The sequence below is a fragment of the Aethalodelphis obliquidens genome, unplaced genomic scaffold, assembly GCF_003676395.1.
Source record: "Aethalodelphis obliquidens isolate GAN/ISIS:26980383/991018 unplaced genomic scaffold, ASM367639v1 scaffold25, whole genome shotgun sequence".
NCBI lineage: Eukaryota > Metazoa > Chordata > Mammalia > Artiodactyla > Delphinidae > Aethalodelphis > Aethalodelphis obliquidens.
This window is the reverse complement of record NW_020837969.1, coordinates 25,323,630-25,395,718: the sequence shown is the minus strand read 5'-3', so window position 1 is coordinate 25,395,718 and position 72,089 is coordinate 25,323,630.

The following is a 72,089-nucleotide window of genomic DNA, read 5'->3' as shown; positions in this document are numbered from 1 at the left end:
GGAATCTAGAAAGCATGACAGAGGAAAATGATAAAAAATTAATAATGATCTGTGGACCAGCTAAGGCAGTAGCGACTATAGCTGGTTCCACTATGTTTTGTTGTGTCTTTTTTCCCAAATAAATTTTGTCTGGCCACAACTTGGAAGCATTCCTAGCAGGACAAAGTGAATTCAACATGGACATGAGTGGATCTGAGAAGTACAAAGCGTGAATTGGAGCTGGTGCCTTTGCTGCCCGATTCATCCTGTTTCAGTGCTCACTGTTCCCATACACGCCTGTAGGTTCGTACATCAAGCTCCGCTTCTTATTCCCAAGTCACTCTGACTGAGAGCTATTTCTGGCCATCAGAACATGGTACTCCTAAGTAGGACAGGCTGACAGGACCAGCGGGTTGAAGCTCTGTGAACAGCTTCAGCAAGTGACAATCAGGAATTAGTTGACATATACCTCAGCTTTCTTTCTTTTTTCTTTTTTTTCAATCTTTTTTTTTTTTTTTAGATGTTGGGGGTAGGAGTTTATTAATTAATTTATTTTTGCTGTGTTGGATCTTCCTTTCTACGCGAGGGCTTTCTCTAGTTGCGGCAAGCGGGGGCCACTCTTCATCGCGGTGCGCGGGCCTCGCTATCGCGGCCTCTTGTGTTGTGGAGCACAGGCTCCAGACGTGCAGGCTCAGTAGTTGTGGCTCATGGGCCTAGTTGCTCCGTGGCATGTGGGATCCTCCCAGACCAGGACTCGAACCCATGTCCCCTGCATTAGCAGGCAGATTCTCAACCACTGCGCCACCAGGGAAGCCCCAGCTTTCTTGCTTTTGTGTGGGGCAGCTTTGAGGCATGGTTGCCATCCGGAGGTCATCAGTGGGCCTGAGAACAAACTGCTCTCAGTGCTTGGCTAATTCTTACTTTCTATTGCCTTCATTCCTTTCACTTTGGAATGGCCTCCCAAGTAAACTAGCACTAAACCAGTTCATGGTCTGCTTCTACGGGAACCCAATTTAAAATGAGATTTTTAACTCAGGTCTACCTGAAACCAAAGCATGAACTCATAAGCACTATGCTATCCTGCAAAGTCTCATAAAATATGGCCTTTGGAATAATTGCCTTAGGATTATGTGGTGATAACTGTTAAAAAACGAAGATTCCTGGGCAGATGGGTTTTAAACACCCTGGAACTTGAGAACCACTTTCGTATTTTGAGTCTCAGTTAGGATTTCCAAGGCTAAGGTGGATTCTCTTTTCATATGTAAAAATTACACATAACTTCAAGTTGCTTAGACTGGCTCTAATGATTTTCTACATTCATTTCTTGGATGAATGTCTGTATGTTCCTTATGCTATATGCTTAAGCTTACAGATACATTTTGGTATTTCACAGTAGGTCAAGAGTCGTCTTAGAAAATAAGAAATTTTTTTAATCATAGAAAAACAAAATCGAAGGAGCAGAGAAAATGGCTTAACACTAAGGAGTTTTGATCCTTTGTTCTCTGTCTACCAGCAGTTTCCCAAGAGGCTCTGTAAAGGCCAGTTAACCTCTTAGTGTCTGTGTTTCCTTATGTGTTAAATGGGACTCATAACCCTGATGATGTAAGGGCACCAGGCAGATGAATTATTTAACGTTAGATGATCTATAATCTGCCACACAATATTATTTTGAAGATGTCCATCCATTATTCATTGCTGAATGCACTTATCTTACATTATTAGAGTATGCAGTCTCTCACAAGTTTCAGATTATTACACACACTTTTTAATAGGTGGCAGTAAGACACATGCTGTGGGCTATTTTTAGCTAAAGGAATTCATCCTAGGTGACCCAGAGTGAGATGCTGTAAGGATCTATAAAAACAATGAACCTAACCTTCATGGTGGATGATAAATATTACTGTAGCTATTTATAGTTTGATAGACCCTTGGCATTCAGGGATTTAATATCACACTTTGTATTCTTCGTAACCACCTTCAGAGGTTCATGTCACAGAGCAATCTGCAGTTTTGTGGTGGCACGAATTTGAATTGTACTCGCTAGGCCTGAAATATGGGGCCGGTCACAGTAGCAGAAAGGGAAGTGAGCTGGATTTCCTATCTGGTTCTCCTGCTTTTCTCCTCTCTCAGATGTAGTAGCTGTTCTTAAGTGATAAAACCTTAGTATATTTGTGTAAAATTGCTCTTCTGGGAGAAATAAACCATTGCTAGTGATGGTGATGAAACTGAAAATGTCTAAGAAGTGCCTATTCTTAGCCAGAAAAGAGAAATTTTTAATAAATTAAAGGGTGAAACATTGAACTTGGCAGATTTAAATCCATGATACAATCAAGTCCACCAAACGGGTATATGAAAACCAGAAAAATCACTTCATGGAATTATTTTAGCCACAGTCCTTATGAAATCGAGATTTTATTAATTTATTTTTGCATTTTTACTTTAAAAAATATGGCTAATCTGAGGGTCAGAAAAGGAGCTGTTTTCAATGTTCAATTTTACTTTGTAGCATTTTGTAGGAGAGGGTCTATGTTATGGCAGTGTTCTGTCACATTCCTTTTCTTTTGCATTTTGTAGGAGGAAATCACATAATATCCAAATGAAATCTCACCTCCTCCTTTTTGACATTTGAATCATTAAGCTCCTTTTTTTGTTGTATTGTATCGGCACTTCAGAAATAATGTTTAAAATAGAGATACCTGACATGCTTCTATCGTTCTTAACTTTAACCAGAATATTCCTAAGGTCCCTCAAAGTGTACTTTATGGAACAGGTGCTCTCCTTAAAGAAAAGATTCTATGATAAATTAAACTTTAGAGTCTGCCATGCCCTGTTCCCATCTTAGAGAGTCAAACGGCATGTTCACCTGTTTATTAAATGTGCTGAGCATATCTATGGTTTAATCTTCTATGGTTTAATCATCCTTAAGTGAGCTGGGAGCTAGCCATCATTCATTGTGAGAGCAAGTGGTGTGAAGGAAAACCCCTGCCACGATGTCTCCAGTGGTCACTATGGAATGGACACCAAGCCCTCTAGCTACTGACATGAAGCCATAAGGAAAAGCTTTCCGAAGTGAGCAATTTCCATGTAGAGAATGTGAAGAATTATACTCTGCTAGAGATTGTTGGGCACCACGTTTTGTTGACTACTGAGACAAAAGATACCTACATTCCCTTTTGCAGACTTCTGGATTAATATAAAAAATACAGAGCACAATGGATAAAACAGATCCATTGACAACTCGCTTTCCTATTTGATCCACGATGATTTCAATTCTCTGTGACGTGACTGCATTTACAGTCCGTGATCTACTTCAGATTGTCTGGTTCATCAAGGCAACCTGTTGTCCATAAAGAAATGGCTACATAGGGCTTCCCTGGTGGCGCAGTGGTTGAGAGTCCACCTGCCAATGCGGGGGACACGGGTTCGAGCCCCGGTCCGGGAAGATCCCACATGCCGCGGAGCGGCTGGGCCTGTGAACCATGGCCACTGGGCCCACGTGTCCGGAGCCTGTGCTCCGCAACGGGAGAGGCCGCAACAGTGGGAGGCCCAAGTACTGCAAAAAAAAAAAAAAAAAAAAAAAAAAGGCTTAAAAAAGAAATGGCTACATAATAACCTTTATAGAGTCAAACTTACAAACTACATTAATAAAAATAAAATTACTTTTTATCTTTCATAACTTGGGTGTCCATATAGAAGTTAATTTGAGAATGTTTACAAATCCTACGTTGCTGTTTGGATTAGCTGCCATTTATGTTCTTCAGTGAAATTTGCTTAAAGTTCTCTTTTGTTTGTTACTTGGTCAAGTTTGGACATCATACATCCATTTTTTTCCCTGTGTTTTAAGACATTTTATGTATTTTGTTAACTATTTATCCTCAAAAGATCTAAAGACTTCACCTATAAATCTACACTGCAGTAATTTTGGTTAAATTAAAATTATTTTTTCCTATTTTAAGTCATGTTTATTGCTATATTTAGGCTTTCTATATTCTCTTTAATCAGTATCGGTAATGTTAATTTTCCTTAAAAGCATCATTTTTCCAGATGTAGAAAATCTAAGAAATATCTGTAATTCATGGCTAGAATAAAATGTACCCTCTACCACTTTCTCTCTAACCTTCGTCCCATGTTGAGAAGGAAGAAGAGAGAAAGAAGAAGAAAAAAACTGCTATAGAAGTAAAAGCAAAGGTGGATTGAAAGAGAGCCATTGAGGGGAATAGAATATAAAAAGCTGCTTTATTACTCCTTTCTACAGTCCTCTTTTTTGTAAAAGAGGACTTATTACATGAGAAAGGTGAAGGTAGAAAAACAAGTTGAAGAATGGGCTTCAAAGGTTTAGGCAGGCCACTCTCAAGTTTCTTCAGCTATTAAAAAATGATTTAGGGCTTTTCTGGTGGAGCAATGGTTAAGAATTCGCCTGCCAATGCAGGGGACACACGTCCCAGCCTTGGTCCGGAAGGATCCCACATGCCGCGGAGCAGCTAAGCCCGTGTGCCACAGCTACTGAGCTGCATGCCACAACTACTGAGTCTGCGTGCCACAACTACTGAAGCCCGTGTGCCTAGAGCCAGTGCTCTGCAACAAGAGAAGCCACCGCAATGAGAAACCCGCACACCACAACGAAGAGTAGCCCCTGCTCGCTGCAACTAGAGAAAGCTCGCGTGCAGCAACGAAGACCCAAGGCAGCCAAAAATAAATTAATTTTAAAAAATTATTTTAAAAAATGATTTATATCAACTGTATCCACCTTTTGGTATGAAGATTAGGTAAAATATTCTATAGTTCTCTGAAATACAATTCTACATAAACTGGTAGCATTATTTTATAAATTTAATATGGTCAATTCTGACTCATTCTGTAGCAAATTTCCATTTTTTAATTATGCCCTTTATTTTGTGTTGAGGCAGATGACCAATATACAAGTTATTGATTGATGGCAGGTTCTGGCTGACCACAGGACTCTCCAAGATAAAAAAGGCCTTGTAAGATTAGTTAATATATTCACTATTACTGATAAGACTTGTAACCACCAATATGGTCTTCTAGACCAGTTTTTAAAGAAAACTCCAGCAAATAGTTATAACTTTGGAACTATGACTACCCTCCTTAAAAGAATCAGCACTTAGTGTGAAAAGAGGAACAGATATTTAAAATGTGCTACCTTGACAAAAAGCTTGTTCAAAAGAGAGAACGATGTTGGCCTGTAGCCCAACTATTTATCTTCTGTTCATGAACCTCTCTCTCCATCTACCCTTCTATCTAATACCCCACCGAAGACATGGGCAATTTGTGGTTGATATTATGGTAATGACAGTTGGAAAAGTTATTTGATTTCTTTCCTATCTATTTTTAACATCATTTCCCTATTGTTTTGCATTTCGTCTATTGTTTTGTGACCAGGGGCAATGTCCTGCTGATAAAAAGAGTTTAAATTTCCTGAAAGCCATCATTTTAGCTATTCCACAAATGTCCCTAACTTCCTCTTGCTGGTACAATCACTTCTGTGGGTGGCAAATAGTGTGTTGGTTATAAAGAGCATGAACTGAGAACCAAGAGAAAAAAAAACCAACGATGTATTTAATGGAAGCCTGAGGTGTTAAGCCCACCTTATCATTCTGCAGCTCATTAAAGCATCCATAGAAGTGTATTTCTCTAGAGGGAAATAACCAAATGAAATGTCTGTTCTCCACACCATCTGTAGGCATCAATTTGCCGAGAGAGAGTGTAGAAGGGGAAGTGCTGGTTGTCCTGGAGAATTTTGTAAATTAATCTGCATATCAGATGCCCCCAAATGGGGACATTACCTTAAAAATAAACTTCATGAATTTTATGAATTTATTTTGGAGAGTGTATATGACAAGGAGGACCATCTGATGAATGTAAAATATTTAGATAAGCAGAGGCAACAGAAGTGCAATCATGGCTGTGTGACAGAGGTGCAAATCTAATTTTCTCATATCCTCCTTCTTCCCCACTGGCTAACCCCATTTCTTTTTTTTTTTTTTTTTTTCTTAACAGCTCCTATCTTCCAGGTCTTTATTATTATTATTATTATTTTTAACATCTTTATTGGGGTATAATTGCTTTACAGTGGTGTGTTAGTTTTTGCTTTATAACAAAGTGTATCAGTTATACATATACATATGCTCCCATATCTCTTCCCTCTTGTGTCTCCCTCCCTCCCACCCTCCCTATCCCACCCCTCCAGGCGGTCACAAAGCACCGAGCTGATCTCCCTGTGCTATGCAGCTGCTTCCCACTAGCTATCTACCTTACGTTTGGTAGTGTATATATGTCCATGCCTCTCTCTCGCTTTGTCACAGCTCACCCTTCCCCCTCCCCATATCCTCAAGTCCGTTCTCCAGTAGGTCTGTATCTTTATTCCTGTCTTACCCCTAGGTTCTTCATGACATTTTTCTTTCTTAAATTCCATATATATGTGTTAGCATACAGTATTTGTCTTTCTCTTTCTGACTTACTTCACTCTGTATGACAGACTCTAGGTCTATCCACCTCATTACAAATAGCTCAATTTCGTTTCTTTTTATGGTTGAGTAATATTCCATTGTATATATGTGCCACATCTTCTTTATTCATTCATCCGATGATGAGCACTTAGGTTGTTTCCATCTCCGGGCTATTGTAAATAGAGCTGCAATGAACATTTTGGTACATGACTCTTTTTGAATTTTGGTTTTCTCAGGGTATATGCCCAGTAGTGGGATTGCTGGGTCATATGGTAGTTCTATTTGTAGTTTTTTAAGGAACCTCCATACTGTTCTCCACAGTGGCTGAACCAATTCACATTCCCACCAGCAGTGCAAGAGTGTTCCCTTTTCTCCACACCCTCTCCAGCATTTATTGTTTCTAGGTTTTTTGATGATGTCCATTCTGACTGGTGTGAGATGATATCTCATTGTAGTTTTGATTTGCATTTCTCTAATGATTAATGATGTTGAACATTCTTTCATGTGCTTGTTGGCAGTCTGTATATCTTCTTTGGAGAAATGTCTATGTAGGTCTTCTGCACATTTTTGGATTGGGTTGTTTGTTTTTTTGTTATTGAGCTACATGAGCTGCTTGTAAATTTTGGAAATTAATCCTTTGTCAGTTGCTTCATTTGCAACTATTTTTTCCCATTCTGAGGGTTGTCTTTTGGTCTTGTTTATGGTTTCCTTTGCTGTGCAAAAGCTTTGAAGTTTCATTAGGTCCCATTTGTTTATTTTTGTTTTTATTTCCATTTCTCTAGGAGGTGGGTCAAAAAGGATCTTGCTGTGATTTATGTCATAGTGTCCTGCCTATGTTTTCCTCTAAGAGTTTGATAGTTTCTGGCCTTAAATTTAGGTCTTTAATCCATTTTGAGCTTATTTTTGTGTATGGTGTTAGGGCTTGATCTAATCTCATACTTTTACATGTACCTGTCCAGTTTTCCCAGCACCACTTATTGAAGAGGCTGTCCTTTCTCCACTGTACATTCCTGCCTCCTTTATCAAACATAAGGTGACCATATGTGCATGGGTTTATCTCTGGGCTTTCTATCCTGTTCCCTTGATCTATCTTTCTGTTTTTGTGCCAGTACCATACTGTCTTGATTACTGTAGCTTTGTAGTATAGTGTGAAGTCAGGGAGCCTGATTCCTCCAGCTCCGTTTTTCGTTCTCAAGATTGCTTTGGCTATTTGGGGTCTTTTGTGTTTCCATACAAATTGTGAAATTTTTTGTTCTAGTTCTGTGAAAAATGCCAGTGGTAGTTTGATAGGGATTGCATTCAATCTGTAGATTGCTTTGGGTAGTAGAGTTACCCCCATTTCTTAAGACAAAATGACTGAGATGGTTCAGCAAAGACCAAGAACGTCAGGTGAACAACTGTAATTCATTGACAACTGTAATTCATTGTGAGCCACACAGAGTTACATGTCACTTGGAAACCTAGTATTTGTATAGTATTTAACTTACAGATCACCTTGAACACTGGATCCTTGCATTCTTCCTATGCTGGAAGTATTATTTTGATTATTTTTCAAGTGCAGTAAACACACTAAGACTCAGCGATCCTAAGGGACTGGTCCTTTGCTTTATCACTACTAAGCACAGAGGTGGGACCCAAACCCTGGTGGCCTAGCTCCAAATCCCATGCTTTCCCTGCCTTCAGCAGTTACCAACGTTTGGGGAGGTATGACCCACCCATATGAAATAACAGAGAATTAAGCAGAGCACATGAAGGGAACACTGGGTGAGTATCCTCACTCCACTGTCAAGTGAAGCTGGTGGGTCTTCTGGTATGTCTGACTCTTAGTAACTGACTCTGAAGCAGCTCTGAGATTAGCCTGAAGGGTTCTTATGAACCTTATATAATGATACACCCATATGAAAAATACTGTTACATATGTCTGTCAAACACGTATGGATTCAATCTGCAAGCATTGCTTGGATTTCCATTCCACCCGTTGCCAACATAGCTACCCCCGTGCGAATGATGATTCTTCAGGCTCCTTTGGTCCTGGCTGTCCTCCACCTCAAAAGATGAACAAAACCTGCAACCTTCTCTTTCTTATGCAGTCATCTCATGTATTTTTAAAATCATTATTAGAATGCTTGAAAGTTAGAGCATTCAGAGGAACCCAGCCCCCTGTGTTTGGAGAACTGTAACGAGTGCTCTCTGAACTTGGGGTTTAGACGTTTGGACACACTGACCATTTCTTATAACCATCATTGTTCTTTCCTGAGTTTTCCTGAAAGATGTAGGAATAGGTCCTTTACCATTTAGATTATTGAAATAGCCGGTTTTCTGTGTGACTCCTTCAGCCTGTTCTAAATTACCTGTTAGAGGAAGACATGAGAGTCTTCTCTCCCTTATAATAAATGCCAGCTGTTGAATCATTGTTTCTAAACCATGATTAGAGCTGTTCTGAGAGCTTCATACCAGGGTCCCTTGGTTTTCTACATTAGCATATAGTTACATGGTTTATTTGCCCCAGGCCAAAAGCCCTGCGACAACTTAGCTGTCAAAATATGTTTTTCCCTAAGTGGGAGGTCAATAGCATCTCCATATCCCTGACCGGGAAGAAGAAGTAAGCTGGCAAGTGTGACTCCCACTAATCATCTGCCTTTCAGGGCTTGATTGGGTAATTTTCTCTGAGGATGAAGAAGCTGACAAGAAATGCTTTCAAGATGGAAAAGGAGCTTGTAAACCTGCCCGACTTATCTTCTGCCTGAAAGCAATAAACATCTGTTTTCTTGATAAAGTAACCAGGTTCATATTTGAGGGGAACAAGGCTATTTAGTTGGCTTCCAATTATTGATTCTTCTTGAGAACATTACCCCAAGGGCTCTGTGCAGTGAAACATTGAACATTACCCCAAACCCTCTAGATTCCCTTACACAATCTGTCATTACTCCAAACTCCATGCTCTGAGACATTTTTTTCATACTAGAAAATGTTGGCAGATCTGTGGAGCACAGAAAGTAGGTAATGGCTGTTCACTTTGATTGAGATATTGGAGGACCTCAGAATTTAGGGAAGATAATCTTTCTCACGTATCAATGAGTTCCACTTCTAAGTAGCCAGAAGTAATTTCTTTGGACTTAGATAAGCAAATAGGTCTAGAAAGAGATGGGGCTTTTGTCTTGTGTGTGTGTGTGTGTGTGTGGGTGTGTGTGTTTGTATGTGTGTTACATCTGAGTCTTATTATTCATACTTAGAACGCTCAGACTCTTGGTTCTTGATTAACAAAAGTTTATTCTATTATATACCATTTTAAAACTATAAAAAACCCTGATTGACTCACTTATTCAGCAAAACATTTTGGGTATCTCTATATGCCAGACACTCTTTTAGGCACAAAAAGACTAGGAAACAAAAGATAATAACCCTTCATCTCCTGGGAACTTACATTCCAGGCAATAAATAATAAGCATAGTGAATAAGGAGTTTCCATATTGTGGGGTTGGGGGAAAATGAACAAAGTGATGGAACCCAGAGAGAGGTAGTGAGTAGACACTGGTTGTAATTTTAAAAAAAGTGAGCAGGATTGAGGCTCATTGAAAAGGTAACATTTGAGCAAAGGCTTGATGGAGATGAGAGATACTCAAGGAAGAACATTCTAGAAAGAAGGAAAAGCCCATGCAAGGGCTAGAAAGCAAGAGTATACTTGGGAAATTCAAGCAGCATCGAGGAAGCCAAGATACCCGGAGAGGAGTGATCGAGCAGGGAAGTCTAGCAGGATAATGTCAGAGAAGTAAGGTTGGAAGGACCGGAAGGAGGATGGATTATTGCAGAACACTTTTGACTCTACTGAGATCTTTGGCTCGTACTCGGAGTGAAATGAAGCCTTTTCCAGGGTATCGAGCAACGAAGCCTGTGATCTGACTCGCATTTTAAAAGGATCACTCTATCTGCTGTGTTAAAAGAGACTGTGGTTGTTGGGTAGCAAGTGTAGAATCAAGGAGTTGTTTTAGGAGGCTACTGCAATCGTCCAAGCAAGAGGTTCAGACAAGGATGGTAGCAGTAGAGGCGGTGAGAAGTGAGGGACTCAATGTATGTTGAAGAGTCCATAGGATTTCACGTTATGTCAAGAGTAAAGGATGACCTCGAGATTTTTGGTCTCAGCAGCTGGAAGGATGGAAATGCATTAACTGAGATGGGAAAAACTGTGGATGAAATAAGATTGGGGAAGAATATCATAACTTCAGTCCTGAACATGTTATGTTTGAAATTATTAGGTATCCTAATGGAGATGTTACCGAGGCATCTCGATGTGTGGATTTCAGATGAAAGATCAAGTGGAAGTATAAATTTGGTATAAATTTTGAATATCTATGGTATTTAAAGTCATACTTCTGGGAGACATAACCAAAGGCGTAAATGTAGATAGAGAGCTAAAGATTGTGCCCTGGAGCATGCCGAAGTTAAGAGGCCAGATACAGTAAGAGGAAGCAGCAAAGAAGAAAAAAGAGTGTGTGGCGTTCTAGCATGCAACAAGGAGGAAGGAGTTAATAAGTGTACAGAAAGTCAATAAAAAGTGAGGTGGGGACTGGACTTGACCACTGGATTTCACAACGTAATTCTCATTGGTGACCTCGATAAAAACTAAGAATGAGAAGAAAACGGTGACCACAGATGTGGAAAACTTGTGTAATTTCTTAGCAAATAAGTATAAAAATTAGAGTGGAAGCTGGTGGGGGAAGTGGAATCAAAATAAGGGGTTTTTTGCTTTTTAAGATAAGGGAAATAATGATGTTTGTATGACATGCTAGGACCTGTCAGGACAGGACAGAGGGGGAAAAAATAATGATGCAGAAAAGAGTATTCCTGAAGCAACACCCTTGAACAAGAGCAGGTGGGATGTGGTGGTTGGGTGGACTGGTTTTGAATGGGAGCATCGACATTCCATCTATGGTTATAGGTGGGAAGACTGAGTAGGTGGAGGCAGATGTGGGTAAGCGGGTAGATGTGACAATGTGAGTCTTTTGAACGCTTCTGTTTTCTCAGTGAAGTAAGAAGCAAGGTCATCGAGTGAAAATGATGAGGATAGAGGAGGAATTTTTGCAAGTGTGAAGAAAGGAGAGGTTAGGAAATAGTTGTTTATGTCCTTGAAACTCAAAGAGAAGTCCTCAGACTAGCAGCATTGGCTGGGAGGTTGTCAGAAATGCAGAATCTTAGGCCTCAGAACTACATTTTAACCCCAAACTGCATTTTAACGGAATCCCCAAGGGCTTCACATGCACATTAACGTTTGAGAAACTGATCTGGGCAGCATATCCTAGTGGAAAGAGCATAAAGAACATGAGCTTTTGAGCCAAATAAATTGAATTCCAGCTCCACCATTCAGAAATCATACGCTTTTCAGGACATTACTTAACCTCCGTGCAAAAGTTTTCTCATCTGAAAATTGGGGAGAACTATTATATTAATCCAGATTAAAGTAATATTATCATAGTAGAAGTAAACGTCCTGGTGGTATAGTAGTTGTATTAACAATAGGTAACATTCACCGAGTACTGTATTAGTCAGCATCTTGGCAGGAGACAGAATCCACTCAGATGTTTTCAATAAGTGGTTCTCAACTCTGGCTTCATTACCTTCCAAGCTCGTAAACAGGACGAGTGCCTAGACCCCACCCCAGGCCTGTTGCATCAATCTCTGGGGATGGAGGCCCAGGCACTGGTGGTTTTCAAAAGCTCCCTTGGTGATGATGATGTGCAGGAAGAGTTGAGAGTCACTTATTTAAGTGAATAGATTTTTTAAGGAAGGGACTACTTAGAGAGATTTGGGAAGAGTTAAGGAAACAAAAATGGGAGGTTGAAGCACTCAGGAACCAGCAGCAGAGGGAAGGCATTAACCTTCCTGGGCTGTGGGAACAAATGGAACAGTGTCACTGCAGCAGCAGAGCAAGGGCCACCCAGTGGAGTTGCGTAGTGCAGGGACTGGATTGCTGCCAGAGAAGAAAGCGGAGGGGGCAGGAAGGAAATTCCCTATCCCCTCTCTCCTCCTGCCTCCTGGTTCTGCTTCCTCCCATTGGCTGACCCCAAACTTAAGCTGGCTGGCAAGGGAACCTGGGTGATGTAGTCCTCCACAGAGGTCCCCTTTCCTGGAGAGCAGGCAGGAGAGAAAAGATGGGAGAATGAATAGTGGGAGGAGAGAGGGTTGCCGGGGGTCAAATGAAGAATAATCGGCACAAGCACTTAATGTGGGCCAGGCTCCCTTCCAAGTGCTTTACATGTATTAACATTTCAGTAAATGGCTTCATTCTTTTTCATTAAAATCCAGTACTTTTTTATTGAACAAGGATATGTTCCAGGTCAATTAATTACTGGAGACAGTTAAATATTTCAAAGGTTTCAGATACGCCATCACCAGAAGAGTGATTCTAGCGCCCAAAGCCCAGCATACACATTCTCCAGACCAGCTGGGTACACCTAGTGGATTCTGGATAATCAGCTGGTTGTAGGGGGTAACTGTCTGGGTGATGAAACAACTTGTGTTCATCCTAATGACCCAGCTTCCTAATTTGTCTTAGGAAACAGATACAGTGACCCTCAGTTGTAGATCCTGCTAGAATTCCAAGACCCATTACATAAGCTAAATGAAGAAGTCTACAAGATCAACTCTAAAATTTTTGGTTTTCTGTTGAAAGATATATTTTGATAGAATGAACAACAGTCTGGGAAAACAGACAGGAGAGGATAACTGGCTGGAAGGGCAGATGAAGAGTCCCAGTCAGTAAAGACAGCACAAAAGATAATCTAGGTCACATTTTAGACATTGGATTAAGAGATACAAACGACTATTTATAAAATAAATAACAAGGATATATTATACAGCACAGGGAAATATAGCCACTAGGTATAATAACCTTAAATGAAGTAAGGTCAAATATTTTAAATATTTAAAAATATTGAATCACTATGTCGTATACTTGAGACAGCTATAATATTGTAAATCAACTTTACATCAATAAATTTAAAAAATAATAAAACTATTGGTAAAAAGTTAACCAATAACATTTTAAAAGCTTTTCAACTCAGAAGGGGGAGTTTTACTTATTTTGACCCAGAAAGAGGAGTTGAAATCAAAGCTTTATTGGATTCTGGGTTGACTGTCGGAACATAACGAATGGGAAAATAAGCAACATTAGAGCAGGTAATGTATCAGGCAAGGCTCATCTCTGGCACCAACTGCTTTCCTCTGCAGTGATCCCATTCCACTTATGGATCAAAAAGATGAAACCAGGGAAAGTGAGAACTGGGACTGGGCCCTCGGGCTGGGGGCAGATCTGAGCCATTGATCAGAGGAGCACCAGTACGGTTAATAAAGGCGTTTCTCCGGGTCCTGCTCTCTAGCACTTCACTTCCTCTGACTCCATTCCCCAGTGCTCTACCAGGGCTTCTATCTACCTGTTGCCTTTAAAATTTGCTATAAAGCATCGCTTTTGCAGAATGTGCTCTCAGGGAGAGCATACTACTTTTTTTTTCAATTGAAGTATGTCGATTTACAATGTGTTAATTCCTGCTGTACAACAAAGTGATTCAGTTATACATATGTATACATTTTTTATACTCTTTTCCATTATGGTTTATCTCAGGATATTGAACATAGTTCCTTGTGCTATACAGTAGGACCTTGTTGTTAATCCATTCTAAGTGTAATAGTTAGCACCCGCTGGCCCCAGACTCTCAATCCATCCCTCCCTCACTCCTCCTCCCCCTTGGCAACCACAAGCCTGTTCTCTATGTCTGTGAGTCTGTTTCTGTTTCGTAGATAAGGTCATTTGTGTCATATTTTAGATTCCACGTACAAGTGATATCATATGATATTTGTCTTTCTCTGTCTGACTTACTTCACTTCGTACGAGAATCTCTAGTTCCATCCATGTTGCTCCAAATGACATTATTTCGTTCTTTTTATGGCTGAGTACTATTCCATTGTATATATATACTACATCTTTATCCATTCATCTGTCGATGGGCAATTTAGGTTGTTTTGAGATCATACTTCTTTAAAACAACCTCCCTGCATGTCTGTCTGTCCAGTGCAGGTTTCCCAGATGCTTCATTCAAACTTCATTCCAAGTCTTAACTTTCAGAGCACATTAAGAAAATCCTCTTAAAGGTGGGCTTTGGCACATCATTTTATTAGAAGTTTCCAGAGAAAGGAAAAGTCTTCTAGACTCAGACATTCTTTCCTACTGTTGTTATCCAAGCACTGTGACGAGTCTATGGGAGAGAGAAATTGCTCTCAAGGTCCGCCCACACTTAAAACTGCTTAGATTGCTTTCACATCCAGTTGCTGTGCTTAAAGAGTTAATGATGACTGTGTCTCAGCGCTGGTGATATTTATTTAGCGCGCACTCTAATCCCAGCTGACACTTCCTAATGAGTTGATGGCTGCTGTGGAGTTAAAGCTCCCCCACTCAAGAAGCCTAAACTAGAGTGTCAAAAATGAAACATAGTCCTGATGCTTAAATGGCCTGTATCGATTCTCCAGGAGTCTAACTGCTGTAGTCTGGTGCCAGTCTTCTAATTTGTGCCCTGAAGTGCACAGCCTCACTTGATTTAGATGTCAGAGTAAGGCAGCCCATCAGTTTGAGAAATCAACTGAAACATTCTGGAGAACTGGTCTGGATTTCTTCACCTTGAATTGTAAAAATCATTGCTCTCACATAAACAAGGAGCTAAATATTATTATTCCCATAGACTTTTTTCTGTGTGTTTTATCAAAGGAAATGTCCTCAGAGTCCAAGCTTGCTGGATTTTGTGCTTTATCTGTACAGCAAATTCCATCTAGAGAAATTTACTGCCAAAGCTGTAAGATCTGCATTCCTAGAGAATGACTATTTAGGGCATTGTCTTTGAACGTGAAGTAAACACACACTCAGAATGCGTTTGTATGGAGCTCTTTCAGTGGCCAAAATAGTCTCACTATCCCTGGAGTCAAAAGGACTCAGACACCTTGAAGATGCGGACCATGGCGTCGCCAAAACACCATTGTGTTTTGCTATATGCTCTGCCTCAGAGAAATCATCTACCATTTCCAATGGACTCAAAGACGGCAAAGAACTAGGAGTGTGGAGGTCAGCCAGATTTCTACTTAACACTGGCAAAACCCAAGAAAAGCTTATTATCTCCTTCAAACTTCAAGTGAAAAATTCAAATACTTAGAATTATAATCCAGACTTTAGACACTTTTAAAGCTAGAAGAGTCTTCAACCACTCTACGACAAAAGAGACAAAAATTCAAAAAACATAAAGTGACCTCAGCAAGTTAAAGAGCTTGCCAAGAGGTATGGAAAGGACTAGACTTAAAGCCCTGTTCCCCCAGTTTTCTCCAGTAGGTTGACTTCTTGCTAGAATGGTGTGGATTTACTTTAATCTTATAATTTTCCAGGGAAAAAGTGTCTTCACTTCCTTTCTGTTGAAGCTTAACATGGTTACAGTGTTCTGAAAAAGTCGTTAGCAAATAGTTCTTCAGATTTTCTGTCTTTAGAAAGCACTCTTTCCCAAGTTTCTCAGTATATGGGTGTCTTTCAGTTTTCTTGAGGCACGGGGTATTTTGATAACTCTTCTTTATTCTAAAATATTTGTATATAAATGCATAGTGTTAGTTTAATCCACACTCTTGGGGGTCAGCAAACATGTAACCAGAAACCCAGAGGCTGCTACAGCTGCTCTGTTAGTCAACCGTTGAGGTTTTTCAAAGTAGAACAATGAGTATTAGAAATGGGGTTTCTTTGTTTAAAGGAAAGGCTAGTCAACTAACATAAAGATACCAGAAATGAGCTCTCCGTAGTGAAATGAGTGGAGCCTCTTCACAATTTATGAATAGGCTAAAATATTTTAGAGACATGTAAAGGGTACAGGAATCCAGCAGATTCTTCAAGTTTACCCTTAATAATGCTGCTGCATTCCTGTGTCATTCTGTGTTCAGCCATAGTCCAGAAGGTTGTGCCCACAATGTGTCAACTATATGCTTGACTGTATCTCGCTTCAGAATTCTTTCATCAGCCCCATGTAAATCTTTCCTTCAGAGTGTGGCTAAGGCATCTAAAAAAAGAGAGCATATCTGGGGTGACCAAATGTCCCGGTTTGCTCAGGACTGCGGGGTTTCCTGGACTTGGAACTTCAATGTTAAAATTGGGACAGCGCTGAGCAAACTGGGACAACTGGTCACCCTCCTTACTCCGTTATCTGTGAATTGTTATGTGCCTGCTTGCTAATAAATGATGATCTATATGTCATGATTTGGTCTGACACTTGTTCTAATTTTACAGATTTTCTTTTTTCTTTTTTTTTTTCATTTTAACATCTTTATTGGAGTATAACTGCTCCACAATGGTATGTTAGTCTCAGCTTCACAACAAAATGAATCAGTCACACACATACACATGTTCCCACACCTCCCCCTGCCCGCGTCTCCCTCCCTCCCACCCCCCCATCCCACCCCTCCAGGCAGTCACAAAGCACCGAGCTGATCTCCCTGTGCCATGCAGCCGCCCCCCACCAGCCATCTACCCTACGCTTGGCAGTGTATATACATCCATGCCTCTCTCCCGCCCTGCCACAGCCCACCCCTCCCCCCTCCCCATAGCCCCAAGTCCACCCTCCAGTAAGTCTGCGTCTCCACTCCTGTTTCACCCCTAGGCTCCTCATGACATTCTCCTTTCTTAAACTCCATACATATGCGTTAGCATACGGCACTCTTCCCTCTCTCTCTGACTCACTTCACCCTGCACGACAGACTCCAGGTCCATCCACCTCACCACAAACAGCCCAACCTCGCCTCCTTCCATGGCTGAGCAATACTCCACTGTACATATGTGCCACATCCTCCCCATCCATTCATCCGATGATGGACACCCAGGTCGCCTCCATCCCTGGGCCACTGCAAATAGAGCTGCAATGAACACCTTGGCACACGACTCTTTTTGAATTATGGTTTTCTCAGGGTATATGCCCAATAGTGGGATTGCTGGGTCATATGGTAGTTCTATTTGTAGTTTTTTAAGGAACCTCCATACTGTTCTCCACAGTGGCTGTATCAATTTACATTCCCACCAACAGTGTAAGAGGGTTCCCTTTTCTCCACACCCTCTCCAGCATTTACTGTTTCTAGATTTTTTGATGATGGCCATTCTGACTGGTGTGAGATGATATCTCATTGTAGTTTTGATTTGCATTTCTCTAATGATTAGTGATGTTGAGCATTCTTTCATGTGTTTGTTGGCAGTCTGTATATCTTCTTTGGATAAATGTCTATTTAGGTCTTCCATTTTTTGATTGGGTTGTTTGTTTTTTGTTATTAAGCTTCATGAGCTGCTTATAAATTTTGAAGATCAATCCTTTGTCAGTTGCTTCATTTGTAAATATTTTCTCCCATTCTGAGGGTTGTCTTTTGGTCTTGTTTATGGTTTCCTTTGCTGCGCAAAAGCTTTGAAGTTTCATTAGGTCCCATTTGTTTATTTTTGTTTTTATTTCCATTTCTCTAGGAGGTGGGTCAAAAAGGACCTTGCTGTGATTTATGTCATTGAGTGTCCTGCCTATGTTTTCCTCTAAGAGTTTGATAGTTTCTGGCCTTAAATTTAGGTCTTTAATCCATTTTGAGCTTATTTTTGTGTATGGTGTTAGGGCGTGATCTAATCTCATACTTTTACATGTACCTGTCCAGTTTTCCCAGCACCACTTATTGAAGAGGCTGTCCTTTCTCCACTGTACATTCCTGCCTCCTTTATCAAAGATAAGGTGACCATATGTGCGTGGGTTTATCTCTGGGCTTTCTATCCTGTTCCATTGATCTATCTTTCTGTTTTTGTGCCAGTACCATACTGTCTTGATTACTGTAGCTTTGTAGTATAGTGTGAAGTCAGGGAGCCTGATTCCTCCAGCTCCGTTTTTCGTTCTCAAGATTGCTTTGGCTATTTGGGGTCTTTTGTGTTTCCATACAAATTGTGAAATTTTTTGTTCTAGTTCTGTGAAAAATGCCAGTGGTAGTTTGATAGGGATTGCATTGAATCTGTAGATTGCTTTGGGTAGTAGAGTCATTTTCACAATGTTGATTCTTCCAATCCAAGAACATGGTATATCTCTCCATCTATTTGTATCATCTTTAATTTCTTTCATCAGTGTCTTATAATTTTCTGCATACAGGTCTTTTGTCTCCTTAGGTAGGTTTATTCCTAGATATTTTATTCTTTTTGTTGCAGTGGTAAATGGGAGTGTTTTCTTGATTTCACTTTCAGATTTTTCATCCTTAGTGTATAGGAATGCAAGAGATTTCTGTGCATTAATTTTGTATCCTGCTACTTTACCAAATTCATTGATTAGCTCTGTAGTTTTCTGGTAGCATCTTTAGGATTCTCTATGTATAGTATCATGTCATCTGCAAAGAGTGACAGCTTTACTTCTCCTTTCCGATTTGGATTCCTTTTATTTCCTTTTCTTCTCTGATTGCTGTGGCTAAAACTTCCAAAACTATGTTGAATAAGAGTGGTGAGAGTGGGCAACCTTGTCTTGTTCCTGATCTTAGTGGAAATGCTTTCAGTTTTTCACCACTGAGGACGATGTTGGCTGTGGGTTTGTCATATATGGCCTTTATTATGTTGAGGAAAGTTCCCTCTATGCCTACTTTCTGCAGGGTTTTTATCATAAATGGGTGTTGCATTTTGTCAAAAGCTTTCTCTGCATCTATTGAGATGATCATATGGTTCTTCTCCTTCAGTTTGTTAATATGGTGTATCTCGATTGATTTGCGTATATTGAAGAATCCTTGCATTCCTGGAATAAACCCCACTTGATCATGGTGTATGATCCGTTTAATGTGCTGTTGGATACTGTTTGCTAGTATTTTGTTGAGGATTTTTGCATCTATGTTCATCAGTGATATTGGCCTGTAGTTTTCTTTCTTTGTGACATCCTTGTCTGGTTTTGGTATCAGGGTGATGGTGGCCTCGTAGAATGAGTTGGGGAGTGTTCCTCCCTCTGCTATATTTTGGAAGAGTTTGAGAAGGATAGGTGTTAGCTCTTCTCTAAATGTTTGATAGAATTCGCCTGTGAAGCCATCTGGTCCTGGGCTTTTGCTTGTTGGAAGATTTTTAATCACAGTTTCAATTTCAGTGCTTGTGATTGGTCTTTTCATATTTTCTGTTTCTTCCTGATTCAGTCTTGGCAGGTTGTGCCTTTCTAAGAATTTGTCCATTTCTTCCAGGTTGTCCATTTTATTGGCATAGAGTTGCTTGTAGTAATCTCTCATGATCTTTTGTATTTCTGCAGTGTCAGTTGTTACTTCTCCTTTTTCATTTCTAATTCTATTGATTTCAGTCTTCTCCCTTTTTTTCTTGATGAATCTGGCTAATGGCTTATCAATTTTGTTTATCCTTTCAAAGAACCAGCTTTTAGTTTTATTGATCTTTGCTATCGTTTCCTTCATTTCTTTTTCATTTATTTCTGATCTGATTTTTATGATTTCTTTCCTTCTGCTAACTTTGGGTTTTTTTTGTTCTTCTTTCTCTAATTGCTTTAGGTGCAAGGTTAGGTTGTTTATTCGAGATGTTTCCTGTTTCTTAAGGTAGGATTGTACTGCTATAAACTTCCCTCTTAGAACTGCTTTTGCTGCATCCCATAGATTTTGAGTCATCGTGTCTCCATTGTCATTTGTTTCTAGGTATTTTTTGATTTCCTCTTTGATTTCTTCAGTGATCACTTCGTTATTAAGTAGTGTATTGTTTAGCCTCCATGTGTTTGTATTCTTTACAGATCTTTTCCTGTAATTGATATCTAGTCTCATAGCATTGCCGTCGGAAAAGATACTTGATACAATTTCAATTTTCTTAAATTTACCAAGGCTTGATTTGTGACCCAAGATATGATCTATCCTGGAGAATGTTCCATGAGCACTTGAGAAAAATGTGTATTCTGTTGTTTTTGGATGGAATGTCCTATAAATATCAATTAAGTCCATCTTGTTTAATGTATCATTTAAAGCTTGTGTTTCCTTATTTATTTTCATTTTGGATGATCTGTCCATGGGTGAAAGTGGGGTGTTAAAGTCCCCTACTATGAATGTGTTACTGTCGATTTCCCCTTTTATGGCTGTTAGTATTTGCCTTATGTATTGAGGTGCTCCTATGTTGGGTGCATAAATATTTACAATTTTTATATCTTCTTCTTGGATCGATCCCTTGATCATTATGTAGTGTCCTTCTTTGTCTCTTCTAATAGTCTTTATTTTAAAGTCTATTTTGTCTGATACGAGAATTGCTACTCCAGCTTTCTTTTGGTTTCCATTTGCATGAAATACCTTTTTCCATCCCCTTACTTTCAGTCTGTATGTGTCCCTAGGTCTGAAGTGGGTCTCTTGTAGACAGCAAATATATGGGTCTTGTTTTTGTATCCATTCAGCCAATCTGTGTCTTTTGGTGGGAGCATTTAGTCCATTTACATTTAAGGTAATTATCGATATGTATGTTCCCATTCCCATTTTCTTAATTGTTTTGGGTTCGTTATTTTGTGTTCTTTGGGTTCTTTTGTGTTTCTTGCCTAGAGAAGTTCCTTTAGCAGTTGTTGTAGAGCTGGTTTGGTGGTGCTGAATTCTCTCAGCTTTTGCTTGTCTGTAAAGGTTTTAATTTCTCCATCAAATCTGAATGAGATCCTTGCTGGGTAGAGTAATCTTGGTTGCAGGTTTTTCTCCTTCAACACTTTCAATATGTCCTGCCACTCCCTTCTGGCTTGCAGAGTTTCTGCTGAAAGATCAGCTGTTAACCTTATGGGGATTCCCTTGTGTGTTATTTGTTGTTTTTCCCTTGCTGCTTTTAATATGCTTTCTTTGTATTTAATTTTTGACAGTTTGATTAATATGTGTCTTGGCGTATTTCTCCTTGGATTTATCCTGTATGGGACCCTCTGTGCTTCCTGGACTTGATTAACTATTTTCTTTCCCATATTAGGGAAGTTTTCAACTATAATCTCTTCAAATATTTTCTCAGTCCCTTTCTTTTTCTCTTCTTCTTCTGGAACCCCTATAATTCGAATGTTGGTGCATTTAATGTTGTCCCAGAGGTCTCTGAGACTGTCCTCAGTTCTTTTCATTCTTTTTTCTTTATTCTGCTCTGCATTAGTTATTTCCACTATTTTATCTTCCAGGTCACTTATCCATTCTTCTGCCTCAGTTATTCTGCTATTGATCCCATCTAGAGTATTTTTCATTTCATTTATTTTGTTGTTCATCATTGTTTGTTTCATCTTTAGTTCTTCTAGGTCCTTGTTAACTGTTTCTTGCATTTTGTCTACTCTATTTCCAAGATTCTGGATCATCTTTACTATCATTATTCTGAATTCTTTTTCAGGTAGACTGCCTATTTCCTCTTCATTTGTTAGGTCTGGTGGGTTTTTATCTTGCTCCTTCATCTGCTGTGTGTTTTTCTGTCTTTTCATTTTGCTTATCTTACTGTGTTTGGGGTCTCCTTTTTGCAGGCTGAAGGTTCGTAGTTCCTGTTGCTTTTAGCGTCTGTCCCCAGTGGCTAAGGTTGGTTCAGTGGGTTGTGTAGGCTTCCTGGTGGAGGGGACTAGTGCCTGTGTTCTGGTGGATGAGGCTGGATCTTGTCTTTCTGGTGGGCAGGTCCACGTTTGGTGGTGTGTTTTGGGGTGTCTGTGGACTTAATATGATTTTAGGCAGCCTTTCTGCTAATGGGTGGGGTTGTGTTCCTGTCTTGCTAGTTGTTTGGCATAGGATGTCCAGCACTGTAGCCTGCTGGTCGTTGAGTGAAGCTGGGTGCTGGTGTTGAGATGGAGATCTCTGGGAGATTTTCGCTGTTTGATATTATGTGGAGCTGGGAGGTCTCTTGTGAACCAGTGTCCTGAAGTTGGCTCTCCCACCTCAGAGGCACAGCACTGACTCCTGGCTGCAGCACCAAGAGCCTTTCATCCACATGGCTCCTTAATTTGGGATGATTCCTGTTCTATTCATGTATTCCACAGATGCAGGTACATCAAGTTGATTGTGGAGCTTTAATCCGCTGCTTCTGAGGCTGCTGGGAGAGATTTCCCTTTCTCTTCATTGTTCTCACAGCTCCCAGGGGCTCAGCTTTGGATTTGGCCCCGCCTCTGCGTGTAGGTCTCCGGAGGACGTCTGTTCTTTGCTCAGACAGGACGGGGTTAAAGGAGCCGCTGATTCGGAGGCTCTGGCTCACTCAGGCCGGGCGTAGGGAGAGTCACAGAGTGCGGGGCGGGCCTGCGGCGGCAGAGGCCGGCGTGACGTTGCACCAGCCTGAGGCGCGCCGTGCGTTCTCCCGGGGGAGTTGTCCCTGGATCCTGGGACCCTGGCAGTGGCGGGCTGCACAGGCTCCCCGGAAGGGGGGTGTGGATAGTGACCTGTGTTTGCACACAGGCTTCTTGGTGGCGGCGGCAGCAGCCTTAGCGTCTCATGCCCGTCTCTGGGGTCCGCGCTTTTAGCCGTGGCCCGCGCCCGTCTCTGGACTCCTTTAAGCAGCGCTGTTAACCCCCTCTCCTCGCGCACCAGGAAATAAAGAGGTAAGAAAAAGTCTGTTGCCTCTTCGGCAGCTCCAGACTTTTCCCCGGACTCCCTCCCGGCTAGCCGCGGTGCACTAACGCCCTGCAGGCTGTGTTCACGCCGCCGACCCCAGTCCTCTCCCGGCGCTCGGACTGAAGCCGGAGCCTCAGCTCCCAGCCCCGCCCGCCCCGGCGGGTGAGCAGACAAGCCTCTCGGGCTGGTGGGTGCCGGTCGGCCCTGATCCTCTGCGCTGGAATCTCCCCGCTTTGCCCTCCGCACCCCTGTTGCTGTGCTCTCCTCCGCGGCTCCGAAGCTCCCCCACTCCGCCACCCGCAGTCTCCGCCTGCGAAGGGGCTTCCTAGTGTGTGGACACTTTTCCTCCTTCACAGCTCCCTCCCGCTGGTGCAGGACCCGTCCCTATCCTTTTGTCTCTGTTTATTTTTTTCTTTTGCCCTAACCAGGTACGTGGGGGGTTTCTTGCCTTTTGGGAGGTCTGAGGTCTTCTGCCAGCGTTCAGTAGGTGCTCTGTAGGAGTTGTTCCACGTGTAGATGTATTTCTGTTGTATCTGTGGGGAGGAAGGTGATCTCCGTGTCTTACTCTTCCAACATCTTCACGGAAGTCCTACAGATTTTCTGTTAATGAGTTTGTTGTGGAAAAACCTAACGGTGCTCACCTATTCCTAACTGTTGCTGCAACCAGTATCTGTTTTTAAAAACCTGATGGGTTTTTGGCCAAATTAAGGTCCCTGTGCAACACGTGAAGAGGGGTGGGAAACACATTTTTCATGTCATCTGCCCTGGATATTTGTGTACCTATACAATTATACAAATACAAACCTACAAACACAAACACCAACAAAGACAAATGCAAGGAAATCCTCCATAAATAAAGAGTATAAGCAGATGACTCGCAAACACTTACCCTACCATACATTATCTTATGATCTTGTGGTTACAACTATCAAAACCTTAACTCTTTATATTATAAAACTTTGCAAAGGAAGGAAAACTTCATGGATCCATCCAAACAACGTTTTGAAAGTTGTTCAAAATGACTCAAAATAAATAGCGATGATTACAACTTGATTTCTCATAACACAAAGGATCTCCTTCTTCCTCCTTCAAAAAGATACAATTTGCTTTGCTTCTTTCCTTAAACAGTGATTATTTGCTTGATTTCTGTAACTTCCACAGGAGTTACAGAGAAAGGCAAAAACAAGCACCAAAACAAGTGAATGAATTTTCAAAAAAGAATGCTTCTTATTAGATTTCATTGGCTGAACCTTGGAGAAATTTTCACTTTATACCCTGGACAATTTATGTTCTAATGCAATAGCATCACTTATTACATTCTAATCCAACATGGCCTTACTTGATCACTCTAGATGGATTGAAGCTATTTCCCATGATCCAGAGGGTCCTTTTGTTTGCCTGGATCTCTCACTATTCTACTAGTATGGTGTAGAACGTGGAACACTTAGCCCCACTGAAATTGCAGGAATTTTGCTTCAACTCAATGCTATTAAAATTATTACAGAGAAGATATCATGCTACATACAGGTTTTGTATGTGCTGAAAGGCAGAACGGCTACAGCCACTCTACTTGCAAATTGAAATCCTAGCTGTGAATTTCAACAAATTAGATGAGTTTAGCTAATTGTCTGTACAGTTCATTACTGATGAGTCACAAATTTTAGCATCTTTCTGGCATTTTCAGACTCAACGGTATCTTTTTAACAGGTACCTGCTGAGGCTAGACTATATTTTCAGACTCTTTTGCCAAGCAGGTCATGACAAGTCCTAGGTGGCCTCCCATCTCATCATGGGGCTTTTTGTCTAGCTACACTCTGAAAAGCAAAGTTACCGGCTGAGTCACTAATCCAATCTTCTTTTTAGGGTTGGGAAATATATCCCACACCACAGTTCCCAGCTTCATCGCAAAATCATAGTCTGCTCTATGCAGCTGATCAGTCTCATTTCTCTAATTCACTTAGGCTTTTGAGGATGAAGGAAGAGAGAATTCTGGGAGAGTTTCATACTCAGCCTCCCAGGGCTTATCGTCTCAGGGAAACCAAGTAGGATAAAAGGTGAGATCAAGAATTCTCAGTCAATGATTGAGCTGATAAAGAAATCTGGGGCTCTTTGAGCTTTCTCACCCATAGAACTGGGGTTTGGCTACACTTTTAGTATAGGTTTTCAGTGGCAAATTAGGGAAATAACCCTGCATTCTGTGGGATTATCAGGTGGAGATTTGAAGTGGTGTGCATGGCAGAAGATGGGAGGAAAACGGCCCCACCACATACTCTGTTTCCCTACCTCTCCAATGCCCAGCATCAAGATGGAACGAGGGCTATCCATTGCTGCGTGTTAACAACATACTACCTCCTCTTCCATATACATCCCTCAAGAGATGTATTTCCCATTGTCAGCTGCCTGGGATGCTCATTTTACCCAGATTTTACTGGGTTTCTAATATGTGGTGGGACCTATTACTCAATGTGATTTGCTTGGAGTGCCTCATACCAGATATGACCCTGTTTGACTTTGGATTTGGTGAGGAAAAAAATGAGCCATCCAGCACACATTGCAGAAGATGACCTTGTTCTTTATGTTTGTAACTCACTAACACATGCCAGGCAGAAAAATGAATCCTCCACCAACCAAGTAACTGCTTTTCATTAACTGGGTCACTTCTTAACTCTGGTGGGCTTAGCTAACTGGAGACTATAAATAATATATGCGATCAGGTGGAAGCTCTGAGATCTAATTTAATAACACTCAAGTATCTTTTTTTTTTAACATCTTTATTGGAGTATGATTGCTTTACAATGATATGTTAGTTTCTGCTTTATAACAAAGTGAATCAGTTATACATATACATATGTTCCCATATCTCTTCCCTCTTGCGTCTCCCTCACTCCCACCCTCCCTATCCCACCCCTCTAGGTGGTCACAGACCACCTAGCTGATCTCCCTGTGCTATGCGGCTGCTTCCCACTAGCTATCTATTTTACCTTTGGTAGTGTATATATATCCATGCCACTCTCTCACTTTGTCCCAGCTTACCCTTCCCCCTCCCCATATCCTCAAGTCCATGCTCTAGTAAGTCTGTGTCTTTATTCACGTCTTACCCCTAGGTACTTCATGACCTTTTTCTTTTCCTTAGATTCCATATATATGTGTTAGCATACGGTATTTGTTTTTCTCTTTCTGACTTACTTCACTCTGTATGACAGACCCTAGGTCCATCCACCTTACTACAAATAGCTCAATTTCGTTTCTTTTTATGGTTGAGTAATATTCCATTGTATATATGTGCCACATCTTCTTTATCCATTCATCTGTTGATGGACACTTAGGTTGCTTCCATGTCCTGGCTATTGTAAATAGAGCTGCAATGAACATTTTGGTACATGACTCTTTTGAATTATGGTTTTCTCAGGGTATATGCCCAGTAGTGGGATTGCTGGGTCATATGGTAGTTCTATTTTTAGTTTTTTAAGGAACCTCCATACTGTTCTCCATAGTGGCTGTATCAATTTACATTCCCACCAACAGTGCAAAAGGGTTCCCTTTTCTCCACACCCTCTCCAGCACTTACTGTTTCTAGATTTTTTTGATGATGGCCATTCTGACCAGTGTGAGATGATATCTCATTGTAGTTTTGATTTGCATTTCTCTAATGATTAATGGTGTTGAGCATTCTTTCATGTGTTTGTTGGCAATCTGTATATCTTCTTTGGAGAAATGTCTGTTTAGGTCTTCTGCCCATTTTTGGATTGGGTTGTTTGTTTTTTTGTTATTGAGCTGCATGAGCTGCTTGTAAATTTTGAAGATTAATCCTTTGTCAGTTGCTTCATTTGCAAATATTTTCTCCCATTATGTGGGTTGTCTTTTGGTCTTGTTTATGGTTTCTTTTGCTGTGCAAAAGCTTTTAAGTTTCATTAGGTCCCATTTGTTTATTTTTGTTTTTATTTCCATTTTTCTAGGAGGTGGGTCAAAAAGGATCTTGCTGTGATTTATGTCAAAGAACGTTCTGCCTATGTTTTCCTCTAAGAGTTTGATAGTGTCTGGCCTTACATTTAGGTCTTTAATCCATTTTGAGTTTATTTTGTGTATGGTGTTAGGGAGTGTTCTAATTTCATACTTTTACATGTACCTGTCCAGTTTTCCCAGCACCACTTTTTGAAGAGGCTGTCTTTTTCCACTGTATATTCTTGCCTCCTTTATCAAAGATAAGGTGACCATATGTGTGTGGGTTTATCTCTGGGCTTTCTATCCTGTTCCATTGATCTATATTTCTGTTTTTGTGCCAGTACCATACTGTCTTGATTACTGTAGCTTTGTAGTATAGTGTGAAGTCAGGGAGCCTGATTCCTCCAGCTCCATTTTTCGTTCTCAAGATTGCTTTGGCTATTTGGGGTCTTTTGTGTTTCCATACAAATTGTGAAATTTTTTATTCTAGGTCTGTGAAAAATGCTAGTGGTTGTTTGATAGGGATTGCATTGAATCTGTAGATTGCTTTGGGTAGTAGAGTCATTTTCACAATGTTGATTCTTCCAGTCCAAGAACATGGTATATCTCTCTATCTATTTGTATCGTCTTTAATTTCTTTCATCAGTGTCTTATAATTTTCTGCATACAGGTCTTTTGTCTCCTTAGGTAGGTTTATTCCTAGATATTCTATTCTTTTTGTTGCAGTGGTAAATGGGAGCGTTTTCTTAATTTCTCTTTCAGATTTTTCATCATTAGTGTATAGGAATGCCAGAGATTTCTGTGCATTAATTTTGTATCCTGCTACTTTACAAAATTCTCAAGTATCTTTTTGAATCAGTGGAAACTGAATAGTTCAGGGGTTATTCTAACTTCAAGAATGCATTCCTTTTTGAATTTGGCAAGGAGTACTTTCTCAGGCATGATGTCTGAAATTTTAATGACTCACCGATTATAATGGACTTAACCACACATCAGCAAGGCTGCCAGCTTTGCAGCACAACACGCAGCATGCAGCATAATGTGTTGGCCTGTGAATCAGCCCTGTCTCCTCTGTGGTGGCCTTCCTAGACCTGGGATGCAAAATACCTGACTCAGTTTTAATTCCATGCGCTGACTCATTCTAACATATTTATTGTCCCATACAGAACCTAGAGAACACAGTATCCCACCCAGAGGCCAGGTGGGGCTAATTCCCATGTTAGATGCTCCATGGGCTGAATTTTTATCTGCAAACTGCTGTAGATGCTCTAGCTTCTTTTAGAGAGCCTGGGATGGAAGGGGTTCACCACAATTTTTTCAAAGGTTTCCCAGACTGTGTTACAGGCTCCCCCAAAGATGGATATTATAATATACCAATTGGTTCCCCATAGTTTGAAAAATCATGAAATATGTGACCTAAGCCCCAGCCATGTTTGAGCCCTGTACCAAATGTAAAAACCTTCTTTCAAGTTGTGCTGTGTATATATATATAATGGAATGTTACTCAGCCATAAAAAAGAGTGAAATAATGCCATTTGCAGCAACATGGGTGGACCCAGAGATTATCATACTAAGTGAAATAAGTCAGATAGAGAAAGACAAATATTATATGATATTACTTATATGTGGAATCTAAAAAAATGATACAGATGAACTTATTTACAAAACAGAAATAGACTCACAGACATAGAAAACAAACTCACGGTTACCAAAGGGGAAAGGAGGGGAGGGATAAATTAGAAGTCTGGGATCAACAGATAAACACTACTATATATAAAATAGATAAACAACAAGGACCAACTGTATAGCACACAGAACTATATTCAATATCTTGTAATAACCTATAATGGAAAAGAATCTGAAAAAGAATATATATATGCATACACACAGATTTATGTAAAGTTGAATTACTTTGCTGTACACCTGAAATGAACACAACATTGTAGATCAACTATACTTCAATTTAAAAAAAGGAAACCAACACAAAAAAATTAAAAATTTTGAAAACTTGAAACACACACAAAAAAGCTTTCTTTCTCAGTGACTGTCTTTTTCTGCATCTAGGGTGCCTGCACTGACTGTACTAAAACTTAAGCCACATCTACCATTCTATGGATACTTTTTCTTCTCAGAAGCAGGCATGCCCCATGGAAGGTAAGTGACCAATTCATCTTATGCTCCATCCTGTATTCTTAAAAATCCCATTGGTTGGGATAACTTGATACTCTACTCTGTGTTTGGACTTTCTTTTTTTTTTTTTTTAACTTATATTAGACATGAAAGTTGGGGTGTCCCCTAGACTTCCATTTAAAGAAAATTCAATATGCAAAAGTTCAATGGGTTAGTTTGGGAGTTGTTAAATCATTGTTAAAAAGGGTTTCTTTACTTTTCAAGAAAGTCTCTAATAAGATTATTTTATGTATCCAGCAACTTTGGTTTAATTTTTTTAAATTCCACTTTAAAAATTCAATTTCTATAAAGTGTTTAAGAACGTCTATTATTTATGTTGTGATCTAACCAGAATGACATTTCTTTGAACTCAGTGGCTCAATCAAGCAATAGTACAACCAGAATAAAGCAGAAGTAAAGTATTTCCTCATTTCTGAATTCTATGCTCTTAGGTTAAGTGTGATTTTCCCAGTATCAGGGAAGAGCATTGATAAACATTAAGAAATTTATGGATTAGCAGGCAATGCAACAGAGGCCAATGGAATGGTGACCAAATGAAACAAAAAGAGACAAATCTCTTTTAAAGTGTCATTGATAAGTCTACTCTGGAATCCTAAAACAAGTCTGGGTATACTGATGCCGGAACAATATAGATTAACTCAAGGGAGTTAAAAAAACAGGAACATATATGATTAGAAAGTGGGAGAGTGATTTATGGGCAAAGACCCACAGAACTAAATACTGTCCATATAGGTTACTCAAGCAGGAGGCCAGGTGTGGACGTGACAGCTCAGTAATTGAAGAATGCAGGAGGGAGAAGAATCTTTGAAGGGGGTAGAAAAAAAGGTTAAGTAGGGGCAATGGAATGGAATAAAATGCCCTTGTTTATGTATTTAAAAGACCCTCAGAGACAACCTTCTGAATTCCAAATTAGCTGAGTCACCACAGTGGTTCCTCAAACTTAAAAAGATCAAAATACCTAACCATAATCCCTTGAAATGATTGTGTTTGCTGCTCAGAGAGGAAAAAATGTAGAGAAGAAAAATTCTGGTTAGACGTCGGGAAAATCTTTCCACTTCCAGATGGCAAGAAATATTAGATCATGAAGGTGGTCCCTGAGGAAATTGACAGGCAGCACTGTGAAGCTCTTAAAAATTGGGCTCCCCAAAGCAATAAAAAATCCAGCAGGGAGAGAATGACTGTATTAACACAGAGGTGAAACAGACACAATAATATCCATCACCTCTCCCCTCCTCAAAACCCCTGGTCTCTGTTTCTGTTAGTGCCACCAACTTTTCCCCAGACACTAGGTGCTTTTATGTCCTACCCTCAGGTTAGCCAGCTGCCAACTCCAGTTTGCATACTGCATTTTTTGTTCAGTTTCCTCCTTTCCATCATTACCTTTTTTTCAGGTCGCCCATTCCCTCTCACAGAGACAGCTCATAGGAATTCTGAATTCTGCCTTTGTCCCCAGTATCTCACCTTCCTACCCATTTTTCATATCACTATAAGATTTATTCTCCTAAAGTACAACTTTGATTATGGCACCCTCTTGTTCAAAAAACACTTTTCTTAAAAGAAGCATTCTGGCTAATGAATCATGAAGGTATAATAGAGTATTACCACTTTGCAATCCTTAATGAAGTAATGTCTCTAGGCATTGATCATCAACCTACAATCTTTAGATGGAGAGCTGAAAGGGAGCTTAATAATGAAAGTTTCAGGCTGACAACATTGGAACGCATTGACCAATTTTAACATCAGTAAAAAGACAAACAGTACATACTGACAGAAGTATACAATTTCACTTATGAAGAATTCTTGCCAATAAATCAAAACTGAATCTAATCAAATATCTAGATATAACTAATAGTTTACAGAAAATATAGGGACAGAGAACTATGTTAAACTAAACCCTGGTGGTGCAATCAGTAAAATCCAGAATATGGAAAAATTTAAGCAGTCGAAGACCCAGTTTCTGCAACAAATAACAGGCAAGTGAAAAGAATAAGAAATAGAAGATGAATTCATAGATTCAATGAGACTTCCGAGATGTATCAACCAAATGCAATGTGTAGATCCAGCATAAATTCTGATGCAAAAAAACTATCGATAGAATATAGTTTCGGGCCAGTTAGTGATATTTAAAGCCCGCCTGGGTACTTGGTGACATGAAGGGATTCTCGTAAATTACAGGGGGCAGAGGTGGGATTCAGTGACATTATTATAGCTTTCTGGGAAAGAATTCTTACTTTTCACAGATACACACTGAGGTATGACATATTAAGAAAAATGAAATATTATATACAAATTTGCTTCAAAATAATCAAGGGAAAAAGGAAGTGGATGTGGAGTTAGATGAAAGAAAATTGGCATGAGCAACAATTGTTAAAGCTCAGTGATGGGTGCATGGATTTCATGACACTATCTTTTCTAAATTATATATGTTCGAAATATTCCACAATAAAAGGCTTTTTAAAAAGTCTATTGACAAAGAAATTTAGCACACGGATTTTGTCATACCAAGATAACCACTGCACAGAGCCCAATAAAATGCATTGCTTGAGAAGTGGGCTGTTGAAGTGCAGGAACTGGATTTTTTTTTTTTAATTCTCCTTCCAGGTGGCAATAGATTTTTAAATTTGCTGACTTTCTATTAATTTGGGTTTTTTTTTTCTCTATCACACAACTTATAAGTTATTCACTGTTTGGTGGCAGCAATGACTAAGAATTTGGTTTTATGGTCTGACCATTTGGTGATGTCTGTTGAAAGGATGACATAGATTTTGTCACTGTTAGATGAGAAACAACAGAGAGTTCGATCTGTTAGTTGTTTTTTGGTTTATCTATCTGTAAGCTCAAATCAGTGAAGAATTTTAGGTCCACTGAGGAAAAGAACAACTCTGAGATCTGGACAGTGATTTTTGTGTTTCCGTGTTTACTTTGACCTATGGCTAAAATGATAAGCTCTCTGTATGTGTGTATGTCTGTAATTCAGGAAGATCCTTAATGCTTATTGTTGATTATGAAACGTTTTCCTACCTCCAAAGGGTTTAATAAATGATTATAATGTATCGTAAGTTAAAGGAGTTCCGTTTGTATTGATTCATAGAGATAGTATTTCCAAAATACACAGAAAATGAGGAAACTGAACTTGTAAAATTTTGAATGTGCTGGACCTTTAAGAAAAAAAAGATTCTTACGGAAACCACCAGCTCAACAATCTTTTTATGTAAGAATACAAGTTCACACAATTAAGATGAATCCTTGGTTTAATAATTCGGGTTTAAGAAAGAAAAAGAAATTAGCTGTGTTTCTTTTCCCAAGTTTTATCAACATGGAATACAAGAGTACACTGTTATCATAAAATTAGTTTATTTTCTCATGAAGAAACTAATTAATCTGAACTTTCTAAATATTTTACATTGGATTATTTATCAAAAAATGTTACTCCTGCATAATACTTAAGACTGTGAAAATGCTAATTTGTTTTTTGTTTTGTTTTTATTGAAGTATAGTTGATTTACAATGTCGTGTTAGTTTCTGGTGTACAACAAAATGATTCAGATTCTTTTTCATTATAGTTTATTATCAGATATTGAATATAGTTCCCTGTGAAAATGTTAATTTGTGTTTAATTACTTTGAGTCTTCATTCTGGAAAACTTTTAATATCATCAGTAATCATATTTTATAGTGTATCAGCTTGAACATAATTTCCAAGACCCTTAGGTAACTTAAAACTTTAGACTTTATATGAAATTGAGTTAATAATGAATAATCATTGGACACCCATATAATTTTTAAGTAAACTACATTTTAAAACATAGATGATTAAGCATAATTTCAAATGCATATACCTTTACTTCTGCACTTACAATGCTGTGGAATATCTGTATCTTTGTGTCACATTAACAAACGTGGCTAGTTTTTCCATTGTAAGGATGTGTCTGTAGAAAGGTATGTTGTGTGTTTCCACGAGCTTTGCTAGTTTGCTAAAATGCTTGTATAGAGCAGATAGTTCTCAATTATCTGCCTCCCAGTTTTCTCTGTGAAATAGAAGTTAATTACTTTGATGAGGTCATCATTGCTATGAGTTTTGAGGCTGTACTGAAAACAGTGGTGGCAGAGAGGGATGAATATGTAGGCAGAGTAATGGGATGTGTTTTTGTTTACCAATATTAAAAGAGTTTCATCTTAAAACGTCTGGTTGTTCTAGAATGCAGAACCTGAGGAGGATAGTGAAAGACAAACCCTGCATGGATACAGAAAGGTGTAGAAGGTTTGCAGAAAGGAAAGATACCTTTACTTCCCTTAGTTTATAATATTGTGCTTGAGTCTGAAAAGAAGCAATAAAATGTGCTAAAATTTTGATCAAAGCTGGCTCAGTTTTAATGGGTTTGTCCGTAAGAAAAATTTTCTGTGTATTCTTTGCTGCCAAATGTTACGTTTATGAAAAACTAGAACCTGATTTTCTGCCTGTTACAATGATAAATTAGTTTTAGAGCTCTTAACAACAGGTTATTCTTTACTTTCTGTGTGATCTGACCAGACGGCAGATTCCATAGCTTATCGTATAATCTCCTTTGAACATATTGTGATAAAAACATTATTAGAAGATGAGCTTTATATAAGTTTTCTACTCTTGTTAAGCTTTTATATTTGCCTGTCTTTGAATAGTGACCCAGTACCACTAATCCAAACACTCATTAAATAAAAAGGAAGAAATAAAAACAAGAGAAAATGATGAATTAGGAAATATAAGGCTAAAAAAGCAACAGAAATAGGAGGAGTCATTTCTTCTCTTTCCCATTTAGGTGTGAAGCTATAACTGGTAGCTTCAGGAAAGACATATAGTAAAGAAAAATAATTATTACATATGAAGAGAGCGTACTTGCATTTTGAAAGAGAATTTAAAAACAATAGTAGACAATAATACTATTTAGTTGTTTATTTCCTAGTCAGTATGCATGTGAGTGGAACATTTATTTCAAACATTTATCTATGCAGTAATACTTTATGAAGAGTCAAGAGAAGGCCCTTGGCAGTGTTCTGGGGGGACAGCACACATAATTACTCCCAAGTACTATCACCAACATTATATAGAGCAACAATTTAGATCATCAGATTCACATAACAGTCTGTTGTTTTGCTGAGTTTTCCTGATGCAAGTTAAAGGCAGGTTTCGTTATAGAAAAAGAAAAATAAATTCAAAAGAACTCAGTATTTTCATGGTGACTTAAAGTTATAGCAAATTTCTAAAACAAACACATCAGTCTACTTACATGCAGTTTGGTACATCAATGTCATGGCCATGGCTAGAAACAATTGTTTTGATAAATACAAGCTTTTCACAATAATTTATTACACATATGCCATACTAGACCCCTGAAATGATACAAAAGGAAACAAATCAGGTTTCTCTGAGAGCAGGAGAGATCTTGAAGATTCTCCTCAGCCACTCATTTTATAGAAAAAAAATGAGGTCCAGAAAAATTAGGCAACTTTTCTAAGGCTGTGTAGCTAGTTTTTAACAAACTCCAGGGCACTGTCCATTTTATCTACTCAAATATGGGAGTGGGAGCTATATACGTTTTTGAGACGGTTTACTCCAAAAACTTATTTTTGCTCTTTTGAGAAATTAAAGAGATATGACATAATATAACAATCATCGCTACTCTCATACTTCAGAATTGGCAGCTGTCAACCTATTTCTTTGTATTTGCTTCTAGTCTATTTTCTTTAATACAATTAAACCTTACTAAAATAAAGAATTTGTTAAATACCATTCCAAGTGCTACTTCCTCCCCCTTTCCCTAAGGATAAACCAGTGATCTGGGTTTAAGAGGTAAACCTCTAGCCCAACACTGTCCACGAGAAGTATAATAGGAGCCATATATGTAACTTTAAAGGTTTAGGAGCCACATTTTAAAAAGTAAAAAGAAACAGTGGAATTAAGTTTAGTAATATGTTGTAAATTACCCAATATACTCAAGCTATCATTCAGCAGGTAATTGACATTAAAAAAGGATTAATGAACTATTTTTCTTCATTTTTTTACACTAAGTCTTCAAAACCAGTGTGTAGTTTATACTTACAGCACATCCTACTTAGAATTATCTCCTCAATAGCCACAAGTGGCTAGTGGATAGGAATCGACTAGCCCAGGTCTCATCCGTTTTTAAAGTGGCTTCATATATATGAATATATATATATATATGTACATATATATATACACACACACATATATACGCATTTACTACGTACAGTATTGTCTCTGTATTGGGAGTTAAATTTACGTAAGTGGTGATACACTGTTGGTATTATTTTCTACTTTAAGATCTATTTGTGATCATGTGTATAAGTCAGATTGATATATTTAAACTGCCATATTGTATTTTTTGTGTGAATATAAAGAATTTGATACATTCATTCCCCCACTGATATGCATTTAGGTTGTTTCCAATCTTTTGCCTTTTATGGATAGACATGCAATGAACATCGTTGTACCTGTCTACAGCCTCTTACTTTTGCTGGCTAGGAGAGAGATGCTGAGAGAAATTAAATACCAAATGTCATATACCAAAAAGGGACATGACTATATTATTGCTGACTTTAAGGAACTTACAGAATAAGAGATTTTCATTTGAGAGGTAGTACAATCAGAATCACTTGAATAACTTTTCCAAATTAAACAGCTCTACTTTTTCATAGCTACCCCAAACCCTAAGCCCTCACACCAGGTGAGATCTGCTAGAAGGTAGGCGATGACATTGCTGAACTTCATCTGAGCCCTGGGGTTTGACAGTCAAGAAGTCTGCCCATTCCTTTATATTTTGGGGAATGGCTAACCATGAAGGACAACAGTGCCCTCACACAGGCAAGATAAGAGTGTCCGCCCTTGTGAATCCCATGAGACTTACTGTCCATCCTTTCTCATGACTCCCTCCTTTACTTGTCTCTGTAAAACTTCAGGTTTCCTCCATCTTCTTTGGAATGTCCCTCCTTCATGAAAACCCGCCCTATTACAGCAGCCTGAGGAGAACCATCCCCTTCATTTCATAGTACATTTGTCTTTCACAGTTTTGGTGCCTTAACTTGAACAGGCTTGCACCCTGCTTTCAGACGCCCGCTTATTCCACCCAGGCCAAGAGGCTTCTTGGAGACCTTTGGGCTCCATTCCTGACTGGAGTCCCCAGCAGTGTCTGTCTCCTCATGCCGTGCCTTGCACGCTTGTCCATTGGTAGCATGGCAAGAATTTGACTTTGCTTCCTTCTGAGTAGTCACTTGATTTCCGGTTCTGGCTTCTTTGGGTTTCATGGTCTGACCATTTGGTGATCTCTGTATATGAATGAATGATTTATAGAGACCTTCTCCTTGGGTAAGAGACAACAGATAATCCAGTTTGTTAGTCTTTTCTGTTTGTGTACCTGTCCATATTGAGCTCAAATAAATTAAAAATTCATACCCACTGTGAAGAGAACAGCTCTTTGATATGGATCAGTGAGTTTTGAAATTATGTGTTTATGCTTGACTCATGGGTGAAATTTTATTTTTTATTTTTTTATTTTATTATTTGTTTTATAAATTTATTTATTTATTTATTTATGGCTGCATTGGGTCTTCGTTGCTGTGCACGGGCTTTCTCTAGTTGCGGTGAGTGGGGGGCTTCTCTTGTTGCGGAGCACAGGCTCTAGGCACGCGGGCTTCAGTAGTTGTGGCATGTGGGCTCAGTAGTTGTGGCTCGTGGGCTCTAGAGGTCAGGCTCAGTAGTTGTGGTGCATGGGCTTGGTTGCTCTGCGGCATGTGGGGTCTTCCTGGACCAGGGCTCGAACCCGTGTCCCTTGGATTGGCAGGCGGATTCTTAACCACTGTGCCACCAGGGAAGTCTCATGGCTGAAATTTGAGAATTGAAGCTGTTAGGTATCTCTATGCCCGCACGATTATGCCTATGTAGTTCAGAAAGTCTTTTACCTCTCATTGTGTGAGTGTGTAATATTTCTCTACCTCAAGATGGTATTACTAAATTAGGTTATAAGATTTCTTAAAGGAGCTCTATTCTGATGGCTTAATGATAAATCAGCATTATATAAACTGAATATTCCTAAAATTCCCAGAAGTTAAGGAAATTGAATCTCAAATACTTTCAATGTACTTGACTTAAAAATATCTTTACAGAAACCAACTTGGATATGTTTTAGGAATTCAAGTTTACATAATTTGGATACAGTTTTGGCAAACAAGACTAATTTAATATTTTAGGTTTAAAAACAGCTCCATCTTCTCTGATTTATTAGGGTTAATCATAATATATACATAGATTTTTATTCTACCTGGGAAGGTTCTGTGCAAACTTATACAGGTTTACTGATTGATTAAACTAGTATTACTAATGCTTAAGATTGTGAATGTTTATAATTATGAAAAACATAAATTTGTGTTTAACCAAATAAAGTCATTATAATGACAAGCTGTATTTCAACAGTAATTATGTTTTGTAATATGTGGACAGGAAGATAAGTTCCAAGATCTTTAGGAAACTTAAAACTTTAGATTTATACTCAATTGAGTTGATACATATTAATTGAATACCTAGATCATTTCAAAATAAGGTGGAATACTGAAACATTAATATATAAGCATAATTTTAAGTTTATATACTTTTCTCCTCTTATTTTATATGTTATAGAGAAACTATATATTTGAGTCTGTCAGTGAATATGTTCGTTTTTACCACTTTGAGAAGTTGTGCTATGGGTATATGTAAGACTATAGATGTGTATCCATGAGTTCAGCTTGTCTGCTGAAAAGTATTGGTGTGTGACAAACAGTTCATGGTTATCTGCCTCCTAGTTTTCTCTGTGAAATAGAAGTCACTGTAGTTAAATAATATGTGTGTGTGAGACTCTACCAGGAGCAATAGTGGTAGGAGGTACCACTTTGTGTTTAAGGTGTGCAGGATGTGTTTCTGTTAAAGAAGAAGAGAGTGGTTTTGTCCTAAAGTAAAGTGACTGGTAGGGGAAATCTTGCAGGACAGAATCTGAATGGCTGTAGAAAGTTCATAGAAAAGGAATTTTATTTACCATGGGTAGTAAAGCTAAGGTTTGACGGTTTATTTATATTAAAAAGAGCTTGTGTTTACATTTGTTTTATCAAGAGATTGTAAAATATTTCTTTTTTTTTTTTCTTTACCATTCTGGGTAATCTGATAGAATGAAGAAGAATGATACTCTTCTTGAACACAAAAAAGGGGCTGATGATATAGAACTTTAATCCTACACCCCTTTATGTTCTAGGGAATGGCTAAGCACAAAGGACCACCCTGCCACTTATATTCCAAAAAAAGAAAGGCCTCCACCCTCTTCTCCAATCCCATAAAACTCACTGTCCATCCTTCCTCATGACTCTTGTTTACCTACCTCTGTAAATCCCAGGTTTTCTCCCTCTTGAGAACCTTTATTAATGAATGGTCCCCCTTTTGCAGTAATCTGAATAAACTCATCTCCTTAATCATCCAGGGTTACAAACCTTAAATTAAGTGACCTCGACAAATTAATAAATGTAGCAAGCAATGCATGTAAAAATAAGATGACAAAATGGTATATTTTGTGATGACTATAGAAATGAGCCTCAGAAAAAGATATGAAGGTGAGGTGAGGAAGTTTAGGCCACTGGTAGCCCCCAAGAAAACCAAAATTATCTTCCATATGGACCACTCCTAGGGAAGGTCTAAAAGAGCCAGAAACAAAGAAATTATTACTGAAGTTCCAACACCTAATTAGACATTTTTAAAATATCTGAAATAATAGCCTTTAATGCAGGTTCTTCCACGGTATGAGCTGGAATTTTTCATTGAGAAAGTATTTACTAAGCTCCAAAGGGCTGATAGCCATGGAGGACTCATAGCAGAGCCTTTATGTTGTGGAACACAGAGTAGGGAATTATAAGTAATGATCCAAGAGCAGTTTCCTGCCCTAAGACACAAAGGTTCATCCAGAGTAAGAAGAATCAGGGGATCAGGAATAATGCTCTGATTGATTCAATCCCCAGGATGATACCTTAGAATGAATCCACAGTTGAGGATGGATTACATAAGCATTGATAGAAACTCTGGGTCCTAGAAGAGAAAGCACATTTCCTGGACTACCAGGATGTAGCCTGGGGAAGTCCAGGCATCACAGAAGAGTGCCAAGTCAACGGAAGCTGGGGCAGGTATCTGAGAGGCACGGCATGGATGTGAGCGCCCCAGTGTGGTATGGAAAACGCAGGTGAGAATTCCCCAGCCCCCAAAGAGGGCTACTTTCCTGTTGAGCAGAATGCAGTCTGGGGTCCAGGCAGGGGTCTTGACAACCACAGTAGATGCAGCAGGGCCAGAAATGGACACCCAAGACCAGGTGAGATAAGTGATAGTCAAAGAGAACACAGTGTAGCACGTGGGCCAGACAGCCCTCATCGATCCCAGAACCATAATTCCCAGTAAGTCAGCTGCCTTGGAATGTATAAAAGCTCCAGGAAGAAAGGCAGCGAAGTAGAGAAACTTCTGGATTGATTCAGTAGGCACTGAAAGATGCAGTTTTTATCTAGAAGAAAATTAATGACTGAACTGACATGATTAAGTTTTGCTGCCTACCTGGTGGAAACGGGTACTTCCAAGCTACATTAAGTTCGTTGTTTTTTTTTTTTTAAATCACATCTTGCATATGTGAATGTGAAATGTTATAGCCACTGCAAATTCAGGTCGAGAGAAACTATCAGGAAAGAGAGACTGTTTTTGATCGAAATAAGGTTAATCATAGCATAGGAGTGACTCTCAGAGCTTTCTGAATCGTGATCCCAGATAAAGGTCCAGGACAAAGGAATTCACACTTCACACTGAAACACTAGATTGTAAATTGGTAACCGTTTGAAATGCACATCTCTTAGGAAGGGGCAACCCTTTAACGATCACCAAATGTGAAGCTGAAGGAAGAAATGCTAATAATGAAGTAGCAGGCTGCATACAAGAGGATGAGAGAAATATCTGGGGACTATACCCCTCACCTGACCTACTTGTAATCATGCTACCCAATTGATAACCTCATCTATGAATAAGTTGGACCCGATAGGATCAAGAAACATTTGTCTGGTTAGGGTTCAAAGTTAAGCTTGTTGGGAATGAAGGGAAAAGGGTAGTGCATTTGATGGAAGCTTGGAAATACATACCATAGAATATAGTAAGGAGTCAACTGGTATTCGTGATCATTTCCGAAACGGAAACAGAACTTTAAGAAACAGTTCTTTATGCAAAAAGCAGGATAGATTGGAAAGAGCAGTTGTTGATGGCAGACAACCTAATGTAGCACATTTCTATTGGTGCATCTATAAAATTCTGTTGATAGACCCTCCATGAGTCAAGTCCCTCAGTACAGGCAAGGCAGGCTTTCTTCCTAATAGAAAATTCCATGTCTGTGTTCTCTTGCCTAATGATGGCTTAGCTACAAGTATCCAAACTTCTGTGAGAATCTTGACGGGAAGAACTTATATTTTACTGAAGAGGAAAAAGATTCTGTGGTACCAGCAACAACACTGGTGGCGTAAGACAATACAACAGCAGCCCTGGGAGATGGGTCCCATCGTACCATCAGAACACCAGGCTGCATCACTTTTGCTCTGAGCCTCCTGCTTGTCTTTCTTTTCTCTCTCTGTTTGAATTACACGGGAACCCAGTGCTATTAAAATGCACTCAATCTGAGCAGCCGCTGACGAAGATGTATAGGATCCTGGTGCAGGCTAATAATTAACACGCCGGGCCTGCTAATACACTCGCCCCTTCAAACTCGTATCCTTGGATCATTTGTTCACATTATTTGGAGGCGAGGTTGAGAGCTTCCTGGGGGAAGGTCAGAGCAGGACCCTGGCAGCAGGCAGCCGTGCTCAGACTCTCTGCCTTGTCCTGCACAGTCAGTTCTGAAGGGTCAGAACTTGTACACATTCTCAGCCAAGCACAAAACCCTGACTATTCCTGGGCCGACTCTTCTTAGCAAGGAGTTAAATGAATATCTTGTGTTTCTGGAGCATAACCTTGGGGGTCAGGAGAGTCTCAAGCACCTTTCTAAGAAGCTTTTGAAGTACTTATTCTAACACCTACAGTTTCTCCATATGAGATCGAGACTCCTAGCTGTGTGACTTCGGACAGTTATTTAACCTCTCTGTGCCTCAGTTTCCTCATCTTTAAAATGGGAATAATAATAGTACCTACATCATCGGGTTGCTGTGACATTTAAAGACATTAATGTAGTTAATGCATTTAGAACAGTGCTTGGAACAGACTGAACTGCATATGGGTGTTTGCTCTTAGCAGGGCATTTGTTATTATTAGGAAGAGAATTTGGGTAATTGCTATTTTCTCAGTCTCCTTTCATTTCTAGAAATGTTCAATCACCCCACAAGTTTTGTTGCTCCCAAGCAGATACTGGCATCCCGAATATCTGCTTGAGCAGCCCATCCTTTAGCTGGACTCTGAGTCCCAATAGATTGCCGTGCAGAAGTACTGATGTAAGAAATAAGTAGTTAAGCAAGATAGAAGGTGCCCTATCTTTCAGAGCATGGGGCACTGAAACGGATATACAAAGCCAGTAATCCTTTCACGGGTGCAGGAAGGATTGGGAGAAAATCACTGGTGGTGGCAGGGTGAGGCAGAAGTGAAAAGTCAAGAGGCCGTTTATTATGAGAAAATACACCCAAACCTACATATTCAAATACTGACGACATGCATCGCTTGAAAGGCTATACTCTTTTTCTCAATGCTGCTGCTATAGTTTTTAGAAATTTTGGAAACGACATTTTCAGAAAGCCCAATTAGAAAGCATTTATTGAAAAGATCACTGTTTTATTTTTTCACCCTTACCTCTGTTGGGCAGAGGGGCTGTCCGCTGTATTCACTGGACTTAGCTCTGGATGTCCTTGGGCTATTTCTAAAAAGCCAAAGGATGAATGAAGTGGTACTTCCACCACTGAGGCTGTCTGAATCTCAGTTCTGAAAGTGGCAGCAGCATTTGAGTAAGGACATTTAATTTGTATTTTAGATTGTAATATTGAATTTCTTGAATGTTTGTTAAGAAAATGAACTGCATTACTTTGCAGTCATATTTGCACCCTTGGATATTATTAAATGGCTGTACAGTTGACCCTCGAATGACACGGGGGTTGGGGATGTTGATCCTCTGTGCACAGTGGAAAATTCCAGTATAACTTATAGTTGATCCCCGGTATATACACTCTTCCTCCATATCCATGGTTCCGCATACGTGGATTCAGCCAACTGCAGAGCGAGTAGTACTGAAGTACTTACTACTGAAAAAAATCCTAGTATAAGTGAATTCTAGTATAAGTTCAAACCCACGTTGTTCAAGGGTCAACTGTATTTTCTAGGTAAATCTAACTCAATGGCTCATGATCCTGCCTAGAAAAATGAACAAAATACAATTAACCAGGTATTTATTTCACAGCAACAGAGTACCTTTTAAGGGAAATATTTGCAAAGTAATTCTGAGTCCTTACTGTGTGTATGAAAATTATCAGTATCAAAGTTGGCAAATGACACAGCTGCCTGTTAAGAAAGTGTTTAAGAAGCTATTTCTGTTCTCTCCTTTGTAGAGGCTAATTTATCGTTTGTACTACCTTCCTTGATAAGAATGGAAATGTGCTGCTCTGGGAGGGCTGACTGCATCACAGTTAAGTCATTTGTGACTACTAAATGGTTTGCATCCTGGCAGGACCGAAAGGTGTCAAAATTGCCTGTGCCCACACATTTCTCGACTGCAGAGATTCTGCTCAGTTGGCTCTTATGTATTTGTCTTTAGAGTTTTCACCTCTGATGAGGTAGTGAGCCAGGGTTTGTCTTCAAATTCCGATAGGTATGAGTTTGTGGAAACAAAACAAGCAGGGCATGTACATTGAGATGGCAGACCTCAGGAAAATTACAGGGAGAATCCACATCTTCTCATGCCCAACACCTAGTCTAACTCTGGAAAGTGTCAAGAGCATGCATCCTGTAGAGACTGCTGCACAAGCATCTGGTTGACCCCTGGAATGGCTAAACACTAGCCAGAGAGTAGGAGACGCTGCCTCAAGCTGATACTGGGCTAATTTTAGACCCTGGATATAAGAAGGGGCATCGGTCAGTTTCATTAGTAGGTTGTATATTATTGTCTTAAACCGGGTTCTCCCAGACGCAGACCTTGAATGAAGGACTTGCGTGCATGTCACTTCTTTGGGAGGTACTTCCAGGCAGGACCCTTAGGAAAGTAGGGAAGTGAAACAGGAGGCAAGGAAGCCAATAAAGGGCACACTGATGAGCGGATTACTACGGGGAGGAAGTGGGGCTACATCCATGGGGGTTTCTGGGGGACTGCAGGGAGCACTTGTCAGAGTTGGAGTGAGCTAGCTGGGCTGTCTGCCCACTCACTCCCTTTAGTTATTAGTTGAAGGTTGTTTTGGGGAGCCTTAACTCCCTAGCTCGAATGGTCACAGAAAGCCCTCAGGCAAAGAGTCGAAGGTGCTTGCCTTCGGAAGTCCTGGGGGATGGTGAGCTCCAAAAGGAAAAGGGCTGTGGACAAAGATACACAGAGTTTGCTACAATTATTACCCTCATTTCAGAAATATGGCATCTGAGGACCAGAGAAACTCAGTGTCTCACCCAGTTACTTGGGGATTATGAATATGCTAGCAGTAGACTCTGCTAGACACTGTCACTGTCCCCTCAAAATGTGTTTTTCATGGTGGAAAAGGATGAATCCATTAACTTCTCAAGGTGTTTCCTTATTAACACATTTACTCCTCCTGGTCAGGAGTTATGTTCATCTCCTCATTCTGCTTTCCTTTCCATTATTAGCTCTCAGCTCATCAGCTCTCCTCAACTTGTGGAACAGTCAACAAAGGTCTTCAAAGTGCATTTTCTCTGCCTTCTTATGGTATCACTCCCCCCGCCCACCTGTTTTAACTCACCACCTCTATAAAGACCATATCTCCACATAAGGTCACATTCTGAGGCACGGGGTTAGGAGATCAGCATATGAATATGGGGGTGATACAATTCAAGCCATAACAGTACATATCTGAAGAAGTCAATTAGACCCATAGAACTAATCGTTTATGTTAAATTTAGGGATAATCTTCATTTTTGTGGTATTTCAAACGATTACCATATTTTAAAGAATTTGGCATTTTGAAATTCTGAAAGATTAGCCTTACGAGTAAAATGTAAACCATGTAACTGAGTCATTGATTCTAGATTTGGAATCTTAAGTTGAAAAGTATGAGTCTTTGGCTAAGTTTGTAAATAATATTAGAATGTTTTAAAGAACTTGAGATTCCCTATATTTTAAAGTATAATTTACTAGATTTATATGCAATGTCAAAGTTTCTGGGAAAGTTTTGCTTGTTGAACGTTTATTTTAAAATATGTAAAAATAGAATCTATTATGTTACATTTATAAATGAAGTTTAAAACATTTTAAGAGAGTGTAGCCAAGTTTGTAAGTGGGACAGAATATTTAGGAGAATGTAAAAGTATTAATCAGAGTTCCCTTGGAAGTGATTGTTGAATTATAACTGTAATTAAACTTATAACTAAATAACATTTTTAACTAGACTTATAACTATAATAGACTAGACTAGACTTATAACTATAATAACATTTTTTTTAGGTTGAACTTAAAAGTTTAATGGAAAACTACGTTTTTCAGTTTAATAAGTTGAATATTGATTTTTAAAAAGCAGCCACCAATAGTATTTTTTGTGCATCAGTCTGCCTTCAAGAGCACAAAAATCTATCGGTGTGAAGAATATCATGTGAAAAAGAGCTGCCTCTTTAATTTAAAATTATATTCTTCTCTTATTACAAAAGCAACACACACCTATTATAGAAACATTTGAAAACATTTTTAAAGATTTGAAAACATTCATAAGAAAAAGATAATAAGACAAAAATTATATCATCCAAGAGATAATTTCAACAATAAGCATCCTTGAAGTAAATGTCTGCATATGTCAGTGTTCTCAGTGTGTGTTTTCCAGATCAGGGCAGCGGTAGCACCTGGGAACTAGTTATAAAGGCAAACTCTCCCTCTTCCCCTGATGCCCCAGACATACTGAATACAATTCTGGGAATGGAGCCTAGCAATCTGGTTATCACAGTGACTCCAGGTGATTCAGTTGTATGCTAAAGTTTGAGAACCACTCATACATGTCATAATTGTATACTTACAGGATAAGTACCTAGGAGAAATATTGTTTGGTCAGTGGAGTATTTTTAGTTTAGGTTTTTTTTTTTTTTTTTTTTTTTTTTACTAAACCATAGATTTTATTTAGATTGCACCAGTTTTTCCACTAATGTCCCTTTGTCTTCTGGGATCCAGTCCAGGATCCTATATTACATTCAGTCATCACATCTCTTTTGTCACCTCAGGTCTGTGGCAATTTCTTAGGCTTTGTTATTTTACAAGACCTCAGTATTTTATTTTATTTTATTTTGTTAAAAGTGTTGAAATTTTTATTGGGATTGCATGAAATCTACAGCTAATTTTAGAAAGAACTGTCATTTTTACAATGTCAGGTCTTCTAATCCATGAACACAGGATGTCACTCTATTTTCAGTCTTTAATTTCTCTCAATAATTTTTCCAATAGTTCCTAAACAATATCATCTATAAATTTTATTTTATGGGCTCTGTGGATTTTTTAGTTTTTAGTTTTAAAATTTTATTTATTTATTTTGGTTGTGCCGGCTCTTAGTTGCATGCGGCACGTGTGCTCCTTAGTTGCGGCTTGAGGGCTCCTTAGTTGCAGCATGCAAACTCTTAGTTGTGGCATGCATGTGGAATCTAGTTCCCTGACCAGGGATCGAACCCATGTCCCCTGCACTGGGAAGCGGATTCTTAACCACTGCACCATCAGGGAAGTCCCAAGACCTCAGTATTTTTGAAGGGTATTTGTGAGGTATTTGTTGAATGTCCCTCATTTAGGGTTTGTCTCATGTTTTCTCATGTTTAGATTGGGGTTATGAGTTTGGGGTATCAGAGAGGTAAGGTACTCTTCTCATTGCATCATATCCAAGGGTGCATGATATCATCATGATTTATCCCTGGTGATGTTAACCTTGAGCACTTGGTTAAAGCAGCATCCGTCAGATTTCTCCACTGCAAAGTTACTATTTTTCCTTTTCTCTGAAAGCAAGTCACAAAGTCCCGTCAGCACTCACGGGGAGGAACATTAAGCTCCACCTCCTAAAAGGGGGTAGTACCTGCATATATAGTTTGGAATTGTTCTCTAAAAAGATTTCCTCTCCCCCACTGATTGACTGATCAGTTGATGTCTATCAGTATGGATTCATGGTTATTTATTTTGTTGTTCTTTGGGTTATAATCCAGTACAGTCTTTATTTATTTGTTCCTCATTTTGTTCTAGCTTTGGCCAACTCTTTCAGGTTGGTTCCTAGTTATTTTTTCCAGCTTTACTGAGGTATAATGGACAAATAAAATTTTAATATATTTTAAGTGTACAATGTGATAAGATGACATCTCATAATATGCATATACATTATGAAAGGACTCCCACCATCAACTTAATTAACACACCCATCACCTCACATAGTTACCTGTTTTTGTTTTCAGTGAGAATGCTTAAGAGCAGCTCTCTTAGCAAATTTCAATTATATAATACAGTGTTATCAACTATAGTCACTCTGCTGTACATTAGATCCTCAGAACTTATCCATCTTATAACTGAAAGTTTTACCCTTTTACCAACCTCCCCATTCCCATCTTCTTCCGTCCTCATGACAAGTACCAATCCATTCTCTGTTTCTATGAGTTCAACTTTTTTCCCCTAGATTCCACATATGTGATACCATGCAGTATTTGTCATTTTTCTGTCTGACTCCTATGTCTTTTGTTTATTCTTTCTTACTTTCTGACACCACAGGATGCTCCAAACTTCCTATCTTATATTTTCCCATACAAGAATTGTAATTTTCCCAGCCCTATAATCAATCATTTCTCCATGGAGCCTTGATTCCTTTAACTGGAAAATTGTATTTAGTAACCAGGATCTGGGCACCAGGTGTATTTGTTGCCATTAGGGTATTACTAACCCTAGGCCTTCTGAGTGGGAAGAGCTAGGAAATAGATACTTTTAAAGATTCCAATATTTTGCCAAATTGCCCTCTAATTTTTTGTCTAGTTTACATTATGCCACTAATGTATGATAGAGCAAATTTTCCCATATCTTTGTCAAAAAAATTACTATGATTTATTTTAACTATACCAATTAGGTACTTTTTTAAAACAATGGTATAACCATGCAATTTTTATTTCTGTGCCACTTAAATATTTTCGATATATTTACTTGGTATTTTACTTTCTCTTTTCATATATTTTCTCTTTATGGCATTTTCTTAATACATATTTTTAAATTGAAGTATAGTTGATTTAAATGTTGTGTTAATTATTGCTGTACAGCAAAGTGATTCAGTTATACATATATATACTTTTTTTTATTCTTTTCCGTTATGGTTTATCATAGGATATTGAATATAGTTCTTTGCGCTGTACGGTAGGACCTCGTTGTTTATTCATTCTATATATAAAAGCTTTCTTTGTGGCATTTTCTCATTCATTTTTCTACTACTGGTTATTTTCTAACTACAGTAAAAGAAAATATTTAAACTTACGCTATTCAGATGTTAAAATGACAGAAAACAAACATACTAATAGCCACATCTAGTAAACCTCATGGCTTAACTATATTTAGGGAATGAATGAACAGCCATTCGGGTATCTTTTTGACCTGAAGCTCACCTGAAAAGACAATTGTTAGAACAGACTCCAGAGTTGAATAAAATATCGCAACATCTCCGGTTGACCTCCCTCTGCGCTGGTAGCTGACAGCAATCACTAACATCCTCTGAGTTTGTATGCAGTATGGGGTGATTTGAAGTTCTTCTCCCTTCTTGCAGAAAAGTCATGATTTAGTTGTGCTGATGGCCTCATTTAGAAGGATTGGCAAGCTGTATAACCTCCTTCCTCCAAACCTACATGGGGCACATGAATTTTGCTACACCTGCCAAGGAAAGTTAAGATGGAGTTTGCAGTTTAAAAGGTGCAGTACAGAGGATCATAACCAGGGCATTTCATTTATATTATAGTTACTTTGGTAGAAGATACTCAAAGGCAATTATGCAATTTAGCATGGGCTTGAAAAAAGAAGAAAATGGGCATAGGAGGTACAAGAATAGGTCCAGTGCCTAAGTAGTATTATAAGGCTCTCAAACCCTGAAAAATCTGGCAATACCTTCTCCTCTCACTTAATTCAGCCACCGTTCTTTGTTCCTATTACACTAAGCTAACTGCTGTCCAGGGACCATGCCAGGCATGCTTCTGCCTTAGGGCTTTTACACACGCTATTCGCTCTGCTTGGATCATTCTTTTTTTTTTTTTTTTGCGTTTTATTTTATTTTTCCAATTTCAGGTATGTATTTAAAAAAATTTTATTTTATATTGGAGTATAGTTGATTAACAATGTTGTGCTAGTTTCAGGTGTCCGGCAAAGAGGTTCACTTATACATATGCATTTATCTATCCCTTTTCAAATTCTTTTCCCATTTAGGTTATTACAGAATATTGAGCAGAGTTCCTTGTGTGTTAATACAGTAGGTCCTTGTTGGTTACTTATTTTATTTATTTTTTAATTTTTTAACATCTTTATTGGAGTATAATTGATTTACAATGGTGTGTTAGTTTCTGCTTTATAACAAAGTGAATCAGCTATACATATACATATATCCCCATATCTCCTCCATCTTGCGTCTCCCTCCCACCCCTCTAGGTGGTCACAAAGCCCCGAGCTGATCTCCCTGTGCTATGCGGCTGCTTCCCACTAGCTATCTATTTTACATTTGGTAGTGTATATATGTCCATGCCACTCTCTCACTTCATCCCAGTTTACCCTTCCCCCTCCTTGTGTCCTCAAGTCCATTCTCTACATCTGCATCTTTATTCCTGTCCTGACCCTATGTTCTTTAGAATTTTTTTTTTTTTTAGATTCCATATATGTGTTAGCATACGGTATTTGTTTTTCTCTTTCTGACTTATTTCACTCTGTATGACAGACTCTAGGTCCATCCACCTCACTACAAATAACTCAATTTCATTTCTTTTTATGGCTGAGTAATATTCCATTGTATATATGTGCCACACCTTTTTTATCCATTCATCTGTCGATGGACACTTAGGTTGCTTCCATGTCCTGGCTATTGCAAATAGAGCTGCAATGAACATTGTGGTACATGACTCTTTGAATTATGGTTTTCTCAGGGTATATGCCCAGTAGTGGGATTGCTGGGTCGTATGGTAGTTCTATTTTTAGTTTTTTAAGGAACCTCCATACTGTTCTCCATAGTGGCTGTATCAATTTACATTCCCACCAACAGTGCAAGAATGTTCCCTTTTCTCCACACCCTCTCTAGCATTTATTGTTTGTAGATTTTTTTGACGATGACCATTCTGAATACTGGTGTGAGGTGATACCTCTTTGTAGGTTTTTTTTTTTTTTTGCGGTACGCGGGCCTCTCACTGTTGTGGCCTCTCCCGCTGCAGAGCACAGGCTCCAGACGTGCAGCCTCAGCGGCCATGGCTCACGGGCCCAGCCGCTCCGCGGCATGTGGGATCTTCCCAGACCGGGGCACGAACCCGTGTCCCCTGCATCGGCAGGCGGACTCTCAACCACTGCACCACCAGGGAAGCCCCTCATTGTAGTTTTGATTTGCATTTCTCTGATGATTAGTGATGTTGAGCATCCTTTCATGTGTTTGTTGGCAATCTGTGTATCTTCTTTGGAGAAATGTCTATGTAGGTCTTCTGCCCATTTTTGGATTGGGTTGTTTGTTTTTTTGTTATTAAGCTTCATGAGCTGCTTGTAAATTCTGGAGATTAATCCTTTGTCAGTTGCTTCATTTGCAAATATTTTCTCCCATTCTGAGGGTTGTCTTTTTGTCTTGTTTATAGTTTCCTTTGCTGTGCAAAAGCTGTTAAGTTTCGTTAAGTCCCATTTGTTTATTTTTATTTCCATTCTCTATTACCTATTTTAAATATAGCAGTGTGTACATGTCAATCCCAAACTCCCAGTTTATCCCTCCCCCCGACCTTTCCCCTTTGGTACCCGTATGTTTGTTTCTCTACCCATGTAGTCACATGGCTACCTCCCTCTGCCTTTACCTGGTCTGCTCAAATGTTACCTTCTCAGTAAGAACTCCCCGACCTTGGTTCAAAATGACAGCCCTTTACTCTCAGATCTCTTTGTTAAGATAACGTTAGCAGCTATCACAGGTAAAACCCTACCTCTCAATGGCTTACCATAATAAAAGTTTTATCCACTCAGAAGTCCAAATTGTGGATTGGTGGGAGGGGATGGTGGTTCTTTTCCACACAGTCATTTAGGAACTGAGGTTGATGGAAGAGGCTCTGCCATTGTAAGCATGTTGCTTCTGAGTGTGTCCTAGAAATCAGTAAAGAAAGAAGGAAAGTGATCGTTACAGCAGGAGATTTTTATGTTCCAAGAGAGAACACGTTAATCATCACTCTACACACATATTATTGGCCTGAACTCAGTCCCATGATTGCATGTAACTGTGATACAGACTGAGAGATGAGGGCTGGCTGTGTGCACAGGAGGAAAAGCAAAACGGTTGGATTGACACCCAACCAGACTCTTCCACACACATAGTAGGGCCTCATTAAATACCTGTTGACAGACTGAATAAGTGAACAAATCAGGGCTGTGGGTAGTTCATTCCAGAAAGTTAAGAGAGGCTTTGAGGGATTCAGTGATAAGCACAATTTCAGATTATTTCAAGGGATTTGTACTGAAGTGGGAAAAGAACATGTGCTCACTTAAAAAATTAGCACACAGGGCTTCCCTGGTGGCGCAGTGGTTGCGAGTCCGCCTGCCAATGCAGGGGACACGGGTTCGTGCCCCGGTCTGGGAAAATCCCACATGCCGTGGAGTGGCTGGGCCCGTGAGCCATGGCCGCTGGGCCTGCGCGTCCGGAGCCTGTGCTCCGCAACGGGAGAGGCCACAACAGTGAGAGGCCCGCGTACCGCAAAAAAAAAAAAAAAAAAAATTAGCACACAAAGTAGATGGGAAACAAAAAACACTTATCATCAGGACATCAGGAACTCAGAGGAAGGATCCAGCTCTGAGTACTGAAATGATCAGGGAAGGTTTGGAAGGAGGTAGGACTCTCCAGTTGAGTCTTTCAAGAAGGGTTAATATTTCAGTGAGTGGAGAGGAGGAAGAGGATAAGTTAGGTTAAGGAGAAAGCAAAGAAGGCGGCTGAGGACATGGGGTGGCCTACTTATGTATTTCAGGTCGAGAAGCACATCAGTCAGGAGAGGCTACCTTCTCTTATGGTAACATAACACCAAATTCTCAGAGCTTTAGAACAACATTGGTTTATTTCTAGCTCACATGACATGTCACTGAGGTCAGCTGGGGCCTCTGTTCTACTCGCCAATGTCTGCTCAGGGGCCCAGGTTGATAGATTATAGTCACTCTTGGGAACGTTGTCAGTCACTGTGGCTGAAGGAAGCACAGAGGGTCTTACCTTACCAGTTAACTGCTCTGCTTCAAAGTGACATATGTCACTTCCACTTAAACTCATCGGCTAGAACTAAAGTCACATGGCCTGCCTCCAAATGGGAAGAATCTGAATGTTTGGCAAACAACACCAAACACCATCACAAAAGGCAGTGGAGGCTGAAGTTAGGTCAGAGGTACCAGCCTTGCCTTTGTCTATACAAACACCATGCTTGGATAGAAACTAATTCAAGCTGCAAAATCCTTCTAGACTCCACAACTTACCTCTTCACCCAGATCACTTTTAAATTCTCCATCTAGTTTCCTGACTCCCCACTACAAGTCTCCACTCAGGTATTTCTGACCGTTTCATTTTCTCAACCTATTATTCAGCAAATATTTGAGTACCCATTAGGCTAGTGCTGGGGACACAGTGGTGAATAAAGCAGTGATATTCCCTGGCTTGGCTGGACGTGATAAACTGCAGGAGACTTTGTGGACAAAGAAGGCACTGATGAAAAAAACAAGACTCATTAGAGGCACAGCCTCATTGCTTACCTGTGTGTGAAGATGACCATGCCACCTATCAGGCAGGGCAGCGTCCTACTTTACTTATTCCACAGCCCTTAAGGTTCTGAATGTGATGCTAGTCACACGGCAGATGCTAGATCCTGCTAACTGTTCCCTCTCGCACCCTCATTTCTTCTCCTTTTTCTCTCTCCCTTCATCTCGACCACTCTTGTTCTCTTTACTGGCAGTGACAGCACCATCCCAGGTGAAATTCTGTTTTGTGAAAAGTACCAACCGTATTCAGAAAAGAAAAAAGCTGGCAAAGAATATTGTTTCAGCCTTTTCATTCCTTAGGTCAACAGAGTGACGAATTTACTTAGAAAAGAAAGTGCCAAAGATAAATTTGATGGATAATAAAAGTTCTTAACAAAGGCAGGTGGATTGATTTGGGTTCTGTCAAACACAGATGTCCCACAGACCTGCCCTAATTCCACAGCTCAGTGCACAGGGAGCCGTTTATCCAGTGTTAGAAGAGTGGACTTTCAAAAAAAACAAAAACAACCAGAGCAGTAATTCTTTTTTTTTTTTAAATAAATTTATTTATTTTATTTATTTATTTTTGGCTGTGCTGGGTCTTCGTTGCCGGGCGCAGACTTTGTGTAGTTGGCGGCGAGCAGGGGTACTCTTTGTTGCGGTGCGCGGGCTTCTCATTGCGGTGTCTTCTCTTGTTGCGGAGCACGGGCTCTAGGCTCACAGGCTTCAGTAGTTGCAGCACGTGGGCTCAGTAGTTGTGGCTGGCGGGCTCTAGAGCGCAGGCTCAGTAGTTGTGGTGCACGGGCTTAGCTGCTCTGCAGCATGTGGGCTCTTCCCGGACCAGGGACTGAACCCGTGTCCCCTGCATTGGCAGGCGGACTCTCAACCACTGTGCCACCAGGGAAGTCCCCAGAGCAGTAATTCTTAACCAAGGGTTAAGAATCGCATCAGAATCATCTAGCAACATTTCTACACTAAATCTTGCCTTTATTTTTCAAGATTTTCAGACCACTTCAGATATTGTGATTGTTATGGAGTTCAGAGTAATTCTTTAAGTAATTCCAGTGTGGTTCCTGTCTGTGAACTACTTTCTAAACCAGAAGTTTAAAAAAATAAAACAAATGCCAAAACAAACAAAAACCCCTCATGACTGGAATTTAGAAAACAAGCTTTGCATGGAGAGAAAAAGAGCTTGAGCTTTATCTCCTTTATTGAAAAAAAAAAAAAAAGCTATATCTAGTTCTTTGTAAAATCAATGAGAAACCTGCACCTGGCACACAATGGGCGGTCAATATTATCTGCTGCTCTGAATGTACTTATGTTCTTGTTTCTTTTTTCCCCACAATAAGTATTCTGACTTCTTCCCTAATACTACACCACACACGTTTTCAAGTGGCTCTCAGAATAAGGACTTACGATGTAATTATGGAAACCATGATAAAGTACCCCCCCCAATAATTGGTAAGTACTCTATTGAAGGAATGTCTTTTGAAGTCTCATCTTACAAAATTGACATTTTGAATTTTAGCCCAAGAGGTTTAGAAAATTACAAACTGAACTCTGCAGTTTTCCAAGATTCAAGTTCATTTTCCAAGCAGTGCTATGAGTCAGCAACCTTAAGGCTGTCACGTTAGATTACTAGAATATATATATACACGCAATATTGCTCTAATATTAGGGCACCAATTCCCTACAATAATGAGCTAAACATGAAAAACAGTCATTCTAAACAAGACAAATATACACAACTTTCTAAATGAAGTCATTTCTGCGCAGCTTACTTTCCATGGCCACGTTTAAAAAAATAAATCAGAGCATAAATAAACAAATAGACAGTCAAGCATAAATCAACCCTTCTGCTTAGGTTTCCGCAGAAACTAAGGACTTGGATTGTTGAAGGGACACGTGTATATCCCTGAAAAGCCTGTAGCAATATCATCTGTAATCCTGCTCCTCGGAAGCAGCGATTTTTGTTTTCTCTTGTTCATTCTAGTTATCTCAGCTTTCTTTCTTTCTGTGAAGGTTTTCTGAGCACCGAGGACTAGAGCGTGGATTTATTCAACAGCTGGCAATTTTAGAAGTAGGTGCAGTGGAACAAGAGGCGGACAAGGGCAGAACCGTAGTGAGGGCTCACGAAACCTAGGCTGAATACAGAGACAGGACAAGAAAAGAAGGAGCTCAGTGATGGGAAATGGTACGGACAATGGATTGGAGAGGATTTGACAAGGTACCGTTGAAGTGAAAGTACCGTTGAAGTGAAAGTGCATAAGAAAGGTAGGAGGAAGGACACACGTGCATTAGGGAGTGAGTATCAGTGAACAGTTTAAGAGGTAGTGAAAGCTGGAGTGTGGCTCTGGGCATAGGTATCACGGAAACATGGATAACTCGGAGGCTGAAGAACCATGAGGATGGGGTGTTCTGTCTGTGCCATCCTCACAGCTGCTGAAGCCAGGAGCTGCTCTGGAGAGCAGAGTGGCGGCCCCGTGGACCTGGCGTGGGATTACTCAGCGGAAAAGGAAAATGTGTTTGAACACATTTGAATATTATTATCTACAGTTGTCGTAGAATAGTGTATGTGAAAGGACCTGGTACGTACAGTGCCGGACACAAAAGAGCTTAGACTTTTCTTTCAGTTTCCCTCCTAGAGAGCAAAATGATGAGTTTTTTTTCAAATGAAATTAATTACTTAATTTGTTGGACACTACACATGAGAGAAAGTGTGTTGGATAAGACCCAAGATTGAAGTGTGAGTCCTGGAGGCATTCTCCACCGACTCTACTTCTCTGTCACTAATTTCCTATCCGATCTTGAGCAAATTGCCCCCTCTTCCCAAGGTGCATTTTCCTTGCCTATGAGGAAGCAAATGTGTTCTGAATCAACAGGTCTCACCCTAAGGCTAATGTTGTATACATGTGCATTTTAAGATAAGGTCCATAGCTGTTAACAGTCTTTCAAAGAGATCTGTGTTGCAGTAATGGCTAGCAATATTCTAGAATCTAGATGGCCTCTAAAATTTCATCTGTTATATAACACTCCCTGTCTAGTCAAGCTCGTAATCGACTCTTCCTTTTGGTTCAGTAGCATTCATTAATATGTTATAAAGCAATGTAATATTTCAGCGGTGATTTTCCAGCCAAAATGGAAAGATTCTTTCTTGGCCTCCATGTCTCCCCAGTGTTTCCACAGCCGCTGGGAAGATGGAGTGGCTCTGGTGTTGCTACACCAAAACCTCTGATCACCCAGGGGGTTTCTTAGGCTTCTTATCCTCTTCATCCTTCTTGGTTCTTTTTTTTTTTTTTTCAAATGTTCTCTCTCTTGACTAATAATTCACCAGAGTACAGATTTAATTAAAAGGTGGCAACATATTGCAACTTTCACTGCCAAGATACATGATTAAGAAAAGAGCCTATAGGCTTCTAGATCTTTTGATTGTTTTCATTTCGAGCCTCTTGAAATACACAAGCGCACATTGAGACCAATGTCAGATTATAACCTTACCATGCTAAATATGAATGTCTGCTAATATTAAAAAGTAAACTGAAGAAAAAATACTAGATGTAAATGGGCGTTAGTAAGCAATGTACTTATCTGCAATGAAAATTATAGTGTTAAACAACTGCATCATGGAGCTGGAAGAAGTAAAATATTCATTCTGTTAATATTTGAGTCAACAATGTGCTTGCAAAGGGGTGTAATGCTGAACTTGAATCCTTCCTTCAGGGAAATAGTATATCACGATGTGCAAGAATATTATAAATGTATGCAAATAACTATGTAATGTTAAGTTCCAACTCAACACTGATAGATAAACTGCTACAGTTGTCAACGGTCAGAGAGAAAACTTTAAAATGTGGAAAGAAAGATTTCATACAGACGTTAGCCATTGAGCTGAACCCTGAGTCACAGGTTGAGTTTGGACACATAAAATATTGGTGTAGACATTCAGACAGAGGCAATGACATGGACAAAGCAAAGAGAGAAATCTGGAAGGTTCGAGGCCTCTTCAGGACATGCATTTACCTCCACTCTCAGTAATATTTCTAACTTCTTGTAGGTAGGATACACCAAAGGCAGAAACAAGGTAAGAGAAGCCTCTGTCTACCCACCTCAAAGTGAGACTGCTTGTGCTCTCACCTCAAGCACTCTGAGGGGGTCCCTGTCTACGGACAGTCTATATGATGAGCTGTAGCGGGGAAGGCACCCACAGGAGGAGAGCTGGTCTCTAACACCGAAAATACTCAGTCTCTGCCAGGAGATCGCTCTTCCTGTTGATTCCTGAAAGGCAGGAGTGAAAAGTTAAAGGGACCAGTGACAATGGAAAACTTAACTCTGGAAACTTCAGCTGCAACTTGAGCATCTTTAAAAATAGGAAGATCTAGAAATTCTGGGCCGTTTCCCTCATTTATGTTACCGCATTGGCCTTTATAGGCATTTGAGGTTATCTCCGCAAAGTAGAGAAATGTGATGTCATGTGGGCCGGATTCAAAGGGGAAAACTACATGGAATGGGTGGGACCTCTGGTGTTTGAAGACCCACAGTCTGCATAAAAGGCTTCAACAGTGTGGAAGTCATTCTCTTGGACTGTGAGCAACAGACAGTTCACCTGAGGGATCCCAGGGTTGGCTCAGCATCGCTTAGCCCTTAACCCAGGAGAAACCCTCAGGATTATGCTGTTACCATGGAGAAGGTCACTGCTATTCCAGTGGTGGGAAAGAGGATACAGTGAAATCAGTGAGAAAGGGTATTTTGAGGCAAGTGCAGTGGGCTCTGAATCCTGATTTCTACTCCTGGCAATTTTATGACTCTGCTATGCGTCTGGGCAATTTGCTGACACTGTGGACCTCTGCCTCTTCATCAGTAAAATTAAAGCGTTGGACTGGGTAACCTCCTAATTTCTTTAGCCTCAAAGACCATGATTCTAGCAAAAGTAACTAGGACTGGGCATCTAGATATTCTGCTGGAGATTAGGGGAGGTGGTGTTTTGTGTGGGGAACTGTGAGGGAATCACGGGCTTACTCAGCACCTGATTTATGGAGCACGTGATCTATGCTCCATTTATGGAGCACCTACTAGCTGCTGTCTTAGGGCCTGGGAATATAGTGGTAAATAAGATAGACGAAACATGACTGCCCTCACTGAGCTTAGATTCTAGTGGAGGGGGACAGAAGATCAATGAGCTAAACAAGACATAATATATAGTGTATTAAGAGGTAATGCAGGCCTACACGTGATGGTATTAAAACTGAAGAAGGTTCTATGATAAATGGAGAGCAGAGGATTAAGCAAAAATTACACACCTTGGAACAGAATAAGAGCAAAGCTTTCCTTTCTGTCCACCTTCCGTTTAGCTTCTGGCCTCTGTTCTATACTAACGGGCACACTTTCACCATACATACTTCCTATGAACCGCTGTGGCCAGAAATCTTGGCAAAAGTCAGAGTGATCAGACAGTTGTCTGTTGTCTTCCTGTTTTAGAAGAACGTCCCATCAGAGGCCAACGGGGACCTTCACTTGCCACTTGGCAGCCACCGTTGACTGCAAACTGCCTTGATTTTCCCTTGGCTGGCATTTCTCTTTTTTCCTTTTCTGTATTTTTGGCCTGAAATTCTAAATTTAATGAATATTATTCAGTTGTTTTTCTTCAGCACCGGGTTTTTTTTTTTTTGTTTGTTTGTTTTTGCGGTACGAGGGCCTCTCACTGCTGTGGTCTCTCCCGTTGCGGAGCACAGGCTCCGGACGCGCAGGCTCAGCGGCCATGGCTCACGGGCCCAGCCGCTCTGCGGCATGTGGGATCTTCCTGGACCGGGGCGCAAACCCGTGTCCCCTGCATCAGCAGGCGGACTCTCAACCACTGCACCACCAGGGAAGCTCTTTTTTTTTTTAATTAATGATTTCACAGAATTTTTTTTTTTAAACGGGGTAAATGTCAAAGTTTAAAACAAAGCCTCCATTTTGCAGGTCCATTTTCTAGGTTAATCTCATTAGTAGGTCCAGATAAGGCGTAATACTTGTGTCAAAGAAAGGAAGTCAGCAAGCTCCCGTATCTTAAGAAAATTACATTCTCTGAAAGCAAGTTGGCCTCTATCTAATCACCATAAGACACCTTTTTTTTTTTTTCCTAGACAACCAAACACAGATTGGCTGATCCCTTGAAAAAAATAATTCAAGGGTTAGAGAAGGAGGTTAGAGTTTATGTAAAATAAAACAACCAGAAAAACTAGTAGTCCTCCAAGTTACCAGTCATCTGAATAGACAGGAAATATATGAACACATCATCTAGACTCAGATAGCAGAACTAACGGCCAATATTTAGAAATACATAATTTCTTGGGTGAAAGTCAGAGCTCAAATTCCAAGCCAAATGGCGCTGCACATGTCATGATTTGTTCTGGAGTTGATAGGGGAGTAAGAGGGGCGTGCTCATGAAGACCCACAGCTTCACTGGAAGGAACCTTATGTCACAGAGAGTGAGGAGAAAAGACAATAGATAAAGTTGTGGTGCTTGGCTGGGGATTTCCCTGTGTTGATTTTGAAGATGCCAGCTGGCTGAGTCAGAGTGGAGAGTGACAGCTAGCAACTCGGTGGGGTGGGGGGGGGGGGCTGTCATGAGAGCCGAGGCAACCCAGAAGGAAAAAGAAGGCCAGACTCTAGAGCAGATGTGAGCAGCTGGAACGGCCCCACGCCATCCAGCTGGGTCCTGAAAGCCCTGGGCATTAGCCCGCACGGCATGGTAGGGGGGGAAAGGAGGGCTCTGGTCTTTGTTACAGTTTGCTTCTTACTCTTTCTTTCCCTCTGCTGGTAGGCACTGTCCCAGTGGCCTGTGCTACTATACGTGTTACACCGAAAACTTCTGAGCACTTATACTAATACCAATGGATTGTAGTAGTAATAGTCGTCGGTAATATTAACAACAGATACTTATATGGTACCCACTATTTTCCAGTCACCGTTCTAATCACATATATTAATGTAGCTAATCCTCACAGCCACACCATGAGGTTGGTACAGCTTTTATCCCCACTTTTCAGATGAGGAAACTTGAGTCCCAGAGGAGGTAAGTGACATACTCAAGGGCACACAGCAAGATTCACAGCTGGCGTGGGCAACAGGATGCTAGGAATGTCTAGCCTCTGCCTTCTTGACTATTTACTCAGTTTCCACTCATGGTGGGGGCAGTGGGAGCTTGAAGATAGGCTGCATGACTGAGATGACCTCAGAGCACTGTCTTGTCACACCCCTGCCCTCCCATCCCCTTCCACCACTCTCATCTCCAGGGTCCAGTGGTGACGTGGGTTGGGAAATACCAAGCCTGGAGAGAGAGAACCCCTAAGGGTAGACTGAACAGGAAAGCTGAAGGGGACCTGGGGGCCACCAAGGACAAAAAGAAAACCAGGGCCTTGGATGGCAAAGAAACACCACTGAGAAAAGGTTTCACGTGCTAGGAGAAGAATACTGAAATCTGCTGTCCACGAGGAGATCGTGTATCTGTAAGCCCTGAATCAGGACACATGGTTTGAAACAACATCTGACAATGAAGCAGAATATTGAGAATTGGGACTGTCCCCCAAGTGTCCTGATATACCACACTGTCTTGTTTTCAAGTCACCTGCTGAATGTTTGACTGCCTTCAGCTGAGGAACATGGACACCTTGTAAAACTGTGTGTGTACACATGGAAGCGTAGGCAGGTTCCACAGGGACCTGCTGGCTGCCAAATCAACCAACCAAGAAATAAACACCGCTTGTTGAGCACTGCTGGACAGACCAGAACACGGCTGTGTCATACACTATTTGACATCATACATTTCATCATCCCTGTTGCACCTCTACAGATGTGCAGAGAAAACAAAAACCAGAACCCAAAAAACTTGCTTCGTATTCATGGCACACATCTCTCGGGCTTTCGGGAAGCTTAGGAAGATTCTTTAATTAATTATGATAGAACAATAATCCTGACTGACCTCCGTCCCCTACAACTGCCCGAGGCTCCCACAAGCTGCTTTCTGGAGAGCTTTGTCTTCCGATAATAAGAGACACTTCAAAAGAAATGTCCCCTCTGATGTGGAAAAGTGCCAGGGGAAATTCCCTTCAGAACATCTCCCATAAATGCTTCCATTTCCTGAAACAGGAACAGGAGGCCACAAAAATGAACTCTCGGGTGAGGCACCATGGTGGTATTTGTCACAATGTATTATAATCATTTATATGATTTTCTGTCTCGCCTGCATGGGACTCTGTACCAGCCAGCACTTTACAGAGCAGCAGGCATAGAATAGGTGCTCTTTCAATTTGTATTGAAAGGGATGAATGAATTCACTGGTTCTGACATGAAAAAGGAATTTTAAGCTCACGTGAAACACACACAGACACACACGCCCAAGGTACAAAACCCAAATAATCTTTTACTTCACTGATTGTAAAGAAAATCAAATTACTAAACACAATAATTCCCACAGTTATGACAATATTTCTCTTCTCTTCCTCCTCTATCCTCTCAAAAAAAATATATGGCTGATAGCTTTTAAAGTTTTCTTTTATTATCAATAGAACACTTCCAGGAAATCTACGGTATGACTTCTTCCGTAGGGATAGTAAACTTTTAACGGGTGCTTACCAGTGATAGGTAAATTCCTATAAAGAAGGTTCTGTTATCTCCTTCAGCGGATGAGAAAGTGGGTCTAAGAGAGTTAAGACAACTTGCTCTTGGTTGCACAGATGTGAAAGTGGCAAGGTTGTAATTCAGACTCTGAGGTCTTGGTTTCCCCATTGCAAGTCACGTCTTTGCCAGTTTCATAAACTTGCCTTTTTTAATCTCAGAGAAGAATTGAGGGAGGGAGCTGGGAAGGGGAGAGGTGAGGGAGTCGAGGAGTGATCAGAAGCAAGAACACTGTCTTGGAGGAAGATCACCTTAATAGGAAACAGAGCAGACAGTAAGACCTCAAGAGCCAGAGAGAGGTAATGAATGGGTCATTTCTGGAAATGCCAAGGAGTCATTTTAGAAAGAGTGAATTTTAAACGTGGCCATAAGGATAAGGATATTGGGATCATGTGCTCCAGGAGGGCAAAAGAGAGATGACGCACAGAGCAGCATTGAACCCCAAACTTATTGAATGGTCATTCAGACGTCATTAGGGCACTGAGGCTGTTTCTGGGCTGTAGGGCTTAGAAACACAAGGCTAGTGTCAAAAACCTGAAAAGCTCCTTTAGACGGGTAAGGCACATAAGAAAAATCCTTTGTGAGGAAGAAGAAATAACTAAAACAATTACAGTGGTGCTAGGATAGACGGCCTTCAGAGCTTCTTAAAAACCACAGCTTGTGGTGGTAGCTGGCTCCCCTGTGGACGGCAATATCTGATTTGGTAGGTTTGGTGCAATTGATCTTGGACAGGGACGTAGGTGGATTTCAGCCTAGTGTAATTTTAGGAGTGTCAAATGTTGATCTCCAGAATCTACGCCCCCCCCCCCGCAATCCTGTCACAGCATTAGGAAGTCCACCACTGGAATCGCTGTGGGTTTAACATACAGGATGCAGAAAACTCCTGTTGCTTTGCAAATTCCCAAGAGTAGAAACACACTAAATTGTTTGCAGAGTAGTATGTCAGTTTCCAAGCAGAAAGTTAAGTTGCTGCAGCCATTGGGCAGGACAGGCAATTTCTGAAAGAAGACAGAAAGCGTCCAAAAGTATGCACACAGCTGTGTGGAAGGTGTCAGGAGACAGGAGAGAGGAGGGAGTGGGAGATGGCAAAATGCTAATCATTCATTCAGTCAACACTGACTGACACTGAGTGTCTATGTGCCAAGCACTCCGTCTGACACTGGATACATGTAATGAGCAAAACGGGCAAACATTCTGGCCTCATGTAGCTTATAACCAATGATAAATATAGATAGACCTTTCTGACTTGGCCCTTTCCTCCTGGCTGGACCAACACCATGATCTGGAAGTCTTTGACAGAGAATACCAATAATAACAGCAAAATCGTACATAACCTTGATTGCCCTTAAGTCAACAGTAGTCTGTTAGTTATGTATTTCACCAAAGAGGAAGCCAAGGTTAAAGTTCTTATGAGATTACACAGCTAGCAGGGACTGAGCTGGAATTACGTCTCAGGACTTACTGGCTGGAGACGCAGCCCAGAGCAGGACATGGAAACTGGGGTCAACAGAACTAGATCTGCATTCTGGCTCCACTTCTCAGGTGACCTTGGGCAACGTATGCATTTTCTCCTTCACTCAGCATCCTGGTAGGCACAGCTGGGGATGATAAAACCTACTTCAAAGACTTGAGATCAAGCTAACGTGAAAAACGTAAGGAAAATACTTAGAACAACTCTTGGCACGGAATAAGTGCTCAGTCAGTGATGGCTGTCGTAACAGCAACCATTAATGCATGTTCCCTTTCTTTTTCATTACCTCATACTTGTCACCTGGATTGGGTATCCACCTGAGGCCACATCATCCCCACCCTACCTTGACCATCTCCCTCTGCCTCTGTGATCTGTGGACCCAGGAGCAGACTTAAAGATGCCCCAGCCTTGCAGGTTCCTCACTCCCATTCCCAGGCACAGGGAATTATACAACATCAGCCAGTCTGGTGTGCTTTTCTGTGGGCCATTTTTGAAAGTTTGTCCCTTTGAACACACAGAAGTCAGGAAATGCAAAAATGAAGGTTCCCAGAGTAACCATAACTCACCCACAATGCACATCGAGGCATAAGTTTCCCTGGAAGTACAATAACATAAAACCCCAAGCCTACCAGTGTGGGAGAAGTTAAGACTGTAGCGGAAGTCATAAATTTGAATGTCCTGACTGGGTTGCGTTTTCATTGTCACCCATGATACTGCATTAACACAGCGTTCACACTACAAATTGCAATATAATTCAGAAGCCGTTGTGCCTGTGACTGAGGTGGTTTTCTCTATAGGGACTTCTCCTCAAACATTCACAAGGATTTCAAGAAAAGAACCCTGAGAAGAAATATTAGTCCCCTGGGGAGTGCAGCTAAATCCCCCCAGCATGAAAGGGTTGAGCCGCATTTATTTTCTAGCAAGCTCTGGAAGCAAGCAACCTCTTTCCTTTCAAGTGCTACATCCCTGAGAGCACTTACCTGATCCCTGCCGTTATCTGTATCCTCCACCTGGGCCCTGAGGGAGTGTGGGTTGTAGATGCCCTATCTCCTCACCTGGGATGGGGAAGGTCAAACAAACAGGGGCCAGATAAATCGGTGCATGCAAGTTGATGATTTGTGCATTTATAGTGGAAATCGATCCAACATTCCTCCAAGACGTAGAAGTCAGAGTGAGAACCATGCCCATTGGTCCTCACGGTTCACAAACTCTGGTGAAGACCCATAGGATCACGGAATCTAGAGCAAGTCACCACCTCAGTTCCAGTTCTTCTTCTCCCTGGCTCTGGGGGCCTTGTATCAGGGGGTCTAATGACAATAATACGTCAACTTCATAGAGGGGGGAGACTACAGGAGCTCTTGGACCTATCCTCTCTGTGATCAAATATTCTTTGATCATAACGTGTTATCTTAACACCCTTTTTGCATAGATTATATTCTGAGACTAGCACTTCCCCTAAAAGTTCACTATCCTTTATCCTGAGTGCTCTCCTTGTTTCAGAGAAGGCACACACTTCCTTCATAGAGAGGGTGCTTACTTCTCTCTGGAAAGGAGACTTTCCAAGAACTATTAGCAATTAAGACAGTCAGCAGGCTACTCACTTGATCCTCATTGTACTTACCTCATCTCACTCTTCCTTGTTGGGTTGTTGTAAGGTTTAAACAAGAAGATGTGTCTAAAGTTCCTGACACCCAGTAGAAGCTCAACTAATGTCAATTTCATGTAAGTTACCCTCCCCTGGTAATGAGTTCCTTCCCAGGAAGGAGTGTTCTCTTGTGTCCTCTTCTCTATACTCCCCTCCCCATACAGAGCATGGACAGAGGAATTCCATACTATACTTTGGGCTTCCTCTGCTCAAAGTACAGGCTAATCCTTAGAGAACTTCCAGAATCGAACTCTGTAATAGTTACTCCAGTCTGTTTGGGCATTTCCTCTTTCACTTCAGTAACCAGAACACAAAATCTACTCAAGATGTACTTTTGGTCTTCCTTGCTCTGTACTCCATCAGGAGTGCACCCTCGGTTTTCATATTCCTTTCCATGGCTATCACACATCTGTGCTTCTCATGTGATAAAAAGACGTGACAATTGAACACTATTGTGTTTTTTTTTTTTTTTTTCCAAGTTGCACCTGTCTGAGGACTGGGGCTGCTAAGTACATTATGAAGTCAAGGAGAGTTCAATCTCTGATATCTCATTCATCACCAAGCACATTCCCAAGCTCTGTAATTCTTCCTCTCCCGTGTTTCTCTGACCCAGCCTCTCCTTCTCATTTCCACTGCTCTGCCCTGAGACTGGTCATAAGAGACTTGTACTTGGCCTTTTCCCAATCTTTTCACATACAGTATTGTGACTCAAAATGTTCTTCTTCAGATTTTTGGTTTTGGTCATGATACAATGCTTACTCAGGACCTGGCAGAGGCTCTTTCTTCCCTTCATGTCAAATTCTGACTCGTAATCAAGTTCTCTGAGGCTCTTCACTAGAAATAGCCTCCTCCCTAAGGATTGGGAACTCTTGAAGCTGGAGGCAAGAAGGTCCAGGGGTGACCAAATAGTCATCCTCAAACACTTAGGTACTTCTTATGTGAAGGATGTGTTTATGCTCAGAAAACATAATAAAAATAATGTTTAAACAACCATAAGAATGCCTTTGGTTGGAATAAAAGAAAGGGTGTCTTGACCCTCAGATCTAGCTTATGTCCTGTCATCTCCACAAGGGTTTCCTTAAACCTCTAGCTTTCTCCACTTGCATTTTCCTTCATTTGACCTCACAGCCCTTTTCTGCATCATTTATTTTAATTGGTCTGCCCCTTGGCTTTCTGACAGCTCTTCTATTGTCGCTCTGCACATCATTTACCTTGCTCGATATGTATGTTGCACTTCTTCCAGGCATGTTATAATTTCTGTTTTATGAAACCTTTCCAAAGCATTTGAACTGCTGCTGACTCCCACCATTTCATATTTCCTTCCATTGAATTCTGTCACTGTGTACTGCCCAGTTGTCCTTATAGCTCTGTGTCTGTTTCTTTTCATCCCTCTACCTACACCCTAAAATATCATGCACCTTAAGTGTCCTCTTTCTAGTCAAAATTATTTTCTGATTGTATAGAAAGAAAGTTTGAATTTTAAGGTTGTGGGATCTTTGGTAATCTGTGAACTATTATAGACCAGCTCTCCTGAGAATTACACGTACCAACAAAATTTGGCTTCCGTGAAATCAGAAAGAAAATGCTCTATGATGAAATGAATCTCAGGAAATGAATGCCTGCTCTGACCCACTTCCTAGTTATCTCATTCAAACCACAGGTTGCTGATTCCCAAACTTATGTCTTCCTTTAAGATCTTTCTATTATGCTTCAAACACTCAAATGGATTGACCTACTAAAATATGGCATTTGACCCCTGTTTTTGATTAGTAAAAGATTTTTCTTATATTAAGATTATTTACTGCATTTTCCATGTCTTGGCATTGTTTCTATACCTTAGGCCGCAGGGAATTAATTTAATCCTTCCTCCATGTAATATCCCTTCCCATATATGATGACAGCTATGACAAACCCAGCCGCTTCAGTCTCTCTTATTAAAATGAGCATCCCTCAGAACCCTCATCTTTCTCTGAATGAGTAATGACTTGTCAATATCCCTCTTAAAAGTGGGACCTACAGCTGATCACAGCATTCCAGGTAGTTTTTGACAGTGGAAGGCATAGTGTGACTCTGTCACCTCTTGTGTGAGACATGTAATGTCTTAAAGTTTCTCTGGTTTTCCCTACTTGTCATTCCTATTGAGATGCCAACTAGAGTTCCGGAGTCTTTTCACAAGTGTTGCTATTGAAACATGTTCCTCACATCCTGTATTTTTATACCGTGATTCTTTTAAAAATATCAGACTTCATCTTGGTGGTTTCCACCTAATCATCCAACAGCCAAAGTCCTTTTTCAGTTTTTATTGTCCTCGGAGCTTGTGCCGAAGCCCTGTGACATGCCGCTGCTAGAAGCACCTTCCATTCTGATGCCGATTCATTGACCTCTCAGTTCTAGCAATGAGCTCCTCTGTCTATACTACTGTTAAAACCAATTCGTCAACAGACATAGAATGAGAGAATTTTTCAATAGCTGCGGGGAAGACAGATACACTAAAGGCAAAAAGTCTCTTGGTTTGTCAGTCAAGAAATTCTCTCCAAAAAAAAAAAAAAAATAGCCAATCTTGTTCTTAGCATTATTCCTATAACCACCACTTCACATTAACTCAAAACATTAATCAATCATTACTAGAATTTCACAAGACATCCATTACAAGCTCCCCAAATAATAGATGTCAGAAATTACTTTCCCACTGACAATTCTGAAATTATTTGTCAATTCTAAAATTATTTGTCCACCTGTCAGTCTTCTGGTACCATTCTCATTCCCCATGAATTCTCAAAAATGTGGTCCGTGGTTTTAAATTCCCATCTGTAAACATTAGGGGAGGCTGGCTAAACTGTGCCCAGGACCTCTCTGTGCATTTCTTTGTGCCTTCCTGTGAATTTATAATTATTTCAAAATAAAAATATTTTTAAAGAAGTCCCATCGGCAAAGTTCTTTCAATGTCTTGGGATATAAAATATCTGGACCTAAAGCTTTTAGATGTAGTTTTTATTTTTTTTATTTGAAGTATAGTTGATTTACAATGTTGTGTTAATTATTGCTGTACAGCAAAGTGATTCAGTTATACACACATATACATTCTCTTTTGAAATATTATTTTCCATTATGGTTTATCATAGGATATTGAATATAGTTCTCTGTGCTATACAGTAAGACCTTGTTGTTTATCCATTCTATATATAAAAGCTTACATCTGCTAACCCCAAACTCCCATGCCATCCCTCCCCCAACCCCTCCCCCTTGGCAACCACCAGTCTGTTCTCTATGTCCCTGATTCTGTTTCATAGATAGGTTCATTTGTGTCATATTTTAGATTCCACATATAAGTGATAATCATATGGTATTTGTCTTTCTCTTTCTGACTTATTTCACTTAGTATGCTCATCTCTAGTTGCATAGATGTAGTTTAAAAACGAGAAGCCTTTTTTTTTTTTTTTGCGATACGCCGGCCTCTCACTGTTGTGGCCTCTCCCATTGCGGAGCCCAGGCTCCGACGTGTAGGCTCAGTGGCCATGGCTCACGGGCCCAGCCGCTCCGCGGCATGTGGGATCTTCCCGGACCGGGACACGAACCCATGTCCCCTGCATCGGCAGGCAGACTCTCAACCACTGCGCCACCAGGGAAGCCCATGGGAAGCCTTTTGAAGTAGCTCACCTCTTTGGGGCTTCAGTTTCTTCTTCACCAGGTTTGTTTTATTCTTTCTAGTTTGAAGACAGTTGTCTTTATTAGAGAAGTGCGAACTCCATGGGAGTAGAACAGCCCAGCTTCCTCTCCACCATCCATTCTCAGTGCACTGTACCTACCCTCCCTTGCTGTCTGTCATCTGTTCATCACTGATTCCCAGCTGTCACATTTTCCAGTAACTTTTCTCTCCCTCTGAGCCATCCTCTCGATTCTGTTCTTACTAAATTTCACGTCATTCCTTTATGTTGTTCTTGAGCACGTGCTCTTTGCTCTGCCCTTGACCTGCATACTTTAAAAATCCGACTTCATCTGCAACCTCCCTGGTGCTAAGTACAGTGTGACATGCTTTCCAAGTGCTGTGATGCTATACCCACTTTATTTTTATGGAGCAGAAATTTGCTTCTCTTCTATTACCATTTTAGTAACTCTTATGTAAGGGTTTTCTTTTTATCTTTGGAGTTTAAATTATTTATATACTAGAAAATTGCTCTGGCTTAAATGAAGAAAGAGGAGATTTTAACATTTTTGTCCGTGGGCCAAGATTTAAGACCTCCTAGAAATGGTATTTTTTTCTTTTGAAAATCCAAACTGCTTTATCTAGACCCTCTTAGAGCCCACTCCCTCCGAATTAACCTTTTTCATGTGGATGTATTTCTGACCTCATCATTCACTCTCATTAGGGGCCTGTGAAGCCCAGCTGGGACTCTTTCAAATGATTTCTCATGTGAAATTGGGTGTAACCCGTTAGAAACAATCCATCACCCCATCCTGCAGCCCCACGTGGAATATTCCAGAGACTTCTTTCTTAGCTAGACTTCTCCTGCTATGATTCCTGCTTTAGAGTGATTTCTCCCAAACATTCAACTGAAATCATTTCGCTCCATCCACGTCCCAGTTGGGATGTGGAATTCCTTACAATGTATAGAAGGAAAGTGTGAATGGAGAGTTTCTGATACGTCTTTATCTAAACTCCTTAATAGCTTGATACTAGAAAAGTACAGATTAACATGTAGCAAGAAAATACATTCAGCAAACATAATCCCATCTGTACCTGCCAAAATCTTCAATCCGCTTTACCAACATCCTTGTAATAACATTGTTAAATGGTTCTGACACTTCTTAGATAAGCTCTTCATTCAGCTCCCTGCCTGCTTCCAGAAGGAAACAGGAAAATTCCAAATACAGTCAACTTGGTTATCAAGGGCTTCTTATCCACTGTGTGAAGTAACCAGGCCCTTTGTTTGTCTTCTGTCTCCCTCTGACCCCCTACATTTGGGATGTATTAGTTCCACTCTGTACCACCACTTTGGGGCACTTTGAGAGAAAAGTAGTGTAGGTTGCCAGAAATGTTTTTATTTTATTTTTTATTAGCATGCCTAATAAAGAGCTGGGTGAATGATGTCTTTGGAACCAAAAACCAAAATGAATCCCAATGATTCCAAGTAAATCTGACTTTAAAACACTTAGTTCCAAGATATCTTGACTTTGCAACGATAATTTAAGCTACCATAAAAGGGCCTCCGACCCATAGAAATTGCTGGAGATTTCCTTTTCCTTTCTCTGCCGCGCCATTTTCTTGCTATTTTCTCCGTCAGCAAAGATAAACTATGCATAGTGAAGCAAAATTAGTTATAATAAATAAAGTGAGCCATTAGTCTCTAAAACCCTTGAAGATGTTGACATACCTCAATCAGGAGGTCCCCCCGATTTCTATTCATCTCTTATCGTTTTCAAATTAAGTGGTAACTGGAGGGGGGATAAAAGGGATAAAAGAAAAAAAAAGTTTATTAAATCTGATTCCCTCCCACTGCACCCTCAACCCCAGTTTCCTGTGATTATGTGACTGTTCTCTAGTTTTTATGTAGTAGAGGGGGTTTGACCCGCGTGTGGTTTAAATAGAGTTCGGAGGGTTATGAGAGCCAGGGAGCGGCCGAACTGTGTCTACCTCATTTTCTTTACAGAAAATGTGTTTAGGTTTCCAAAGGAATGATTTGCAGACAAACTTTGGCCCACGATTTGTTTATAACGTGGAGTCTACCTGGGAACCTGGATTCTCCTTCCTGCAGCAGCCCCTGCAAAGAGAGAATCCAGCCAGGACTTCGAGCCCCAGTAGAAGTGACTCTGAAATGTTTTAAACAAAAGTTAGAAATTGATTCAGGCAGTTCGTTTGAGCATGCAGGCTAGGCCATTGCTAGAAGTTGTATTACTTCCTATGGCACCTGGGACTGAGTTACTTTAAGTGCATAAATCAGCCTTCTGAGAAATAGTATTCAGTTTCCTGAGCTTAGTTTAAGCTGAATTACAAGTGACCCTATAGAATTATTTTATTTCCCTTTTGCCTGAATTCCTGTGGAAAGGATTAAAAACCCACGCTGTCTGTTTTTATTGGCATGTTTTTTGCTCACCCCACCCCATTTTAATAACTTCAGCCCTTTATATCTATATTCTCTACACAGCATTTTATAGAAATTTGCCAAACATGTAAATGCCCAAAGTGAACTAGGACCTCACTATTTCTACAACAACCGGTGCATATACAGAAGATGTGATGGCCCTTTGGGTACCAATAATTTCCCAGGGACATAAAAATGAGAACGGCTGCTTTTGCCAGGATCTCCCAGGGCTTCATGACATCACCAGGCGTTTTGTGACACCATCACTTTAACATACAGACTTTGGCCCTAGACTAGAAGCAAAGAAACATGTTTATTGATGGAGGCAGTGGAGTCAGAACTGGAAATTGGAAAGGAAAGCCTCCAAAGTTGCCTGGAGAAATTATCCCGAGGAAAAACAAGATCCAGACACTTCCAAAGGGGAAGTGAAGGTGGGGAGAGCAAAGAGGGTTGAGGGTTAGGCAACACTGAGTTTAAAATCATCCAATTTTGAAAATACCAGTCTTTCATGGCAGTGCTTGTTTTTTTCCCATTTTAAATTGCAAGATATGCATGAAAGTTTCTGACCTTTTACCAGCTCAGATTCTAAATGAAGCAGGAAAGGAGAGGTGTTTGCAGTAAAATATCAACGAACAAAAAATTAAGTTTGGTCCCTCCTCAGTTCACTCCCCACACCCCTCCACTGCCACCCCGACCCCCTTTAGTGCTAGATTCACTGGCGCTGGAGTTGGGAAAAGTACCTCTTTCATTGTGGAATTTCTGACCACTAGGGGCGCTCTGTGGCCATCATCAACAAGAATCAGGTTGCCCCTTCATATCAAACGGAACAAAACTGGAAGTCTCTAAAGGAATATTTCCTAGAAGTAAAAACTCAAGAATTTACAAATTACCATGCACATAGAGCACATGTAAAAGTTTATAAAGTATTGGCTTCTAATTATAGCTTTTTAATACATGGCCAACATTTACCATGGCTGGTAACCATTGAAGGGTATCTGGGCTGTGGACCCTTTTCTACAATACAGACAACTGAGATGAATATTAGACCAGGTCCCCCCCCCCCCCCCCCCCCCCCCCCCCGCGCCCCGCCGCCAACTCCTTTTTTTTTTTACCAGAAGGCAGGTTACAGTTAGTGTTGCATCCAGATTTCACGAAAATGTCTGTTTCTCTCATCATATTCTAGACGTGATTCTGGATTATGCCACCCTTGGAAATGCTGCCATGGAGAGAGAACTCTGGACTGTTGAAACTGGGTATCTGACCACTGTAGTATTCCTCAGACTTTGTGTGTCGTAAAGAAGAACCTCTAAATTCCCTGGGTCTTTCAGTTATAGACTCAGAGTTCTGCCATCTCTCAGTCCATACCTGAATATAGGTAACACAATAGTAACTATGAAAAAAGATGAAAAACACAATCACCAAAGCTTCCACACACAACACCCAATACTCATTCCCACATACGCCTTAAACCCGCTTTACTGAGTGAACCCAACAATTTCTTCAGTTCTTGAACCTCAGAGAAATCTACATCCCCTGCATTCAGATGGCAGGTGGGGAGGTCTCCATTTCCCCGTGGTTGTGCCCTAGTCGCCCTTTTACTGACTCATTACTAAGAGACCCCCCCGGCTTCTTGGCGAAATATCCATGGACAGAAGGAGAAAAAAATGTAGACGTTTTTCAGACAGTGCTGTGAGATTTGCAGTCCCATTACTTTTTCTCTCCTGGAATTAAAATAAACCAGAAAGAGAAAACCAGATAAGTGAACTAAAACAATGATGAGGTCTCTCCTGTTGGTAGACTATCTTCAGGGAATAATGAAATTCACACTGGAGAATTTTATGATGCACGATTTCCATTTGGGAAAATGTTTATGCTCCTTGGAGCAACCAGTTTAGGGTTTGTTTGGAGTTTGTTTTTTCCCTTTTTTGGAGGGGGTGAAGTGTTGGTCATACAGCAACATTATAGA